The 67,772-nt window shown below is 45.0% G+C and overlaps 1 protein-coding gene and 1 pseudogene across 2 annotated transcripts; both read left to right on the top strand.

Moving 5' to 3' along the window:
- The first annotated feature begins 11,842 nt into the window (after nucleotides 1-11,842).
- TARM1 (T cell-interacting, activating receptor on myeloid cells 1) lies at nucleotides 11,843-57,691 on the top strand. 2 transcript variants are annotated; one of them, XM_066374187.1, is made up of 10 exons: nucleotides 11,844-12,053; nucleotides 16,902-16,937; nucleotides 17,059-17,349; nucleotides 17,659-17,952; nucleotides 24,913-24,951; nucleotides 25,348-25,431; nucleotides 25,512-25,539; nucleotides 25,943-25,980; nucleotides 26,382-26,419; nucleotides 27,474-27,717. In XM_066374187.1, exons 1-10 carry the CDS (start codon nucleotides 12,020-12,022, stop codon nucleotides 27,615-27,617), a joined length of 1,026 nt encoding a protein of 341 aa, XP_066230284.1. In that variant the 5' UTR covers nucleotides 11,844-12,019; the 3' UTR covers nucleotides 27,618-27,717. The 2 variants fall into 2 exon arrangements, with proteins under 2 accessions (XP_066230285.1, XP_066230284.1); XM_066374188.1 differs by lacking the exons at nucleotides 17,059-17,349; nucleotides 17,659-17,952; nucleotides 24,913-24,951; ... (3 more) ...; nucleotides 26,382-26,419; nucleotides 27,474-27,717 and adding exons at nucleotides 52,424-52,717; nucleotides 53,041-53,334; nucleotides 55,065-55,202; nucleotides 56,684-56,722; nucleotides 56,884-57,691 and having other exon boundaries at nucleotides 11,843-12,053.
- Nucleotides 50,258-50,922, top strand: LOC136397136 (cofilin-1 pseudogene; annotated as a pseudogene).
- Nucleotides 57,692-67,772: the final 10,081 nt, after the last annotated feature.

Here is a 67,772-nt window from a genome sequence, read left to right as displayed (position 1 = left end):
CTTCTCCTGTGTGCCCTAATGGGGATTCCAACTCGGGACTTCCACAGGCCAGGGTGACGCTCTACCACTTTCTCCTGGGTTTTCAATAGGAAATGGGAAATGAAATACCTACCTTGTTTCACTGTAGACAGAATTCAATGAGATAGCTTGCCCCCAACACTTGGAAAGAAGTTGCTAAACCTTAAATCATCAGCTTTAACTTTTTAACCCCTTTTTTGGGGGGGAGAGGACAGAATAAAAAGCAAGGTTTACATCATGACCCTGTACACACATCCATTTATATCTCTAGACTAAAATGTAAGTTCCAGAAAGCCACATGTACTTCCAGGAGAATGCACATGGACATATTCTATTTTACTAAAAATAAAGTCTCTGATGTCATGACCCCCAAGTATAACACATGCATGTGCATACACCCAATTTGTAGAGTGAGTAATTCTTGTTGGGTGTGTCCTTTTGCTTCAAAGGCCAACCTAAACCAGGACATGTGTAAAGACTGGGAAAATTATACTGTGAGTAAACCTTAGGAAACGACATGATTCCAACACCCAGCTCTTTAGTGCGTGAGATTCTAGTGTCTCCATGTGAGCTCAGCAGAGCTGAATTTGGAAGTCCATTGGCTGCCTGTGTGCATCAACTCCATGAAGAGATGAGGCAAGAGACTTGACGCAGAACATTCTGGGTTTGTTCTTAGTACAAACAGGGCAATCCCTCTTGCATGTGTGGATGTGGGGGGATCAAGAAAGAGGAAGGGGCCCTGAGTTATCAAGGAGGAACCAGACCTGTATGGAACTGCACAACTGAGTTGGTACTTCAACTTGACTCCATCTGTTCACTTGCTCACTCATTCATGTACTCATTCCACCACACATTGTGCATTCATCTTCACATCCATTTATCTGTGCCTCTCTCTCTTTTTTTTTTTTTTGTATTTTTCTGAAGCTGGAAACAGGGATAGACAGTCAGACAGACTCCTGCATGCGCCCAACCGGGATCCACCCAGCACACCCACCAGGGGGCGACGCTCTGCCCACCAGAGGGCGATGCTCTGCCCCTCCGGGGCGTTGCTCTGTCGCTACCAGAGTCACTCTAGCACCTGGGGCAGAGACCAAGGAGCCATCCCCAGTGCCCGGGCCATCTTTGCTCCAATGGAGCCTCGCTGCGGGAGGGGAAGAGAGAGACATAGAGGAAGGAGAGGGGGAGGGGTGGAGAAGCAGATGGGCGCTTCTCCTGTGTGCCCTGGCCGGGAATCGAACCCGGGACTTCTGCACGCCAGGCCGACGCTCTACCACTGAGCCAACCAGCCAGGGCCTATCCGTGCCTCTCTTCATTAATCAATTAATCAATCCCTTAATCCACTCACCCATTTACCTATTCAAAATTCATCAGTCTGCCCATGCATCAATCTCTCCAATATGTCCAAAATTGGCAATTTCCCCAGTGTCTAGCACAAGGCCAAGTGTTCAATGAATGCTTATTGAGTGGAGAGCAGTCATAATGCAAATTTCACTTTCTACCACTGATCATGTCACCATGCCTGTCATTTTTGCCAAGTGATTCTTATGTTATTCCAAATCACCACCAACAGGCCCGGCTGGCTCAGCGGTAGAGTCTCAGCCGAGCATGTGGAAGTCCTGGGTTTGATTCCTGGTCAGGGCACACAAGAGAAGCACACATCTGCTTCTCCACCCCTCCCCTTCCCCCTTCTCTCTTTCTCTCTTCTTCTCCCACAGCCATGGCTTGATTAGAGTAAGTTGGCCCTGGGTCCTGAAAATGATGCCATGGCCTCACCTTAGGCACTAAAATAGCTCGGTTGCCGAGAAACGAAGCAATGGCCCCAGATGGGCAGAGCATCGTCCCCTGGGGGCTTGCCAGTGGATCCTCCAGTCTGGGCGTATGCAAGAGTCTCTTTACCTCCCTGCCTCTCATTTAATAATTTAAAAAAAATTATCACCAGCAACCCTCTAAGATACATACAGTGGTTTAACCTGAGACTTTATGTTAGAGTCTGTGTGGTTAGACCATTGGGTTTCTTTTTTTTTTTTTAAGTGAGAGGACAGGCGATAGTGAGACAGACACCACATGCACCCCAACAGGGTTCCACCTGGCAACCCCTGTCTGGGGCTGGTGCTCCAATCAAATGAACTATTTTTAGCACCTGAGGCTGACGCTGGGACCAAACAAGCTATCCTTAGCACCTGGGGCTGACACTTAAACCTAATCCAGCCACTGGCTGCAGGAATGGAAGAGGGAGAGAAGGGGGACAGGAAGTGGGAGAGAAGCAGATGGTCACTTCTCATGTGTGCCCTGACTGGGGATCAAACCTGGGATGTCCACATGCTGGGCGATGTTCTTTCCACTGCAACACCACAGGTCAGGCCCATTGGGTTTCTTCTTCTTTTTCTTTGACGTAGTCAGAGAGAGGGCAGATAGGGACAGCAGAGAGGAAGGGAGATGAAAAGCATCAATTCTTTGTTGTGGCACCTTAGTTGTTCATTGTTTTCTCATATGTGCCTTGATTGGGGGGCTTCAGCAGAGTGAGTGACCCCTTCCTCAAGCCAGCGGCCTTGGGCTTCAAGCCCGCGACCATGGGATTATGTCTATGATCCCACTCTCAAGCCAGCAACCCTGTGCTCAAGCTGGTGAGCCTGCGCTCAAGCTGAATGAGCCCACACTTAAGCTCTGCGACCTTGGGGTCTCGAACCTGGGTCCTCTGCATCCCAGTCCAATGCTCTATCCGCTGTGCCACTGCCTGGTTAGGCCCATTGGGTTTCTTTTGCCTGCTGTGGCAGCCTCATAAGGACAAAGACAAAATAACACCACAGCCTTTTCCAGTTTGTTGGGGGGGGGTTGGGTCTTTTTTTGTATTTTTCTGAAGTTGGAAACAGGGAGGCAGTCAGGCAGACTCCCTCATGCGCCCGACTGGGATCCACCCGGCATGCCCACCAGGGGGTGATGCTCTGCCCATCTGGGGTGTTGCTCTGCTGCAACCAGAGCCATTCTAGCGCCTAAGGCAGAGGCCATGGAGCCATCCTCAGTGCCTGGGCCAACTTTGCTCCAATGGAGCCTTGGCTGCGGGAGGGGAAGAGAGAGACAGAGAGGAAGGAGAGGGGGAGGGGTGGAGAAGCAGATGGATGCTTCTCCTGTGTGCCCTGGCCGGGAATTGAACCCGGGACTCCTACACGCCAGGCCGACACTCTACCACTGAGCCAACCGGCCAGGGCTATTTTTGTTTTTGTTTTAATTTTTAAATATTTATTTATTTATTAATTTAAATTTATTGTGTTATCCAGTTTGTTGAGTCAAGACTTCTGAGTTTTACTGGCTATAATCTCTTCTCTCACTTTCAGTTTTAAATAAGGAAGAGACAGGGGAATGTTTAACACTTAAAATGCAAAGCAATTTATGGTTCATTTTCTTTGTCACCCATAAAGGCCCAGAGTCCCCAAGATGTCCTAATGAGACTGTGACACATCTGGCATGGTAACTGCTCTCTACTCTCTCTTGACTGGCTAACTCCACTCATCCCTCAGGTCTCAGATTAGAGGCCGTTTCCCCTGCAAACTTCTGCCTGATGCACTGTGCTACCCCAGTGCCTTATCACATCCTGATTACTTAGGGTACGGTATTCTGAGTCTCTGTCTCCTGGACCAGACCATCAGCTCCTCTCAAGGGACCAGGTGGGTTTATCTCTACATCCCCAGGGCCTGGCACATAGGTCTTAGGGAACATGCCCAGTATTCATGAGCTCGCCATGCTGGCTTTGTACTTGTGCCCTTCAATGGTGGGCAGAATAGAGGTTCTCTTGAATATGGGATGTACCAGTTTCTAGAACCTGTGAATGGCAAAAGGGCTTCATGGGTGTGATTAAACTAAGAATTGTGGATGGGGAGATAATCCTGGATTATTTGGGTGAGTTCAGTGTCACCACAAGGATCCTTATTTAGAGGGAGGTACACAGGTCAGAGTTAGAGAGGCAACATGGGTGGTCATGAGCATATCATGCTAAGCAAAAATAAGCGAGATGGAGGCCCTGGACTGTTGGCTCAGTGGTAGAGCATCGGCTTGGCATGTGGAAATCCTGGGTTCGATTCCTGGCCAGGGCACGCAGGAGAAGTGCCTATCTGCTTCTCTATCCTTCCCCCTCTTCTTTCTCTCTGTCTGTCTTCCCCTCCCGCAGCCAAGGCTCCATTGGAGAAGGGTTGTCCCAGGCACTGAGGACGGTTCCATGGCCTCTGCCTCAGGCACTAGAATGGCTTCGGTTGCAACAGAGCAACGCTCCAGATGGACAGAGTATCGCCCCTAGTGGGCTTTCCGGGTGGATCCCGGTCAGGTGCATGCGGGAGTCTTGTCTCTGCCTCCAAGCTTCTCACTGCAGAAAAATATATTAAAAAAAAAAAAGAAAGAAAGAAAGAAAGAAAGAGAAAAGAAAAATGAGATGGAGAGTCAAGAACCATATGATTTCACTTATAGGTGGGATGGAAAACAGACAGCAACAAACAAATAAACAAACGACTCAAACAAACAAAAACTCGGAGACACAGACAATATAGTGGTTAGCACAGTGGGTGGGGATTGAAGGGAAGGAGTAAGGGAGAAAGACGTTCAAATACATGGTGCCGGAAGGAGGTTTGACGGGGTGGCAAAGACAGTGCAATACACAGATGATGTGTTGTGGAATTGTACACTTGAAACCTGTAAAATCTAATTAACCAACGTCAACCCAATACATTTAACGGGATTAATTTTAAAATTAGGGAGGAAGAGGATGGAAACTGAGGTCAGTATGATGCAGAGTCACAGACCAAGGACTGCAGGTGGCTTAAAAAGACCAGGATTGGGTTCTCCCCTGAAGTCTCCAAAAGAACCCAGCCCATCAACCTATTTTGGACTTCTGACCTCCAGAACGGAATAATGAAAACTATATTGTTTCAGGCCACTTAGTTTGCAACAACTTGTTACAACAGCTATAAAAAAAATAAATGCTATTAGCTTCAATGGAGTCTCCCTTCTGATGCCACAAACCCAAGCATCCTCACCCTTGAGACTTCCAATTTTTCCCTGTACCACCCCACACTGGTTCTCATTCTTCCACTTATTCACTTATTGAACATTAATTTCAGGCACCTGTCAGCTTCTGAGGACACCATGAGGAGTAAGGGCAGACACACATCCTACTCTCATGAAGCTCACAGAGAAACTATGGCAGTGACCAAATTACTACTATCTTGATTAAGGAACACTTTAAGCTGCTGTAACAAAGACACCCTAAGGGGGAAAAGAAACAATATATACCATATATTTTGCTCCATAGGATGCACTTTTCCCCCCCCAAAAGTGGAGGGGAAAATGCCTGTGCATCTTATGGAGTGAATGTTTATTTTATTTTAGCTGCTGCGGGTTCCCGGACAACTAGAAGAGTATTTGAACATTAAAGTCTCTTCTCATTTGCTAAGAACAGTGCTAATGGTTGTAAATACTTCTGTTGAGTTTACATTGTTGAAATAATATTGTGGTATATTTTATTAAATATTTTAACACACCATTTGGTTCAGAATATTGTTTTTCTTATTTTCCTTCTTAAAACCCTAGGTATGTCTTATGGTCAGGTGCATCTTATGGAGCAAAAAAATACAGTAATTTCATTTCTCTCTCACGTAACAGTGTATAGTTGAACAGTCTAGGGCTGCTTATCAACAGCTTTTGCTTTTATTAAAATATAGCTTTGGCCATGACCAGGTAACTTGGTTGGAGAGTTATCCCGATGCTCCAGGGCTGTGGGTTCAATCCCCAGTCGAGGCGCATACAGAAATCAACCAGTGAGTTGAATGAATGGGTAGACCAGCCAATTAATGTTTTTTAAATCTCTCTCAAATCAGTAAATAAAAATAAAAAAATTTAAAAATGTAGTTTTTTTTAGATTTAAAATTTTTATTTATTTATTCATTTAGAGAGGAGAGGAAGAGACAGAGAGAGAGAGAGGAGAGGAGAGGAGAGACAGAGAAAGAGAAGGGGGGGAGGAGCTGGAAGCATCAATTCCCATATGTGCCTTGACCAGGCAAGCCCAGGGTTTCGAACTGGCGACCACAGCATTTCCAGGTCGATGCTTTATCCACTGCGCCACCACAGGTCAGGCAAAATGTAGTTTTGATATTGGTTCTGAGACAGTGGGAAAGGGGGAAGAGAGAGAAACAGGGAGAGAACAAATCTCAAAGATAATTTTTTTTTTTCATTTTTCCGAAGCTGGAAATGGGGAAGCAGTCAGGCAGACTCCCGCATGCACCCGACCGGGATCCACCCGGCACGCCCACCAGGGGGTGATGCTCTGCCCACCAGGGGGCGATGCTCTGCCCCTCTGGGGTGTCGCTCTGTTGCATCCAGAGCCATTCTAGCGCCTGAGGCAGAGGCCACAGAGCCATCCCCAGCGCCCGGGCCATCTTTGCTCCAATGGAGCCTCGGCTGCGGGAGGGGAAGAGAGAGACAGAGAGGAAGGAGAGGGGGAGGGGTGGAGAAGCAGATGGGCGCTTCTCCTGGGTGCCCTGGCCGGGAATCGAACCTGGAACCAGGACTCCTGCACGCCAGGCCGACGCTCTACCGCTGAGCCAACCGGCCAGGGTCCTCAAAGATAATTTTAAGAGTAGGACCTGAGGGCCTAACCTGTGGTGGCGCAGTGGATAAAGCGTTGACCTGGAACACTGAGGTTACCGGTTCAAAACCCTGGGCTTGCCTGGTCAAGGCATATAAGGGAGTTGATGCTTCCTGCTCCTCCCCCCTTCTCTCTCTCTCTCTCTCTCTCTCTCTCTCTCATTCTCTCTCTCCTCTCTAAAATGAAAAAAAAAAAAAAAAGATTAGGACCTGAATTCGAACCTGTCTTCTGCTCACATCCCATGGGCCAGAGCTAGTTCATGGTCAGGTCTAGCAGTAAAAGTGGCGGTGGAAATACGGGTTTTAGTATGAGTCCTTCCAAAAATGAGAAAGGGGTTTTCTGATACTTAAAGGAAGAAGGAAAACTCAGATGCTGGGAAACCATTAACCATGTTCCACCATTGCAACTATAGCAAAAAGAAGAGAACGTTTTTGAAAGTTTGTAACTGGAGGATTTAATCTAATCAGGGAGATCTCGGAAGGCTTGGCTAAAGAAGCAGTGTGAGATTTGAAAGCTGAGTGGACATTAGGCGAAGAGGGGCTGGAAGGGTGTTCTAATCTGAGGGAACAGCACTGACAAAAGCCCAGTGGAGGAGGACTAAAAGTTGGGCGCTCCTGCCACCTAGTGGTCACATATTTTTCCTACATCAGCACAGAAATTCTGAACTCACTGCAGGTCTGCACTCAGTGTGGCTGCACTGGACAGTGTAGGGATGAGAGAAATGCAGGAGGTAGGGCTGAAGTGTCAGTCAGTCTGCCCTTTGTACTTATGGTAATACCTGTGCTGAGCATTTGTTACTCAAAGGGAAATAAGAAGGATTCTCTGCAAAAGCCTTATATGAAATTCTCCTTGTAGGCCCGCATCCCCCTTAACATACAACATTGTGAACACCGTTCTCAAATTTAAGTCCCATGGGCCCTTTCTGGTTGGCTCAGTGGTAGAGCGTTGAACTGGCATGTGGAAGTAGAAGTCCCGGGTTCGATTCCCGGTCAGGGCACACAGGAAAAACAACTATCTGCTTCTCCACCCTTCCCCTATCCCTTCCTCTCCCACAGCCTTGGCTCAATTAATTCGAGTGTGTTGGGCCCGATTGCATAGGATGGATGGCTTCATGGCCTCGCCCCAGGCACTAAAATTGCTCGGTTGCAGAGCAATGGAGCAACGGTCCCAGATGGGCAAAGCATCCCCGGATAGGGGGTTTGCCGGATGGAACCCAGTTGGGAGCACATGCAGGAGCTTGTCTCTCTGCCTCCCCACCTCTCACTTAATAAAAATAAATAATAAAAAAGTAAGTCCCGTGGATATGAGGGTGCCCTTTTCTTAGAAACACGATGTGGGAGTCATTTCTGTCATTTCCCAAGGATCTCCGAGCCTCCCTCACTGGGGGCATTATTCTATAAACGAGCCAACTGGCCTCTGTGGGTTGGCCCGACGTGGGCACTTCACAGCAGGCTGAAATCCGTTAGCCCCAAACCCCAGCGGGCACCAACTCAAATGCTTATATATCCAATTATTTTAAACGAAGTCAAAATTAACAGAATTTAAAAACTAGGCAGAGCCTTCCTGCTTTGCATACCCCGTGGAGCTGCACCCCACAGCTGGTAGCTGCTGGCATATCCTATGCCTATAAAAAACAGCACCTCAAAGCAACATTGCCTAGACACATAAGCCCCCTCTCCGACACCCCTCTCCCCCTTGTTTCCTTGTCCTCTCCTCCTGGGTAGTGTTCCCCCTCCTCCACCTTTGCCTTAGAAAAGTTTCATGCTGCAAAGAACTTCACACGCACACCTGTTAAGGCCAGGAAAAGTCGTGCGTGCTACTGCCACCTAGTGGCCACATTTTGGGGGTGTTCAGTATGGAAACGCTGATGCATGCCAGCCACTAGCAGTTATCTATTCCAGGCCGGAAAATGAGTCATCAACAGCACTGAAAGTGTCCCTTCCAGGATGGAGTTTCAGCTGTAACAACTCCCTCCCCCTACCCCAAGCTCTCTCTTCTCCTTTGACCCAGTGACCAGCAATGTTCGCGATGGTGGCCGCTCCATCAGTCCGATGCTTGAGTGACAAGGACATGAACAGAGTCCCCTGCCTGATGTCTCTCTAGTAGAGTCTCCATGGCCTTCCTGGGGCCAGGCACACAGCTCCCTCCCGGCCAGGAGCCCATCCATGGTGCCACCTTTTTGTGCACCTGTCTCAGTCAACGTGGGCTTTTATAACCAAACTCCGTGGACTGGGCAGTTTGGACAACAGAAGCTTGTATCTCACAGTTCTGGGCGCTAGAAAATCCGAGACCAGTTTTCTGGTGAGAGCCCTCACCCTCCGGACCTCATTTAAACCTAGTTACCTCACAAAGGCCCAACCATCCTGCTGCTGGGTAAGGGCTTCCATATACAAATTGGGGTTGGGGACAGACCTTCAGCCCATAACGGCATCTTTCTGGAGACCTTGTATCATCGCTTATTTTGAATAACTCTGCAAAGTTCAGGCCACTGTAAGGCAGCTGCCCCTGTGTGACTTCCTGGAAACCTTTCACCCACCCACATGGTCGGAGGCTTGGACTGCCACTAACCTGGGTCTTGGCAGATGCCTGCTTATCCTCTTGGAACATGAGAGGGTGGTAGGCTGGTACCATCGTGAGATGACCTTCCACTCACCTCATCAACAACAGGTTCTCATTGCTTCTTCGGTTCTGATGAGGCATGAGGCTTTCTGTCCTGTTTTCCTGTGATTGGAGCTGAAGAATATAAAAACACTTAGTTACAGGCTAGATTTGTCTCTTGTGGTACCGCAGACCCAGCCCCTAGCACAGATTTCCCGAGTGATAGACTGATGGAAGCATCTTTTGTTCTAATGGCTTCATTAGAAGCCATTAGGTAACTTCAGGATGGAGTGTGGCCGTGGGCAAGACCAAGACTGGAATAGAAACTTGCAGCATTCAGCACCTGCCCCCAACCTCAAAGGAGGTTAAACTTTAAAGACACTGAAAGTGATCAAATTAACTGATATCAAATTCAGCAATTCAGAAAACACATACAGCCCTGGCCGGTTGGCTCAGCGGTAGAGCGTCGGCCTAGCGTGCGGAGGACCCGGGTTCGATTCCCGGCCAGGGCACACAGGAGAAGCGCCCATTTGCTTCTCCACCCCTCCGCCGCGCTTTCCTCTCTGTCTCTCTCTTCCCCTCCCGCAGCCGAGGCTCCATTGGAGCAAAGATGGCCCGGGCGCTGGGGATGGCTCTGTGGCCTCTGCCTCAGGCGCTAGAGTGGCTCTGGTCGCAATATGGCGACGCCCAGGATGGGCAGAGCATCGCCTCCTGGTGGGCAGAGCGTCGCCCCCTGGTGGGCGTGCCGGGTGGATCCCGGTCGGGCGCATGCAGGAGTCTGTCTGACTGTCTCTCCCTGTTTCCAGCTTCGGAAAAATGCAAAAAAAAAAAAAAAAAAAAAAAGAAAACACATACAAGCAAAAGGGAAAATACATACAAGTTCACTGCTCAGGGAATAGTACCTTAAAATACAAGATTACAACATTCTACATTTTTTTCATGTGGATATCGGCTCCCATTTATGGTCTGGACCCATCCTCTAGGTCAGGGGTCCCCAAACTTTTTACACGGGGCCAGTTCACTGTTTCTCAGACTGTTGGAGGGCCGGACTATAAAAAAAACTATGAACAAATCCCTATGCACACTGCACAAATCTTATTTTAAAGTAAAAAAACAAAATGGGAGCATATACAATATTTAAAATAAAGAACAAGTAAATTTAAATCAACAAACTGACCAGTATTTCAGTGGGAACTATGCTCCTCTCACTGACCACCAATGAAAGAGGTGCCCCTTCCAGAAGTGCGGCGGGGGCCGGATAAATGGCCACAGGGGGCCGCATGTGGCCCGCGGGCCGTAGTTTGGGGACCCCTGCTCTAGGTCGTCCCTACATCCCTGTAGAAGCTCAAGCAGATGTGGAACATGGCCTCTCCTAGTTCCCCTGAAGAACCCTCTCCACCAAAGATCTCAGGAAGAGGTCGATTTTGCCAAAAAGCTTCCACAGAAGATATTAGGACACGGTTTACAGAGTGTCTCCCGCAGCCGACGACTCACAACTCCATCGCTGACATGTGCCTTTTTCAAAGTGGTTTTCTGCCATGCTGCCCACAAGGATTCTTTTTTTTTTTTAATTTTTTAAAAAAGATTTTATTATTATTATTTTTTTTTTCATTTTTCCGAAGCTGGAAACGGGGAGGCAGTCAGACAGACTCCCGCATGCGCCCGACCGAGATCCACCCGGCATGCCCACCAGGGGGCGATGTTCTGCCCCTCTGGGGTGTCGCTCTGTTGCATCCAGAGCCATTCTAGCACCTGAGGCAGAGGCCACAGAGCCATCCTCAGTGCCCGGGCCATCTTTGCTCCAATGGAGCCTTGGCTGTGGGAGGGGAAGAGAGAGACAGAGAGGAAGGAGGGGGGAGGGGCGGAGAAGCAGATGGGTGCTTCTCCTATGTGCCCTGGCCGGGAATCGAACCCGGGACTCCTGCACACCAGGCCGACGCTCTACCGCTGAGCCAACCGGCCAGGGCCAAAAAAGATTTTATATATTGATTTTACAAAAAGAAGAGAGAGAGAGAGAGAGAGAGAGAGAGACAAGGAGCGAAAAACATCAACTCATTGTGGCTTCACCTTAGCTGTTCTTGATTGATTGCTATTTTCATATGTGCCTTGACCAGGCAAGCCCAGCGTTTCGAACCAGTAACCTCAGCGTCCCAGGTCTATGTTCTATCCACTGTGCCACCACCAGCCAGGCAAGGATTCCTTTTTTCATAGCTTTTCTTTCCAAGCTCTGTTGTTCTCCCCGCTCCCGGATGTCCCTACAACTTCTCACTGTAATCAGCTCTGTCCCAGCTCCCGCCCTCCAACGCTCCCTGGGGCATAATCCAGAACTTGTACACCGTCACTTCCACTCACATCTGGTTGACCAGAGAGCCCACCTCTGGGAGAGAAATGTAGTTGTTATTTTCTGATAGCCATAGGTCCAGCTGAATTCTGCCATTGGGCAGAAAGGGACAATGGTTATATAATTCAACGAGCAATTTCTCCCAGACTGGGTGTATTTATGAATGTGCCTTTGCACGGGGTGACCTGAACTCTGGCCGTCAGAAGACTTGAGCCCAGCCTGTGGGAAGTGGTTTGACAGCATGCTGCAAGAAATAGTCATCATTTCCTGATTATGACTGGGAGGCAGAAACTGCGTGTACAGGAGAGTCAGAGGATGAGAAACGGAGCGGAGCTGGTATTGCACATGCAGGAGTCAGGAGGACATTTGAACTTACCACAAACCGCAAAACTCAAGGAAGATCCTGGAAAGAGGCTGGGGTGGTGGTGTCCACCATGACCCTCCCTTTCCTGGCCCTGCTCTGTGTTGGTAAGTGTGGGGAGGGGAGGTCCATTGAGAGTGGTAGTGAGTAGGGCGGTGGAGGCAGCTGGAGTTGGTGTGACTTGTGGGGTAGGTAACAGGGACAGATGGATAAGCAAAGAACAGAAACTTTCATTTCCTGAATACCTATTACCTATGAGAACGTGTTGGGTGCTTTACACACATCTCCCTCTATCTGTTTACCAAATTCAGTCATTCCGTGTGTGTGTGTGTGTGTGTGTGTGTGTGTGTGTGTGTGTGTGTGACAGAGAGAGAGAGAGAGAGACAGAGAGAGACAGAGAGAGAGACAGAGAGGGACAGATAGGGACAGACAGACAGGAAGGGAGAGAGATGAAAAGCATCAACTCATAATTGTGGCACCTTGGTTGTTTATTGATTGCTTTCTCATTAGTGCCTTGACAGGGGCTACAACAGACCAAGTGACCCCTTGCTCAAGCCAGCGACCTTGGGCTCAAGCTGGTGACCTCAGGGTTTCAAACCTGGGTCCTCCGACTCCCAGTTCAACGCTCTATCCACTGTACCACATACTGGTCAGGCAAATTCAGTCATTCTTGAATTCCTCAGTGGCATTTTTGCTAGATGTATATGATGTCTATATTCTTTCATGAGTGATATTCAAATTGCTTCAGGTTTTTCTATTATTATTATTATGGTCAACGCTATTTAAAAATATTTGTAAAACACTATTTTTTATTTTAGCAAGAGCAAGAGAGACAAACAGGAAGGGAGAGAGATGAGAAGTATAAACTCGTAGTTGTGGCACCTTAGTTGTTCATTGATTCCTTTCTCATATGTGCCTTGACTGGGGGGCTCCAGCTCAGCCAGTGATCCTATGGCTCAAGCTGATAAGCCCATGCTTAAGTTGGCAACCTCAGGATTTTGAACCTGGGTCCTCAGTGTCCCAGGTTGATGCTCTATCCACTGCACCACCTGGTCAGGTTAAAACATCTCTATTAGTGGAAAATTAGTATTCCTCAACGAAAATAGAATATAGTCATCAGTACATAGTCAGTGGAAGAAATAATAAGATTACATCCTAATAGCTACTGCTGCCTGACTGTGGACACTGGGCCACGTTTCCCAACCCCAAGTCTTTTTTCTAGGAGATATGAGCAAATACAAGTAATGGGTCAGAAACTAGCACTCAGCGGTGGTATTCTTCTGTGATTAAGACAGAGACAAAAAATAAATAAAACTAAGTTAACAATTCAAAAAGAGACAAAAGCAGCCTGACCAGGCGGTGGCGCAGTGAATTGACCGTGGACCTGGAACACCGAGGTTGCGCATTCAAAACCCCGGGCTTGCCTGGGCAAGGGGCACATGGGAGTTGATGCCTCCTGTTCCTCCTCCCCCTTCTCTTTCTCTCCCCCTTCGCTAAAATAATTTTTTTTTAAAAAAGACAGAGAAATAAATAAAACTAAGTTAAAAATTCAAGAAAGAGACAAAATGAGCCTGACCAGGTGGTGGCACAGTGGATAGAGCATTGGACTGGGATGTGGAGGACCCTGGTTCGAGACCTCAAGGTCGCAGGGCTTAAGTGCTGGCTCACCAGCTTGAGCAAGGGGTCACTGGCTCAGCTTGAGCCCTCCTGTCAAGACACATATGAAAAAGCAATCAATGAACAACTAACATCTCTCTCCCTTCCCATCTGTCCGTCTCTGTCTGTCCTTCTCTTTGTTGCTCACTAAAAAAAAAAAAAAAAAGACAAAATGAGAAGAGAATAACTTTCTCATAGGTCAATGTTACTTAAACTTGTGTCTTTGTATGAGTTCAAGTCATGTTACATGTCTCAGAAAAATTCTGCGGAATAGTCACATCTCCATATTGCCTGTAAGGAACCCGAGATTCACGGCTGATGGGACACAGAAAGCCCCTGGGCTGCTAACTGGAGAAGCTCAATTCAAATTCTGTGCGGTCCAAAGACCACATTTTCCACTGAGCTGTACTGGGAAATTTAAGAGGTTGTAATTTGGGGAAATTTGGGGAGGAAATATTTGGAGGGTGAATGAAGAGAGCTGTAATTGGGAAAACCTTGAGGAAGGATGTGAACAATGAATCCCAATGACCTCAGCAGGTGTTGGCAATCTTTTTACATAGAGGGCCTGATGGTCAAACTCTGTGGGCCTCACTCTCTCTGTCACAACTGTTCATCTCCTGTTAGAATGGCCAACACCAAGAAGATGAGATCAGAGGTGTTGGGGAAAATGTGGTGAAAAGGGAACTGCTGGTAGGAATGCAAACTGGTGCAGCCACTGTGGGAGTTCTTCCAAAAGTTAAAAATAAGAGTTACCAGATGACCCAGCAGTTTCACTTTTGGGTGGATTAGAATGTAATCTTAGAGTCTTAGAATGTAATATTAGAATGTAATCTTATTATTTCTTCCACTGCCTATATACTGCCTATATCTGAAGGAAATGAGAACACTATCTCAAAGACGTATCTGCACCCCTATGTTCAATGCGGCATTATTAACAATTTCAAAAACAGGAAAACAACCTAAGTGTTCATCAGTGGATAGTGGCTAAAGATGTGAGACCTATCTATTACCTCTCTATCTATCTATCTATCTATCTATCTATCTATCATCTATTGTTCATCTATCTACATAGAGGTAAATAATATATTATTCAGCCATGAGAAAGAAGGAAACCTTGCCATTTGCAACAATGTGGATAGACCTTGAGGGCATTATGTTAAGTGAAATGAGTCAGACGAGAAAGACAAAGACTGGATGATCTCACTTCTGTGGAACCTAAAAAGGTTGAACTCACAGAAACAGACAGTAGAATGGTGGTTACCAGGGGTGGGTGTGTGTGGGAGAAATAGGAGGTGTTGGTCAAAGGGCACAAACCTCCAGCTATAAGCTGAACAAGTTCTGGAAATCTAATGGTGACGACAGTTAATAGTACTGTTATCATGTACTTGCAAGTTGCTAAACAAAACGTCTCCAGATGTTGCCCAGTGTCCCCTGTAGAGAATCACTGTTGTAAGCTAATCTAATTATACCACGTACATTGATGTCTGAAAGCACTTCTCTTGGGGTCCGTTTGTCCTAGAGCTGTAAGGATACCAGATGGGAAAAGTGGGGGACATATGCTTCATTCTTTCAAGTCATCAATTTTGGATTTTTGAGATTTGCTCTGAAGCACCAAGGTTACTCATGGCTAACTGTATTGTCAGAGAGGCATTTAGGCCAGTGGTCCCCAACCTTTTTTGGGCCACGGACTGGTTTAACGTCAGAAAATATTTTCATGGACCGGCCTTTAGGGTGGGATGGATAAATGTATCACGTGACTGAGACAAGCGTCAAGAGTGAGTCTTAGACGGATGTAACAGAGGGAATCTGGTCATATTTTAAAAATAAAACATTGTTCAGACTTAAATATAAATAAAACGAAAATAATGTAAGTTATTTATTCTTTCTCTGCGGACTGGTATCAAATGGCCCATGGACCAGTACCGGTCTGTGGCCCGGGGGTTGGGGACCACTGATGTAGGCCATTCTCTGAGAGCAGAAAGAAATACCTCAGGGCAAAAGATTAAGTTTTCAGCAGCTAGATGCCCCCTTGTCATAGGGTTGGGGCCCGCCCACTTCCTCCCCCCCCCCAGTGGTGTCATTGGGTATGAGGTTGTGCTGAAAGGTGATTTCAGAAAATCATGGCTATTTCTGGATTGTCAAAAATCTTTGCAAATGACTCTCTCTGTAAAGCTTCTGCTCGGCCAGTCAACATGTATTTATTGAACATCTGCCAAAATCTAGGCACTGTCCTATACACTGAGGGTGTATTCTCTGCCCTTGAGGGGCATAATTTCTTGCAGCTCCAGACATTCTCTGAATTTCTCCAAGACCATGAAGATGATGTTTGTCACACTCTAGAAACCATGGCACCAGGGGAAGGGATGGGTCCTATGCCCTTTACAATGCTGTGACACATTCAGGAAACACCAGGATGACACAGGGGTAATAGAGACATTCAGGACTGGTCTAGTGTCCCTTCTCCTCTCCTCCACTGTGCAATCTAGAGACACTATCACAAGATAGGGTAGAAGAATATGATGGGTAAAGAATGGGTGATGGAGAGAAATGGGTAAGTTCTAGAAGAACATGGCAGAGCCATCTAATATTCTAGGGGCATGGTGGGAGGACAGGAACCTGCGATGGGGAAGTGGGACAGTGAGAAAGATAGAGACTGTGTGATAGGCTCCCCAAAGATGTCCACGTCCTGACTCCCGGAAGCTGTGAACATGCCTCTTTAGGTGGCAAAGGAGAATTAAGGTGGCAGGTAGACACAAAGTTGCTAGTCAGTTGACCTTAAAGCACAGAGATGATCCTGAATTCTCTGGATGGTCTCAGTCTAAAAACAAAGGTCCTTAAAAGTAGCAAAGAGGGGCAGAAGAGGAAGTCAGTCTTGACCAATTATTGCTGGGTGTAAAGATGGAGGAAGAGGCCACAAGCCAAGGAATGCAAGTGCTTCTAGGAGCTGGAAAAGGCAGGGGGCAGATTCTCCCCTTGAGCCTCCAGACGGAAGGTAATCCTGCCGACCTCCTGACTTTAGCCAGTGAGATGCAGGATGTTGGATTTCTCTCACTTCCCGAATTGCACAATGATACCTTTGTGCTGTGTTAAGCCAGGAGCAGTGTGGTATGAAACTAAGAAGCTAAAAACAGACACTGACACCAATTGGGTTCTCCAGGAGGGGCTGGGACTGCTGGAGAATATGATGATGAGGGGGTCTGTTCTCAGCAAAAGCCCTGGATGGTCCCTCAGGGTCCAGGTCAGAGGGACGATGTGGGCTCCAGGCAGGTGCTTATGTCTCATGGACGATTCCTTTGCAGGGCTGCGTGTTGGCCAAGGAGACACAAGAAGAGACGGTGAGTGTATCTAAAGTGAAATCTCCCTTTTTCTTCACATCAAATTCCCCTTTTCCCTTCTCTTTCTTTAAAAGAGCAAGTGAGTGAATTAAATCCAGCCCTGGACTGTGCTTCCTTCCAGAGCCACTTCCCAGGCCCTCCATCAGTGCCTGGCCCAGCTCAGTGGTTTCTGCCCGCGGTAATGTGACACTGCGATGCTCAGCTCCTACCAGGGAGGTCACCTTTGTTCTCAGAAGGGGAAGGATTATGGTGGAGTCCTTGCCACCCCTTAATTCCGCAGAAGGCCTGGCGAAATTTCCTCTCACTGATCTACAGATCAGTTACTCTGGAGAGTACACCTGTGAATATTACAGAAGACGGAGCCCCAGTATAAGGTCACCGCCCAGTGATGTCCTCCTATTACTGGTGACAGGTGAGGACATGGTGCTTTGAATGACATATGCTTTTCCCAGGACAGGGATGAGGGAGAATCCAGAGAATGAGAGTGGGGAGAGGGGCCTCATTTTCATTGTAGATGGAGAAAAACAGGAACTGAGTCGAGGACCATGGCTTCCTCCAGAGCTTGGAGGAGGGGAATCTCCTTCCTGAAGTCAGAGCAGGAAGAGGGTGAGATCAGGTGTTGGTCACTTCCCACAATCCCTGAGAACCCTGCCAGGACAACAGGGCTGAGGGGGGACCCAAGGCTCCTCCGCATGATCTCTGAGCCTTCCTTCTCTTACAGGAAGTTTCCCTAAACCTTCCCTCCAAGCTCACCAACAGGGTAAGGTGACAGCAGGAGATAACGTGACTCTGCGGTGCCAGAGGAGCAATTTGATTTACTCCAACATGTTTGCTCTACTGAAGAAAGGAACTGCAACACCGATACAGGTCCAGAGACACACAGGAAAGAAGACAGACTTCTCCCTCCGACGTGTGACAGTCAGTGACGCTGGGGAATACAGCTGTGTGTACTACCAATCAAGGGCTCCTTTCTGGGCCTCGGAGCCCAGCAATTATGTTGCAATCTGCGTGACAGGTAAGGTTTTTAGCATCAAAGGGATGACAGCTGGATTCTCTGCCAGCTGACGTTCTGCCACCTGGAATACACTGGAAGGACGTTCTGTCCCTGCAAGACTCTGGAGCTTGAAAAAATCCACTTAGGGAAAAAGGAAGTCAGGGCCAGGATCCCGTGGGAGAGTGGGCAGGATCTTCTGCTAACAGAGGGAGCGTGAGTGGCGGGGACTCACAGAAAAGGAGGCTGGGGGGATTCCTAACACCTGACCCCACTAGCCAAATAAGACAGAGCCACCAGACCATAGCCAGTCTCCTGGCAGGATACCATTCATTTAGACTGACACGTGAATGATACCTCCTGGAGTGATACAGTGGGAAATTTCAGCAGGAAGGAGGTGGAGAAGGGAGAATTGCAAAGGCCCTAGCACTACCTTTCCCAGACGGACTCAGAGGCCTCCAGAGGGATGGGTTTCATTTTCATTCTCTACCGTTCATGCCTTTTGGCTCAACCAAGTGGAAGTTTTCACTTCCCATCTAGACTTTTTCTTTTTGGTGATGGGGGTGGGGGTGATTTTTTTTTCCTTTTTATTGAATTTATTGGATGACACTGGTTAACAAAATTATACAGGTTTCAGATGCACAATTCTACAACACATCTCTGTCTCTATTTTGCCTGTTAATTTTGTCCATGAGATTCCACATATGAGTGAAATCATATGATACTTGTTTTTCTCTGACTGGCTTATTTCACTTAGCACAATGTTCTCCAGGTCCATCCAAACTGCAGTAAAAATGCATCATATAAAATTTACCACTTTAACTACTTTTAAGTGCACAGTTCAGTGACATTAATTACATTCACAATTGTTGTAACACCACAATTGTAGCAATCACCGCCACCCATCCGCAGAACTCTATCTTTAAAATGGAAACTCTGTCCTCGTTAAGAACCCCCCACCCCATCCCCCAGCCCCACCCGTCTACTTTCCGTCTCTATGAATTTAACCTGTCCAGATGCCTCATATAAGCGGAATCATGCAGCACTGGCATTTCTGTGACTGGCACATTTCACTTAGCACAAAGCCCTCAGAGTTTAGCTCTGTTGTAGCCCATGTCAGAGTTTCCTTCCTTGTTAAGGCTGAATCACGTCCAGAGCACAGGTTGTTTATCCACTCACTCACTCACTCACTCACTCACTCACTCACGGGCACCTCAGCGCCTTCCACCTTTTGCCTATTGTGAATAACGCTGCTATGAACATGGGTGTGCAAATATTTCTTTGACACCCTGCTTTCAATTCTTCTGGCTAAATACCCAGGAACGGAATAATTGAATCACATGGTCATTTGTTTTTCTTTTCTTTTTTTTTGGCACCTCCATCCTATGCTCCATAGTGGAGGTATCATTTTACAATCCCACCAACAGTGCAACCCCCTTTTGAAAGGCATGCTTTTGACCCTCTGGAGTAAGGATACTTTTTTTAAAAAAAGATCTTACTTATTGATTTTACAGAGAGAAGAGGTGGGGGGGAACAGAATGTTTCAACTTATTGTTGCTTCACTTTAGTTGTTCATTGATTGCTTGTTGTATGTGCCTTGACCGGCAAGCCCAAGATTTTGAACTGGTCATCTCAGCATTTCCAGGTCAATGATCTATCCACTGCTCCACCACCAGCCAAGCAATGGGGTAGGACTTTTTTTCATTTGTTTGTTTAGTTGAGATGTGGGGAGGCAGACAGACAGGCTCCCACATGCACCCTGACCTGGATTCAACAAGAATGCTTCCTACCGGGTGCTGCTCTGCCCACCTGGGACTTCTGCTCCTTTGCTTGTTGCTCAGCAACCAAGCTATTTTTGCACCTGAGGCAAGGTCATGGAGCCATCTTCAGTACCTGGGGCCCATGCACTCGAATTAATTAAACCATGGCTATGGGAAGGTATAAGAGAGGGGTGGAGGGATGGAGTAGCAGACGATTGCTTCTCCTGTGTGCCCTGACCAGGAATTGAACCCAGGACAATCGCACATCAGGCCAACACTCTACCATTGAGCCAACTTGCCAGGGTCATAAGTTTCAGATAAACATTTCTATAGCATTTGAACTGTTGATTGTGTTGTATACTCATCACCCAAATTCAAATCATTTTCTGTCACCATATATTTGTCTGTCTTTACTCCCCTCCCTACCCAACGCCTCATGGTGAGATTCTGATGAGTCTTTTTACCTAAATGTCTTCCAAACCATATGTGGTACCTAGCAAATGCCATATAAATATTTGCTGTTACCCCAGCCTGTAGTGTTGCAGTGGATAAATATTTACTGTTACCATTATGAACATTCAAAACTCTCCCTCTGAATTCCAAAACAGTTTTATCAAGAACTACATCTCTAATGAAAAACTTTCCAGGAAATACCAGCATAGGGAATGTGTGTATCCCTCTCATAATGGTAAATATTTTTATCATTATTATTAGTTATGAAGATTGGTGGGAAATTATGTATACAATATCTAAGAACTTCCAGGTTCTGAAAAGGCCAGGGGTATGTGTCTTTAACTCAGTTCAATCCCATGTGACAAGGTTAAGCACAGTTGAGATAGTCTTTTCCAAATGTAATAAAACAGAGAGGCAATACGTGAAAAAGACATGGTAACCTGACCTGTGGTGGTGCAGTGGATAGAACATCAACCTGAAATGCTGAGGTCGCCGGTTCAAAACCCTGGTCAAAGCACATACAAGAAGCTACTACTATGACTTGATGCTTCCCTCTCCTCCCTCTTCCCCCTTCTTTCTCTCTCTTCTAAATCAATCAATAAATTTTTTTTTTTAACAGAGACAGAGAGAGTCAGAGAGAGGGATAGACAGGGACAGACAGACAGGAACGGAGAGAGATGAAAAGCATCAATCATCAGTTTTTTGTTGCGACACCTTAGTTGTTCATTGATTGCTTTCTCATATATGCCTTGACCGTGGGGCTTCAGCAGACTGAGTAACCTCTTGCTCAAGCCAGCGACCTTGAGTCCAAGCTAGTGAGCTTTGCTCAAACCAGATGAGCCCGCACTCAAGCTGGTGACCTCAGGGTCTCGAACCTGGGTACTCTGCATTCCAGTCCGACGCTCTATCCACTGCGCCACCACCTGATCAGGCAATAAAATCTTTTTAAGAAGTGTGTGTGTGTGTGTGTGTGTGTGTGTGTGTGTGTGTGTATAAAAGAAAGGCATGGTAAATTGTATCTGCTCTCCATAGAACAGGGTACTTTTAAATAGTTTTAGGTTATTCAACAACTAGTGATTTTTTTTCAATTCCTCTATTCTTGGCATATGAGGAACTTGTTTCTTCCTTGATGGTCATAATTATTGCTGCTTCTGATGTGAATGTGCTGATATAAGAAAGAGATGAACTGGAATGACCCAGGCAATGGTTGTCTAGCTCAATCTAGTCCTTTCCTGTCATCCTTCTGCCGCTACCCAAGTCCTGGCCACTGTCACCAGGGGCTACCGGCTGAGGGAGAAGAGGTCAGTGCAGGCGTGCTTGGAGGGTAGCTGATCGGGTGCAGGTGCACGGACACATTACTGAGAACAGGCCAGAAGTTCCCCTTGGGCTTTCACCAGAGCCTTTTATAGACCCCTTAGTGTTACACAGCTGTCATAAGACCAGAACTCTAAACCTATTGCTACACCAGCGTGTTGAACTTGTGGAGAGGTGAGGGGCACCTGATTAGCCAAGGCGGGGGGCAGAGCAAGGTGGGCAGCAGTAATCCTGACAGACGAAAAGGAAAGAGAACTGACCACCTCACCCCTTCCGCTCCTTAGACCAGGAATTTCAACCTTTTGCATCTCATGGCACACATAAACCGAGTACTACAATTCTGCGGCGTCACCAGCATGCCACACACACTGGTTCAAAATCGCTGCCTTGGCCATTGGTTCTCACCTCCGTGACATGGCGATGCCTGGCGACATTTTTGGTGGTCACAGGTGGCGATAGGGGATGCCTCATGTGTCAACAGTGCAAAAGCTGAGAAGTCCTGCCACGAACCCACTGCCTGGTTCCCAGTTAGACAGCAGAGCTCTAGGCAGGGATCGGGGTTGGAGAACGCACTGTCCTCCGATCCCTAGAGCCTCTAACGACATCAATATGTGCCCCAGACCAGGCTATTCAAGAAATATCTGTCACCCAAGTTGGCATCACCCGTCTTCAAGGTCACTTGTGTGTCCCTCTCCCCCTACCCTTTATTCCAACGTTTGAGTTGTCTCCAGTTTTCCAGTTATTTTTCTTTTTTAAGTAGTATTGGGGTGACATTGGTTAATAAAATCATACAGGTTTCAGGTGCACAATTCTATAATACGTTATCTGTATGTTGTATTGTGCGTTCACCCCAGATCAAGTCTCCCTCCATCATCCTCTCTTCCCCCTTCCCCCTCCTACCCCACCCCCTTTCCCTCCTGCAATCTCCACACTGTTGTCTGTCTGCAAGTTTCTTTTTTTTTTTTTTATCTTGAAGCTGGAAACGGGGAGAGACAGTCAGACAGACTCCCGCATGCGCCCGACCGGGATCCACCCGGCACGCCCACCAGGGGCAATGCTCTGCCCACCAGGGGGCGATAGGGGGCGATGCTCTGCCCCTCCGGGGCGTCGTTCTGCCTTGACCAGAGCCACTCTAGCGCCTGGGGCAGAGGCCAAGGAGCCATTCCCAGCGCCCGGGCCATCTTTGCTCCAATGGAGCCTTGGCTGCGGGAGGGGAAGAGAGAGACAGACAGGAAGGGGGGGGTGGAGAAGCAAATGGGCGCTTCTCCTATGTGCCCTGGCTGGGAATCGAACCCGGGTCCCCCGCACTCCAGGCCAACGCTCTACCGCTGAGCCAACTGGCCAGGGCCTGCAAGTTTCTTTTCTTCACTTAATGCCCTCACCTTTACCCCAGCTCCCCAGTCCCCCTGACAGCTGCTGGTCTGTTTCCATACCTCTGTTTTGTTTGTTAGTTTATTGTATTCACTAGATTCCACGAGTGAAATCACATGGTACTTGTCTTTCTCTGACTGGCTTATTTCACTTAGCTCTCCTGGTCCATCCATGCTGTTGCCAGTTTTCCAGTTATTATAAATTTTTTTGTACTTTTCTGATGTGAGAAGTGGGGAGGTAGACAGACACCTGCATGTGCTCGACCGGGATCCACCCGGCATGCCCACCAGGGAGCAATGCTCTGCCCATCTGGAGCGTTGCTCCATTGCAATAGTAGCCATTCTAGTGCCTGAGGTGGAGGTTAAGGAGCCATCCTCAGTGCCCGGGCCAACTTTGCTCCAATGGAGCTTTGGCTGCGGGAGGGGAAGAGAGAGAGGAAGGAGAGGGGGAGGGGTGGAGAAGCAGATGGGCACTTCTCCTGTGTGCCCTGGCCAGGAATCAAACCCGGGACTTCCACACGCCAGGCTGACGCTCTACCACTGAACCAACCAGCCAGAACCTCCAGTTATTATTTCTGAACTCCAACAAGCTCAATGTGGCCTCTGGCTCTGCAGAAAGCAGAACACAGCAGGCCAGGAGGGCTGAGTTGACAGGAGGAGGTTGTGATAAACGGCCCCCCACTTCCTGGTGGGGGCTGTGAGACAGAAATATAGGATACATTGTATTTTATAATTATATATGGGGTATATATTATATTTGCAATAGCCACAGAGCTGTTTTATTTATTAAATTTTGGCATTTTTCTGAAGTGAGAAGCAGGGAGGCAGAGAGACAGACTCCTGCATTCTCCTGACTGGGATCCAACCAGCTAGCCCACTAGCAGGCAATGCTCTGCCCATCTGGTAGGACGGGGAAGTGAAGAATGAAGGCGGAGACAGAGGGAGAAGAACACTGGTTGCAGTGAACTGTGGACTCCCTGGGGCCCCTCCTTTCTTTGAAGTAAGAGCAGGGGAGCCCTCAGGGTCTCAGGGTCCACTTCTGCATTGGCCAACTCCAAGGCAGGGACAGCACAGCTGTGGATGATGAAGCAATGAACAGTGATGTGGTGAGTGCCACATCCGCAAAGCCAGCCAAGCCTGAATGTGGTCCTGCTACTGACAGATACATGAGTTGGTGAACTCAAATAACCTCTTTGAGCTTTAATTTATATATTTTTAAAAATCCAATTTTTCTCTATCCTAACCTTTCCATGCAATAGGATTATAAAACAGCTCTGTGGCAAGCCCTGGCTGGTTGGCTTAGCGATAGAGCGTCGGCCTGGCGTGTAGATGTCTCGGGTTCGATTCCTGGTCAGAGCACACAGGAGAAGCGCCATCAGCTTCTTCACCCTTCCCCCTCTCCTTTCTATCTATTTATCTTTTCCCTTCCTGCAGCCAAGGCTCCATTGGAGCCAAGTTGGCCCGGGTGCTGAGGATGGCTCCATGGCTGCCTCCTCAGGTGCTAGAATGGCTCTTGTTGCAAAGGAGCAACAGCCCAGATGGGCAGAGCATTGCCTGCTAGTGGGCTAGCTGGTTGGATCCCAGTCAGGAGCATGCAGGAGTCTGTCTCTCTGCCTCCCTTCTTCTCACTTCAGAAAAATACCAAAGATTTAATAAATAAAACAGCTCTGCGGCTACTGCAAATATAATATATACCCCATATATAATATTATAAAATACAATGTATCCTATATTTGTTTCCTTTTGAGAAATTTGAAAAGTACAACCTAACAGGATAGAAATTATAACAGGCAGCCATGTGTCACCATACAGAACTACACTTGTCCACACTTAGTCACATTTGCTACAAGTTGTTTTCTTCTCACAAATAAAGTTCCCTTTTCCTCTCCACACCATTCCTATGATCCGCCCCACTCCAGTAGAGACTTCCACCCTCACCTTGGTGTTATCATCTCTGTGCATGTTTTTATACATTTACAATATAGGTATACCCCAGTAAATAGCATGGACTTTTAGAAACATTGGAATTTTTAAACATTGTTATACTATTGCAATGGTTGTTCTGCAACTTGAATTCTGTCTTGTAGATGAACCAGAATCTACTGAGACAGCAGGAACAGGACTAGGTAAGAGAAGAGAGCCTCCTGGGATAGAGTCCTTCACAAACGGGACGAGGCTTCCAGGAAGTTATCTATTCCTGGGGACGCCTCAGGGACATTTCTCTATATTTTGGTGATGCCAGAACTTGTGGTTCAATGCAACGTCTTTCAAGGTGGGTGGGGTTGGAGTCCGGGCTCTGCCTACTCAGTAGCCGGGTACCTTTGGAAATCTCTCAACTCTCTCACGCTCAGCTTGTGCCTCTGTAAAATGGGCATCATTCTATCTCTGTTCTGGGATACTTGTGATTGAGAGGTAGTGAGTTTCCAGCACGTCACCAGAACACAATCAATGGTGGACATATTAGGCATCAGAACAGTTCTTAAGAAACCAACTGGGCCTCTCATCTGCTCTCCTCTCACCAGGGACCACTGAAATCATCCTCATTGCCACCTGCACCTTACTCTTCCTCCTCACAGCCTTCCTCGTCTACAGATACACCTGCTGCGGTAAGCTCGGAACAGTGGCTGAATCTTCTGGGGGAAATGGGAGAAACATGACAAGGCAAACACCTCTTTTTTATCCCCAGGGGCAGCTCTTAACAAGATGACCAGAAGGTAGGCCACTCAGGGAATCCCATCAGCCAACACTTAACTCGTCCCCCATGGTTTCCTGGACTACTTAAGCTTCTTTGTTACGTCAACCTTTCACACACCCCAGTCCGGCTCCCAGACCACCCCAAGTCTCTCCCCGTGTTCTCTCTTCTTACAACCATTCTCCGCTTCTCGCTCAATGTCCATTCCTTGGATTCTTCCCCCCACCCCTTCCTTCTCCTTCGCTCCTGGGACCTTCCTGAGCGTACGATGGCTTGGAGACCTGAGGATGCGGCGTCCGAGCTGGGAGCAGGTGGAGAGACTTGGCTGACCTCGCTTTGGAGCTCACCTCCACCTCCAGAGGGATTTTGATTTATCTCCCCAACTTCCTTGGCCTCCAGTGCTTCCCTCTGTTTCTCTCTCTCAGCTCCCGCTCTTCTACAAAACCTGAAGAGGTGGTGACAGGTGATCAACCCGGGAAGGAAGTGGTGAGGGTTGGGCCCGGGTAAATGTATGAGAATGTGATGCATGCATGTGTGGTGTGTGCGCACAAGGGTGCTGTGTGCATGCGACTCTGCACATGTAGGTGTACAGGCGGGTAAATGTGCGTGTGAACATGTACATGCACGTACATATTCAACACGAGTACAATGTGTGTGCATCTGTATGCTGTGTTTGTGCACACACAGGTAATTTGCATGTTTGTGTGCAGGAATGAGTATGCCTTTGAGTATTGCATGCATACATATATTAGTGTGCACACATATGCATTGTGAGTATACACGTACGTAGTAGCTGTGTGTGTGTGTGTAGCACTGACCCTAAAGCCTGGGGCTAAATCAATGGTGGAATCTTCTCCCTCCCAGATGCATCTCCAGCTATGAGGAGCTACTCTCCTGCCCTGGTGAGTTACCATCAGCCCCTTGCTCAGTCCAGGCTCTCCAAAGCCCCCCCTTAAGTTTAGTCAGTGGTTTGGGCCTCTGCTTTCATCTGCCACAACCCACCCTGCACATTTCAGGAGAACCTGGCTGAACTCGTCTATGCTTCTCTGGCCATGGTACCTTTATCTCATGATGCCTTTGTGAGGACACTTCCTGTTTCCTGAATGGGTTGAACTTTCTCACAGGATTCATGGAATAGTTTAATGAGCTCACAGCCACAGAAAAGCTCACCAGGGTGCCAGGTGTAGAAAAAGCACTTAGTTATAATAATAATAGCTTCAAGGTACTGTCTGTGGGACCTCAGGCAAGTGACATTCCCACCCTGAGCCTCAGTACCCTCATCTGGACAATGAGAATAATCCCACCTCCTAGTGAAAATATGGTAAGATCCCTCTGTAAAGCACCTACCACACTGTATACCACATAGTAGGTCCTGCATCCGTTATCAGTAGCAATATTAATGTAACCCTTATCTTCTCTCTTTATAATTCATTTTTTTTAAGTGAGAGGAGGGGAGATAGACCTGGCAACCCCCATCTGGGGCCGATTCTCTGCCCGTCCCAGGCCATGCTTGCAATGCTATTTGACTAGGAGATTTGCTTCCACAGTCACTCAGTTGGTGAGGATTTAGCTCCTTGTTGACTGCTGAGCAGAGGCCACGCTGGCCATTTGGTCAGCTCATAACATGGCAGCTGGCATCATAAGTGTGAATAAGCCAGGGGGCAACAGTGGGCATGATAGAGAACTGGGCATGACAGAAGTCACAATCCTTCATTACCTGTCTCAGACATGGCAGGCCATCTTGTTTGCTGTATTTTTGTTTTTGCTGTATTCCTTGAATAGATTCAAGACACTAGACTCCTCGGGGGGGGGGGCCCTCACAGAGGCTTGAGGCATAGAAGGCTCTGGGGAGGTGCCCTGGAAATCCATCCACCGCTGTTCTTACGACTGCTCAGTCCTCACTGTGAAATGCTTCTCCCGGGAACACTCGACTCTCTTCTTCTTGCTTACCTTCAGGATGAAGGACCTCAGGTATCAAAAGCTGAAGAAGCTCACGGAGTGACATATGCTGAACTGAACACCAGAGCTCTGAGTGAGGGACCTTCAGGCCAAGATAAGCAGCCTCTGGAACCCTGTGTGTACTCAGCCATTAAAACGTAGCCAGGGAAGATCCTCCCACAGGGGAGGGACGATGGAACAGAGGCCCCTTGGAGAGGAGGCAAATGGGGATACATTTCCTCAAATCTCCAGTTTAGACTTGTTTCCTTCCACTAATAAAATAAAAATAAGATTTTTTTTTAAGTGAGAAGTGAGAAGTATCATTTTTAAAGAGTAATACATCAAGAGATGACCCAGGATTGGGGGGGGGGGGAGGCTGGTCATGCCAGAAAGACCAATCATGTGATTGGAGGGTCAGGGATTTGAGCCAGGCACTATCAGCCTGAGCTCTGGGAAAGAGAGGCTGCAAACAGACTCAGTCATGTGGGCAATAATTCAGTCAGCCATGACTATGTGATGACATCCCAATAAAAACACTGGACACTGATGCTGGGGAAACTTCCTGGTTGGTGACACACGTTCATGTGCTTAGAAGGTGGACACATCCTGAGGATATATAAAGCTTTGCTTTTGGGACCCTCCTAAACCACCTCACCCTATGTGTCTCTTCATTTAGCTGATTTTTTTTTTCTGAGAGAAGGGAGATGAGAAGCATCAACTGGTAGTTGCATCACTTTAGTTGTTCATTAATTGTTTCTCATGTCGTGACCTGGGAGGCTCCAGCTGAGCTAGTGACCCCTTGCTCAAGCCAGCAACCTTGGGCTCAAGCCAGCAACCTTGGGCTCAAGCCAGTAACCTTGGGCTCAAGCCAGCAACCTTTGGGCTCAAGCCAGCAACCATGGGATCATGACTATTTCTCCTCAAGCCAGCAACCCTGCACTCAAGCCAGATGAGCCCGCACTCAAGCCAGTGACCTCAGGGTTTCGAACCTGGGAACTGAATCCCAGGTCAATGTTCTCCCCACTGTGCCATCACCAGTCAAGCTGATTTATATTCTTTATAATAGAATTGTAATCCAAAGTATAGCACTTCCTTGAATTCTTTAAGTGTCTCTAGGAAACTACTGATTCTGAGCAGAGACAGTGGAAGCCTCCGAAATTTTCAGCTGTTCATCACAAATACAGGTGGCCTGGGTGTCTAACACAGTGCCCACAAGCTGAGGGCAGTCTTGTGGATATTGCATCCTTAATGTTACATCCCAGGAGTGCCGGGGTCCAGCACCGGGGGGGATCCAGGGGTCCCACAGGAGGAGACGGCGTCGGCAAAAATCGAGTGAGAGAGCCAAATTCTTTTCTTTCTCTTTATTCTCTGGTTAGCATTTACTGCCAGGCATCTCCGCCAATGGCTAGTCTAACATTACTTTTTATGCACACACACTAAGTTACAATCACATGGTATTTTGAATACATCATTGTTTTAGTTTCACTATGGTTACATATTTCTAGATAACAGTTAATTCATATCTATAAGCTACAAGTCAGGTGGTAAGTTATTCAAAGCACAGTTATACAATAACTTGAATAGTAATAACAATATTGGTACAAACTTCTAAAAGATTAGTACTAATTAATAACTCTATTTTACTGTTGTTGTGAGTCAAGGGCGCAGAGAGAGATAGCAGACAAAATCATCAAGGACTAGCAAAGGACCACCATTTGCTCAGGCAAATAGCCTTGAGTTCATGTAGTGTCCTAATTCTTTTTTCATAAGACTACAAAAGGCTTGCTATTTAAGAAACTGACATAGCATTAAGAGTAACTTTTACTTAAAGATACATAGAGTGCACCTGCAAGATAGCTAGTAGCAACATAATATCAGAAGGCATTAATTGCTATTGCTGCTATGAATTCCACCACATTCCTCTCCTATTCTTGGAAAATACAAAAATCTTATGAGAATGTTTTACTGAGAAAAGCCCAGTAACTGCCTTTAGTCACAAAACAAGTCTTTTAACAAAACATTCTTTACTAGCCAGCTGCACTCCTATCCAAGGCCACGCAGCAGGCCACTCCACTACACTTAACCTAAGATTCTAATGTCTAGTTAAACTTTATTCATTTACTATATTCATACACTAGTTAAGTTCTAACTTTATTCTTTCTAACATGATTAATAAGAAGAAATTCTCCTACAAACTTAACCCTTTATGAGGGATATCATAGCCAGCCTCTTATATTTATGAGCCCAGTTCAAGGGGCTTACAGGCTTTTCTGTGGAACTTACACCTTCTGTCTCATTTCCAAAGAAATTACTACAAATCTACAAGGAAAGCACGGTACTATTATCCCTGTGCTACAAATAATAGCACACACCCAGAAAAGGGGGGATATTATAAGGCCAGATTAATTCAAAAAGGTCAAAGGGGGAAGTATCGTTGTGCCTTTCCTTTGTGGTGACTTTGTCACCCCGCAGCCATTGGTCTTCTCTGCTATGACTTTGTCAATCAGCAGTTTTTGATCTTCTTCTGCTGTGACCTTGTCAGCCAGCAGTCGTTGATCGGCTCCCGACACAGGAGACAGACCACAGCAAACCCAAAGTGAGTTTTCTAAGTTTTATTGCAAACCTGCGCAGGGACTGCAGGCAACCCACGCAAGGGAACACTGCAGCCCCGAGCTTCTAAAATGGCTCCTTTTTAGAGGGTGGCTATCTAGGCTGAGCAAGCAAGCAGTGTTTACAAGGACGGGAGAGGTGCGATTAGCTGACCTTGTTCTTGGCTAAGTCTCTAGGGTAGGGCTTCCTTGCTGCTGGGTACATAGAGTTCAGTGAAAAATATTGCTACATTTCTAAAGGTGGTTTATCTTTTTTTCCTCCAGCCATGTACTGGATGTACTCAGTTTTCATGGCTGGTGGCCTGCACCGCTTGTCCTAAGATGTCACACTTAATCTGTGAGGTTTGTGCAACTCCAGGTAATGGGTATTCAAATTGCAGCTCAGAAGTGGATCCTTCCCCAGTCCAGCTTTCAGAGTAGACCCCAGCCCTGGTGACTACAGCCTCTGAGGATCCTGTCATGTTGTGCCTGTCTTCTTGGCTATTCAGACTAGAAGGGAATAATGTGTGTGTTGCTTTTACCACTAAGTTTGTGGTAACATTGTAGCACAGCACTGAATAATACCCTCACTCAGACCCTCTGTGCACCCTTCCACAGAAAGATGCCTGAGGCAAGGAAACGCACTAGAGCAGTGTTTCCCAACCTTTTTTGTGCCATGCCCCACGTTAACCTTTCTAAAATTTTTATGTCCCCCCCTATGTAACATACATAATTTTTAACATTAAAAAATTGATTTGTTCACTTAATAAACATAAATGATAGGGTCTAGAAAGAAATCACTATGATATTGTTAACAAAACACAGTAAGTAAAATTTCAGAACATATAATGAAAAACAGAAATTTAAATTCCAAATAATTTTAATACAGATTTTTCTATATTAATTTATTATTTTAATTTAGTGTGATCCTTGCGCTTGATGCTTGCTGCACAGAGATTTTATATTAGGTTCCAATTTGGTTAGCTTTAGTCTCAAGTCTCCACGTTGTGTTACATCCAGCCGATTTCTTTTTTTTTTACCAGTAAATTATTTACAGCACTAAATCCACATTCAGCTAAAAATGAAGATGGAAATGGTAGCAATAGTTTTCTTGCATATTTGGTTGAATTTGGGTATTTGATTTCTGTTTCCTCACAAACATGCCATCGCTCCTTTGATATTAAATAAAGCTTTAACTGACTCATCATTTTGCAATTCTGTGAGTTCTTCTTGATACTGCATATTTGATATATCAGACAAATCCACTAACATTGGCTGCATCATCCATGTTGGGAAATCAATTTGTTTTAAATCAGAAAATCTTTCTTTTATTTTTTTTTAATTTTTTTTTTTTTGTGTGTGTTTTTTTTCATTTTTCTGAAGCTGGAAACAGGGAGAGACAGTCAGACAGACTCTCACATGCGCCCGACCGGGATCCACCCAGCACACCCACCATGGGCGATGCTCTGCCCACCAGGGGGCGATGCTCTGCCCCTCCGGGGCGTCGCTATGTTGCGACCAGAGCCACTCTAGTGCCTGAGGCAGAGGCCACAGAGCCATCCCCAGCGCCCAGGCCATCTTTGCTCCAATGGAGCCTTAGCTGCGGGAGGGGAAGAGAGAGACAGAGAGGAAAGCACGGCAGAGGGGTGGAGAAGCAAATGGGCGCTTCTCCTGTGTGCCCTGGCCAGGAATCGAACCCGGGTCCTCCACACGCTATGCCGACGCTCTACCGCTGAGCCAACCGGCCAGGGCCAGAAAATCTTTCTCTTAAATCAGCCGATAGAATATTCAAATGATTGACAATAACAAGTAAAGCGGTATCAGTTACTTCACATTTTTGGAGCCAATGAAACTGTTTAAAGTTTTTGTTGTTAATATGTTTCTGACATAACTCAATATTGGTAATGAAACCAAATATCTTTGCTTTTGCATCGACAAGAGTTTTATTTGTTCCTTGAAGTTGCTTATTTAATATATTTACTTTTTCAAAGATATTGGCTAAATAACTCACAAATGCTTTACCATCTATTGTTAACAGATACTTCATTTCAGGTTTGTCGCTTAAAAAATCACTAAGAGTATCAAACAGTTCCATAAATCTTTTCACACAGTTTCCTTTAGATAGCCATCTTACTTCAGTATGAAGTAAAAGTCTCACATGGTCTTCATTTTGTTCTTCACAAAATAGCTTGAAAAGACGCTCACATTTGGCACTAGCTTTAATAGCATTAACACACTTTATTACTGTATGTAATACTTCATTCAGAACAGGCGAGATGTTTTTAGCTACCAAGTTTTCCCTATGAATAACACAATGCACAAGAATCATTTCTGGATTCGCATCTTTCATCAATTTTAATCAGCCATTTTTCTTGCCCATCATATTGGGAGCACCATCTGCAGCACACGATGTTATATTTTTCATTGGTATATCATTGACATCTAAGTAGTTTTTTAGCTTATTATATATATATATATTTTTGGAGGTAGTGGTGCTTTCTAATCTTTTACAGAACAACATTTCTTCAGCAAAATGTCCTTTATCAATATATCTTACGTAAGTTATAAATACTGCCTCACTGTCTCTCAAAGTTGATTCATCCACTTGCAAGGAGAATTTTCTTGTTTTCAGCTTTTCAATAAGTTCTTTTTCAATATCCTTACTCATTTCGTCTATTCTTCTGCTAACAGAATTGTTACTGAGTGGCATAGCTTTTACATCTTTGTCATCTTTTTCAAGAACCGTTTTAAGAAATGCTGATACTGACGGTTTTATTAAATTCTCTCCTATAGTGTGATTTTCTCCAGTTTTAGCGATGAATAAAGAAATTTGATAACTAGCCTCAAGAACACAATTATTAGTTGAAGTATGAACAGTAAATAGAGACTTTAATGTTGTTCTTTTTTCAAAATTTTTCTTTAAAGTTTTAAAGTAACTCAAATCTGAATTAATATGAGCACTATGTTTCACCTTCAAATGCGCCTCAAGACGACCTCATTTCATTGATTCGTTGGTCAAGCATTGCTGGCATAAAAGACAAAAAGGAATCCGCTCATCGTGAACAGCGGGTATAAACCCAAATTTTAAATATTCCTCCGAATATTGATGAGTTTTTTTCTTGCTTGCACCACTCATTTTACTCTGGACTATAATAAAAATATGATCAATTAAACACTAATATTAGAATATGTGTGAAAATATATTCAATGTGACATAGAGTAAACATATACTAAAAATTCATATTTATTTAAATGTATATAACACATTTACTACACTACCACCGCAAATCAAAAGGTATCTATATTTTTTCCACTTGACAAAATTTTCTGGAAAGTTATGCTTCTAAAATTAAAATTGTCATGCATGCACTATTATAGCCCCAATAATATTTATAAAATATTATTGCTTTCTAGCCCCAATACAAGAAGTACTTAATAGTTTATTATTGATAAAAATAAAATCAAATATTTTCCAATTATATCTATACAATATATATATGTATATTTATTAAATCAATGAGCTTTTACAACAGTTTTGACTGACACTTATTTCAAATTAACACCAACTGAATGATGTGAAACACTACAGAAGTTGCGATGGGCCAATTAGGTGAGAATAACTGTGTTGTTTAGCGAGTTTTTAAAACGTCCAGGGTTCCCCGTGGCAGACAGCACGCTCCGCGGTGAACCCAGGACGAAGTTTACTTGACGACGCCAATCACCCAGTTGATATTTTGGTTTCGTCAAACGAAATTATACTTAATAATAATTTTCCGCAATTATTTAAGAATTGCATTTTTTGTTAAATTTGGCACCGATATCTAGCATTGCATTTAAATGGCCCGGGGCGAAAGAGTTAAAGTCGTGTCGAGTCCATTTTCAAATTGCCCCCCTTAACTATCGAATTGCCCCCCTCTGGGGCATAGGCCCCACGTTGGGAAACACCGCATTAGAGGATGAAATAGAGAAGCTTCAAATGTTCTGGAACAGAAAATGAATGGGCTTTTGAGACAGAGCTGGGTTCCAACTCTGGCACCTGTCTCCTACTTCTGTGTCTTTGAGCAGGGAAGCCTGCCTCTCTGTGTCTCAGTTTACCTCTCTCCAGTTAATGAGGCCCAGAGAAATTTTACCCAATACAGTTTGGCAGGAAGCACCCTAAACCACCTGTGTGGTGAAGTTGGCAAACTGGTCAAAATGTAGGTAGATTGGGACCTTAGACTTTTTTTTTTTTTTGGTATTTTTCTGAAGCTGGAAACGGGGAGGCAGTCAGACAGACTCCCGCATGTGCCCGACCGGGATCCACCCGGCATGCCCACCAAGGGGCGATGCTCTGCCCATCTGGGGCATTGCTCTGCTGCAACCAGAGCCATTCTAGAGCCTGAGGCAGAGGCCACAGAGCCATCCTCAGCGCCTGGGCCAACTTTGCTCCAATGGAGCCTTGGCTGTGGGAGAGGAAGAGAGAGACAGAGAGGAAGGAGAGGGGGAGGGGTGGAGAAGCAGATGGGTGCTTCTCCTGTGTGCCCTGGCCGGGGATCAAACCTGGGACTCCCGCACACCAGGCCGACGCTCTACCACTGAGCGAACCAGCCAGGGCCGACCTTAGACTTTTAAGTGGCAGAGGCACAAATGTTCTCTGACCTAGAGACAAAAAGCAGTTGAAGGTGGCTTGGGCCTGACCAGGCGGTGGTGCAGTGTATAGCGTGTCGGACTGGGATGCCAAGGACCCAGGTTCGAGACCCTGAGGTCGCCAGCTTGAGCGTTGGCTCATCTGGTTTGAGCAAAAAGCTCACCAGCTTGGACCCAAGGTTGCTGGCTCGAGCAAGGGATTACTCAGTCTGCTGAAGGCCCGTGGTCAAGGCACATATGAGAAAGCAATCAATGAACAACTAAGGAGTTGCAATGTGCAACGAAAAACTAATGATTGACACTTCTCATCTCTCCGTTCCTGTCTGTCTGTCCCTGTCTATCCCTCTCTCTGACTCTCTCTCTCTGTAAAAAAAAAAAAAAAAAAAAAAAGGTGGTGGCTTGGGAAGCTGATAGAGAAGAAAAAAAAAAGCTTGTGACTTCAGACTTTCTGATCATTTCATTTTGGTGGGACCCACTGGCTAAGTAAGAGCCTGTGAGCCACGCACAAATTTTTCAGGAGTCAAAGATGATTTTAAGTGCAGAGTGCGATCTCACAGTCAGTGTGAACCCCAAGGAACGTGGTGCCGTGCCCACGCATGATGGGGCGTGGAGGGCCCTGCTGTGAGGACTGGTGTGGCCAGGGACTGGTCTGAGCCACTGCTGATGTAACAATGTACCCTATGATGTCAGCACCTGGTCATAAAGTCAAGCACACTGATTATCAGCACTGCTTTGTAACCGTGGGTCCAAACAAGCTCTGGGGGGGTTGGTACCAGCCTGTCAGCATTGTTGACTGGCAATCGTGAACATGATGCTGGGAATGTAGCATGGATACGCTACCCCAGCCTAGGACTCGCTCTGGGTTTCCGGTTCTGAGGTGCTTTGTAAACAAGGTGACAGCTTCTGTTTCAAGAGAGAAAGTCCGTCCACATAGCCCTTGGAATGGAGAGCCAGCTGGAGCTCATGCCTGCTGTCTGGGGATCCTTTTGCCTGGGAGGCTGATTTTTATTTTGATGCTATGCATGTCACTGCTATAGTGTATCCTTTTCCTGCACCCATGAGCACTGCTGTGGGGTTCTGAGTCTTCTGCAGCAAATGAACCCTGCCTGCCACCATCAGTGAGGACTATTTGGCCCAAGTCCTCAGTTCTGAGCCTGTGCACAATGTTGAGCAACCTAACTGCTTGCCCAGGATTTCTAATATTTTCAAGCAAAGTGCCTTCATGTCCTGGGTAGGAATTCTGCCAGTTAGTCTTCGGCATTTGGGGTGTTCCTGTCCGATGCCTAAAATCTGAAGGAGATGGAAACGGGTCTTTTGTGACACACTCTTGAAGACTGATGCAGGAGGAACATGTTGCAATCAGAGACACCAACATGTTTCCGGAAACCGGCTGTGGAGGAGGGGACAGAGAGGTCAGAGAAAAGTCATAACTGCCCACACTCCGGAGTCAGGGGTGATGCTGTGTCTATCCCATCTTTTCTTCCTTCTGTGGACGGTGAAACTGAAGGACCACCAGCGGACAGGCTGATCTATAAACTGCTTCTCCTCCTCTGCTTCAGTAAGTCTGCAGGGGTGCTGAATGGGGACAGTAGAAAATAACATAGTTGCTGAGCTTTGAATTGGGAGCAGAAAGAGAAATAGAATCAACTGTGGTTTACTGAGTGCACGTAGTGTATCAGAAATCCTTCCAAGATACACAAACCGCCTCTAAACTGGTGCTTTCAAAATCGAAGTGAGTCTTGCTCTAACATAACAATTTTTGCTCAATGTCTTGACTACCTGTGCTTCTTTGGCTTAATGGTTTTTCTTATCCACCCAGATCTTTTGCTCAAATAAAAGATCTGTTTAAGATAGAAACTTTATATCACTACAATGAATAAAAATCCAGTGTCAAATAGGAGATAACAACTTAGTAAGTACAATGAAAACAATGCTACAATATTTTAACTCTACATTTTTAAATTTTTTTTTGTATTTTTCCAAAATTAGAAGCAGGAAGGCAGTCAGACTCCTGCATGCACCTGACCTGAATCCACCTGGCATGCCCACAAGGGGGCAATGTTCTGCCCATCTGGGGTGTTGCTATTTTGCAACTGGAGCCATTCTAGTGCCTGAGGCAGAGGCCATGGAGCCATCCCCAGCACCCAGGCCAATTTTGCTCCAATGGAGCCTTGGCTGCAGGAGGGGAAGAGAGAGAGATAGAGAGGAAGGAGAGGGGGAAGGGTGGAGAAGCAGATGGGTGCTTCTCCTGTGTGCCCTGGCTAGGAATCGAACCCAGGACTTCCACATGCCAGGCCAACACTCTATTGGTGAGTCAACCAGCCAGGGCTTTTTATTTTTTAAGATTTTATTTATTGACTTTACAAGGAGAAGAGAGGAAAGGGTGGGGGCAAGAAGTATCAACTCATAGTTGCTTCACTTAGTTGTTCATTGCTTGGTTGTTGTATGTGCCTTGACTGGGCAAGCCCAGGGTTTTGAACTGAGGCTTCAGGTCGATGCTCCAGCCACTGTGGCACCACAGGTCAGGCTAAAACTTGCTACTTCTTTATACTGACCATAAAGGCAGTCATCCATGATAGAGAGATAGCAGAGGCTGGGTTCAAATAAACTTTGTTGATGTAATCAAAGGCAGTAGAAGAGTGCTTAGGGTATTCTGTCATGCGATCCTTTATTCCTCCTTCCTTCAACTGAGATCAGCACGCAACACCAATGAATGTATTTCACATTTGGGAAGCACCACAGTCATCCATCCAAAAACAACAAGACAAAAAACATGCAAGAGATTGCAAGAAACCATCCACTTTCACGGATAAAGAATTGAATCTGAGTTTTCAAAATGAACTGACTTGCCTCAGAGTGCACAAAAGTAGTAAGTATGGAAGCTAAACTCCAACCCAGCACTGCCCAGCTCCAAACACCTTTCCTACCTGCACGGGGACACATAGCTGGGGTCCTCAGCATGGATGCATCCTAGGAGTGTGTGAAAGGACTTGGGGTTGGAAAAAGCCTCAGGAGGTAAAGATGAGAGGTTCAGAATGCCCAAAGCTCTGGAGCTAGGCTGCAACACAAAATGATCTTTTTCACAAACCAGTAGAGTTTGATTTCTATGAAACATCAGGAGAGGAGACCTTTCCCTGGTGTGGTCCTTGCACCTGGCTTTCTCCTGTTACCACAAATTTTGGATCCCAAGACTCAGTCCATAGAGCATCCCTTACATCAGATGCTTGTCTTAGGAAGATCCATGAGGGGAGGCAGAGGATGCAGCATGTGGTGTGGAGACTCAGCTCCTACACACACATCTGTGGGGCCTTGGGAAACACATGGCAATATTCAAGAGTTTCCTCATCTTTCAGGGTCAGCTTCAGAATGAGGTTCAAGTATGCATGATACAGAGAGGCACATAAACTTCCCACACTTGAGAAATGCTATTTTTATGTTTGTCATTTCTTTTATCATTTTTTTTCTCTTCTTAGTTAGGCATTGATTTCACTATTAATTCCTTCCAGAGATCTTCCCTAAATATATGTACAAAAAAGTTCCACTCCTTTTTGATGGCTAAATAGTATTCCACCTATGTCTCCATGTATCTATACATTCTATTTATGCATAGAACACATTTTGGTTTATCCATCTGCTGATGAATACTATTACATCCCAGGAGACAGACCACAGCAAACCCAAAGTGAATTTTCTAAGTTTTATTGCAAACCTGTGCAGGGACTGCAGGCAACCCACGCAAGGGAACACTGCAGCCCCGAGCTTCTAAAATGGCTCCTTTTTATAGGGTGGCTAACTAGGCTGAGCAAGCAAGCAGCGTTTACAAGGGCGGGAGAGGTGCGATTAGCTGACCTTGTTCTTGGCTAAGTCTCTAGGGTAGGGCTTCCTGGATGTTGGGTACATAGAGTTCTGTGGAAAATATTGCTACATTTCTAACGGTTGTTTATCTTTTTTCCTCCAGCCATGTACTGGATGTACTCAGTTTTCATGGCTGGTGGCCTGCACCACTTGTCCTAAGATGTCACAAATACCAGGGTCCTTTCCACCTTTTAGTTATTATCTTCCTCCCTTCAATGAGGAGGTTATCTCATTTTTTTTAAATTTTTTTACAGAGACAGAGAGAGTCAGAGAGAGGGATAGATAGGGACAGACAGACAGGAACAAAGAGAGATGAGAAGCATCAATCATTAATTTTTCGTTGGGACACCTTAGTTGTTCATTGATTGCTTTCTCATTGGTGCCTTGACTGTGGGGCTACAGCAGACCAAGTAACCTCTTGCTCAAGCCAGCCCTCTTGGGTCCAAGCTGGTGATCTTTGCTCAAACTGGCGACCTCAGGGTCTCAAACCTGGGTCCTACGCATCCCAGTCCGACGCTCTATTCACTGTGCCACCGCCTGGTCAGGCCTCATTTTGTCTTGATAGTCTCAACCTCTTAACAGACTTCCTGTTGCTCCTGTAAGCAATGAGATCTCTGAGCAGGTTCCTGTCACTCAGGTATGTCCTGCTGAAGACAGAGGTAAGATCAGATGAGAAGCTCAGGGCCTGGGCATGTAGGATAAATGCTACATGAACCCCTATCCATGCAGCTCAACAAGGCTTTGAACCTCCTTCAAACTAACAAAGCACAGGAGACCACTGGAGGGGTACCAGGTCTCCCTCAAAGGCGCTCAGGCCCCAAGGGTCTTGATGGGTGCCAGAGGAGATTGATGGAGAAGGGACCAGCATTGCTAAAGCTCTAAATTTTTGCAGATCCCAGAATGTTCTGTGAGCCAAGAGAGCGCACATCCTGAGTTTATAGGGTCACATAACAATTCCCTCATGAGTTGTTCCATGATATCCGGAATTTATTTACTTTCCTTAATTTTAAGTCAGATTGGATTCCTGCTCTCTCTGGGCAGCTCATACAGCCTACAGACTTTCCAAGTCCCCAAGACTTAACAATCTCTTGCAGAGGTACCTGAGTTCTTGCCATCCACTTTGCTCTCTGCCATGACACAAGGCTGATACTGACGGTCTCTGACGTGCTGTGCAGAGAGAAGTAGCAAGACCCATTAGAAAAAAGGATCAGGGATGACGTCAGAGTAATGGCGGGGTAGGAAGCGATACCGATAAATCTCCCCCAAAACTCAACAAGATCTTCAACCAGAAACAGAAAAACCTATACTTGGAGCTTCCAGATGCTTCGCAATACACCCAAAGGTATGATTGAGTGAAAAATTGGCTAAATATATAACCAAACCCCGAAGGAATTAGGGAGTAAGAAATGCTCCGCCTTCCTCACTAACCTAAACAGGGCGGCTTTCTCTGGTAACTGTGAATATAGAAACTGAGGCGGGCAAAGGGGGTGAATACATCCAGGCCGCGAAACAAACGGCCGAACCAGGCTGTGGCACGGAGATCCAAGCCGAGGAAAATCTGATCCTGTGGCAATCCGGGCAATACAAGCTAACACTCGCGCCAAACCCAAACAAAGAAAGACAAGCGGCGCGGCCATTTTACCCGGTCTCCTGGCTGGTGCGCAGTTAGTGGGCGAGAGATTTCTTCCTAGGCCCCGGGAGTCAGTGCCCGTGTTGCCTCACGGAGAGGCAGGGTCAGAGGCCTTTCTGTGGGCCGAGGGCAGAGTCTCTGGGCAGCCCCAGCGCCCTGGGAAAGCCACGCACGGGAGGGAGTGAGAACTAATTCCAACGGTGGAGATTTTCCGTACTGGAGGGGGTTTCACTCAGAGGGAAAGCGGCCGGCCTCATATCCTGGTCTGCGCGCGCAGATAAGGAGTGAGCGATTCCTCCGAGTGCCTCGGCAGTGCGCACCCGTGTTATCGCACAGAGGAGCAGAGTCAGGGGCCTTTGTGTGGGCCAAAGCGGAATCTCGGGCCGCCCCAGCGCCTTGCAAAAGCCGCGCACGGGGACGGAGCGAGACTCAATTCCATCGCTGCAACTTTTCCCTGCGGTTGGGGGTTTCACTCAGAGCGTGAGACTGCTGGCCGGATATCCTGGTCTGCGCGCGCAGCCAGTGAGTGAGCGTTTCCTCCAAGCGCCCCGGAAGTGGACACGCGCTTGTGTTACCGGACAGAGTGGCAGAGCCAGAGGTCTTTGAATGGCCGGAAAGCCCACCTGATTATGCTAGCAGCTCTGACTGACTGAGCCTTACCCAGAGCCCTGTGCTGAGTGGAAATAGAGTGGGGAGTTGCCAGCTCTTTGAGCCTTTTACTATCCAGGCAGAGGCAGCAGCAACCCCATAGCTGGATTATCAGGCTACTAATTGAGGAAGGAAAGACTAGGAGAAAGGCTCTAGAAACACGGACTCTCTCACTGTCGGAGCCTATAAATGCTAATAGCCTAGACTGCCAACAAGACTAAAGCACAATACATGACATTGCCATAGAGACTTATCAACTGCAAACCTCCACCTGAGCGTGGCAAAGGGGCAAAACCCGGGGTACAGAGTCACCGACCAGGAAGAGGGAGAGAAAAGAAAAAGCAAGAAGATAACCTCTCAAAATCAAGAATAATCTGCAGACTTTATAACCTATCCCATTTTATTATATTTGTTCGTTTGTTTCTCTTATCTTCATTCTTGATACTTTTTTTTTCCTCCTCCAATTTGGCCGATTAACTCTCTACCGGTCTTACTCTCTCCTCTCCTTGAACTACACTACCCATAAGTGTTACATCTCCCATTATCTTTTCTCTTCTCTTCCTTTCTCTCTATGAGGGTTGCACTCCAAAACCCTTAACTCTCTCTCTCTCTCTCCTTTCTTTTTTCTTCTTTTAGTGGTTCCCTCTTTTTTTTCTCTCTCTCTCTTTCTTTTCTCCCTCTATATTAGTTTCTTCCTTTCTCCTTTACATCTCCTCTCACTCAAACCTCAATAACAAACAAATTATCTTATCTGGGACTCAAACTTATGTTTGTGGCATTCTGGGGGGTTTTTACTTCACCTTTTTAACTCACTAGCAGTGCTCCCATCCCTGGCTCTCCATATTATCTAGTTCTTGTTCCACTAAATACAATAGTAATTTTTTAATTTGTCCCCCCGTTTTCCTCTTAATCCTCTCATCATAACTCTTAGACAACCAACACCTAAAAGCAAATCATTTTATTCTTGACCCAAATTTTTTCCTTATTTGCTTTTTGTGGGTCCATACGCTCTTTTTTTTTTTTTCTTCTTTTTTCTTTTTTTTTTTTTTTTTTTTTTTTGCCCCTTTATTACTTTTCCCCAATTCAGGCCCTCCATCACAGGCATTGTTTGTTATAATTCACAGTCCACTACAAGATTTTATCAAGAAAGAGGGAAGAGGAGAGGAGAGGAAAAAAGGAGGGGGGGAATAATTTCCTTTTTTTTTTTTTTTTTTTTAATTTTTATTTTATTTTTTTTTTCTTTATTACATTATTAATTTTTTTAAAAAAAAAACTTTTTTCGATTTTTTTTATTATTTTTTTAAACTTTTTATTCTTTATTAAATCTCATTAATACTATCAACAAAACCACCCTCAGATGCCATTAAGGAAGAGAAAATCGAACATCATGGATACAAAAGAAAGAGAGGTAACACAGCTAGATGAGGAAAAATCTATGGAGAAAAAATTTAATATATTGGAAACCTTGGAGCTAAATGACAGAGAATTCAAGATAGAAATCCTAAAAATCCTCCGAGATATACAAGAAAACACAGAAAGGCAATTTAGGGAGCTCAGAAAACAACTCAATGAACACAAAGAATATATGTCCAAGGAAATTGAAACTATAAAAACAAATCAAACAGAGATGAAAAACTCAATTCACGAGCTGAAAAACGAAGTAACAAGCTTAGCTAATAGAACAGGTCAGATAGAAGAGAGGATTAGTGAAATAGAAGACAAGCAACTTGAGGCACAACAGAGAGAAGAAGAAAGAGACTCAAAAATTAAAAAAAATGAGATAGCCCTACAAGAATTATCTGACTCCATCAAAAAGAATAACATAAGAATAATAGGTATATCAGAGGGAGAAGAGAGAGAAAATGGAATGGAGAACATACTCAAACAAATAATAGATGAGAACTTCCCAAGCCTGTGGAAAGAACTAAAGCCTCAAGTTCAAGAAGCAAACAGAACTCCAAGTTTTCTTAACCCCAACAAACCTACTCCAAGGCATATCATAATGAAATTGACACAAACCAACAGCAAAGAAAAAATTCTCAAGGCAGCCAGGGAAAAGAAGAATACAACATATAAAGGAAGGCCCATTAGATTATCATCAGATTTCTCAGCAGAAACTCTACAAGCTAGAAGAGAATGGACCCCAATATTTAAAGTCCTGAAAGAGAGGAACTTTCAGCCACGAATACTATACCCATCAAAGCTATCCTTCAAATATGAAGGAGAAATAAAAACATTCACAGATACAGAAAAGATGAGGGAATTTATCATCAGAAAACCCCCACTCCAGGAATTACTAAAGGGGGTTCTCCAATCAGATACAAAGAACAAAAAAAAACAGAGCCACAAGTAAAAGCTCCAAGAAGAACACAATAAAACCAAATTTAAACTGTGACAACAAAAAGAAAGAGGGGGAGAAGATGGAGATTAACAGTAGCAAAGGACAATGGAGTGCAAAAGTACTCACAAAATAGTTCGCTACAATGAACAGGGTAGGGACCCTTTTCATTATTCAAAGGTAACCACCATTGAAAAAACCACCACAGAAGCACATGAGATAAAAAAGATAGCAACAGTGGAAAGATGTATGGAATACAACCAAATAAAAACAAAAGATAGAAAAACAAAAGAGAAGGATCAAACAAGACACAAAACTAACAGAAAGGAAGATATAAAATGGCAATAGGGAACCCACAAGTATCAATAATTACACTAAATGTAAACGGATTAAACTCACCAATAAAAAGGCACAGAGTAGCAGAATGGATTAAAAAAGAAAATCCAACTGTATGCTGCCTACAGGAAACTCATCTAAGTAACAAGGATAAAAACAAATTCAAAGTGAAAGGCTGGAAAACAATACTCCAAGCAAATAACATCCAAAAAAAAGCAGGTGTAGCAATACTCATATCGGATAATGCTGACTACAAGACAGGAAAAGTACTCAGAGACAAAAATGGCCATTTCATAATGGCTAAGGGGACACTGAATCAAGAAGACATAACAATTCTTAATATATATGCACCAAACCAAGGAGCACCAAAATATATAAGACAGCTACTTATTGATCTTAAAACAAAAACTGACAAAAACACAATCATACTTGGAGACCTCAATACACCGCTGACGGCTCTAGATCGGTCATCCAAACAGAGAATCAACAAAGACATAGTGGCCTTAAACAAAACACTAGAGCACCTGGATATGATAGACATCTACAGGACATTTCATCCCAAAGTGACTGAGTATACATTTTTCTCCAGTGTACATGGATCATTCTCAAGAATTGACCATATGTTGGGCCACAAAAACAACATCAGCAAATTCAGAAAAATTGAAGTTGTACCAAGCATATTTTCTGATCATAAAGCCTTGAAACTAGAATTCAACTGCAAAAAAGAGGGAAAAAATCCCACAAAAATGTGGAAACTAAACAACATACTTTTAAAAAATGAATGGGTCAAAGAAGAAATAAGTGCAGAGATCAAAAGATATATACAGACTAATGAAAATGACAATACGACATATCAGAATCTATGGGATGCAGCAAAAGCAGTGATAAGAGGGAAGTTCATATCACTTCAGGCATATATGAACAAACAAGAGAGAGCCCAAGTGAACCACTTAACTTCCCACCTTAAGGAACTAGAAAAAGAAGAACAAAGACAACCCAAAACCAGCCGAAGAAAGGAGATAATAAAAATCAGAGCAGAAATAAATGAATTAGAGAACAGAAAAACTATAGAAAAAATTAATAGAACAAGGAGCTGGTTCTTTGAAAAGATCAACAAAATTGACAAACCCTTGGCAAGACTTACCAAGGAAAAAAGAGAAAGAACTCATATAAACAAAATCCAAAATGAAAGAGGAGAAATCACCACGGACACCGTAGATATACAAAGAATTATTGTAGAATACTATGAAAAACTTTATGCCACTAAATTCAACAACCTAGAAGAAATGGATAAATTCCTAGAAAAATACAACCTTCCTAGACTGAGTCAAGAAGAAGCAGAAAGCCTAAACAGACCTATTAGTAGAGAAGAAATAGAAAAAAACATTAAAAACCTCCCCAAAAATAAAAGTCCAGGCCCTGACGGCTATACCAGCGAATTTTATCAAACATTCAAAGAAGACTTGGTTCCTATTCTACTCAAAGTCTTCCAAAAAATTGAAGAAGAAGCAATACTTCCAAACACATTTTACGAAGCCAACATAACCCTCATACCAAAACCAGGCAAGGATGGAACAAAAAAAGAAAACTACAGACCAATATCTCTAATGAACACAGATGCTAAAATACTAAACAAAATACTAGCAAATCGAATACAACAACATATTAAAAAAATAATACATCATGATCAAGTGGGATTCATCCCAGAATCTCAAGGATGGTTCAACATACGTAAAACGGTTAATGTAATACACCATATCAACAAAACAAAGAACAAAAACCACATGATCTTATCAATAGACGCAGAAAAGGCTTTCGATAAAATACAACACAATTTTATGTTTAAGACTCTCAACAAAATGGGTATAGAAGGAAAATATCTCAACATGATAAAGGCCATATATGATAAACCATCAGCTAACATCATATTAAATGGCACTAAACTGAAGGCTTTCCCCCTTAAATCAGGAACAAGACAGGGTTGTCCACTCTCTCCACTCTTATTTAATGTGGTACTAGAGGTTCTAGCCAGAGCAATCAGACAAGACAAAGAAATAAAAGGCATCCATATCGGAAAAGAAGAAGTAAAGGTATCACTTTTTGCAGATGATATGATACTATACATCGAAAACCCCAAAGAATCCACAAAAAGACTACTAGAAACAATAAGCCAATACAGTAAGGTCGCAGGATACAAAATTAACATACAGAAGTCAATAGCCTTTCTATATGCCAACAATGAAACAACTGAGAAGGAACTCAAAAGAACAATCCCCTTCACGATTGCAACAAAAAAAATAAAATACTTAGGAATAAACATAACAAAGAATGTAAAGGACTTATATAATGAAAACTATAAACCATTGTTAAGGGAAATCGAAAAAGATATAATGAGATGGAAGAATATACCTTGTTCTTGGCTAGGAAGAATAAATATAATCAAGATGGCTATATTACCCAAAGCAATATACAAATTTAATGCAATTCCCATCAAACTTCCAATGACATTTTTTAAAGAAATAGAGCAAAAAATCATCAGATTTATATGGAACTATAAAAAACCCCGAATAGCCAAAGCAATCCTAAAGAAAAAGAATGAAGCTGGGGGCATTTCAATACCTGACTTCAAACTATATTATAGGGCCACGACAATCAAAACAGCATGGTATTGGCAGAAAAATAGACACTCAGACCAATGGAACAGAATAGAAAGTCCAGAAATAAAACCACATATATATAGTCAAATAATTTTTGATAAAGGGGCCAACAACACACAATGGAGAAAAGAAAGCCTCTTCAATAAATGGTGCTGGGAAAACTGGAAAGCCACATGCAAAAGAATGAAACTGGACTACAGTCTCTCCCCCTGTACAAAAATTAACTCAAAATGGATCAAAGATCTAAACATAAGACCTGAAACAATTAAGTACATAGAAGAAGACATAGGTACTCAACTCAGGGACCTGGGTTTTAAAGAGCATTTTATGAATTTGACTCCAATGGCAAGAGAAGTGAAGGCAAAAATTAATGAATGGGACTACATCAGACTAAGAAGTTTTTGCTCAGCAAGAGAAACTGATAACAAAATAAACAGAAAGCCAACTAAATGGGAAATGATTTTTTCAAACAACAGCTCAGATAAGGGCCTAATATCCAAAATATACAAAGAACTCATAAAACTCAACAACAAACAAACAAACAATCCAATAAAAAAATGGGAAGAGGATATGAATAGACACTTCTCCCAGGAAGAAATACAAATGGCCAACAGATATATGAAAAGATGCTCATCTTCTTTAGCTATTAGAGAAATGCAAATCAAAACGGCAATGAGATACCACCTCACACCTGTTCGATTAGCTGTTATTAGCAAGTCAGGTAACAGCAAATGTTGGAGAGGCTGTGGAGAAAAAGGAACCCTCATACACTGTTGGTGGGAATGTAAAGTAGTACAACCATTATGGAAGAAAGTATGGTGGTTCCTCAAAAAACTGAAAATAGAACTACCTTATGACCCAGCAATCCCTCTACTGGGTATATATCCCAAAAACTCAGAAACATTGATACGTAAAGACACATGCAGCCCCATGTTTATTGCAGCATTGTTCACAGTGGCCAGGACATGGAAACAACCAAAAAGCCCATCAATAGATGACTGGATAAAGAAGATGTGGCACATATACACTATGGAATACTACTCAGCCATAAGAAATGATGACATCGGAACATTTACAGCAAAATGGTGGGATCTTGATAACATGATACGAAGCGAAATAAGTAAATCAGAAAAAACCAGGAACTGTATTATTCCATACGTAGGTGGGACATAATAGTGAAACTAAGAGACATTTATAAGAGTGTGGTGGTTACGGGGGGGGAGGGGGGAATGGGAGAGGGATAGGGGGTGGGGAGGGGCACAAAGAAAACAAGATAGAAGGTGACAGAGGACAATCTGACTTTGGGTGGTGGGTATGCAACATAATTGAACGACAAGATAACCTGGACTTGTTATCTTTGAATATATGTATCCTGATTTATTGATGTCACCCCATTAAAAAAATAAAATTATATATAAAAAAAAAAAAAAAAAAAAAAAAAAAAAAAAAAAAGAAAAAAGGATCAGTGCTGTGGGCTCCACCTCCTCTTCACAAAGCAGGGCAGAAGGACAAAGTCCAGGCTCCCAGGGCTTTGACGCGCAGGGACCAGACTCTCCAGAGTTGGGGCCATGCTGACTCTCAGGTGCAGCTTCCAGTGAGTTCAGGTCCAAAAGTGTCTCTCAAATCTTTACCATTTTCCATTCTCTGGGTACTCACTGAGTGTAAAAAAAGAAAACTTTTTTCTTTCCTTTGCTGTTTTATTATTATTTTATTTTACTACATTTTTTAAGAGAGGAAGGGATATAGACACAAACTCCCACATGCACCCTGACCAGGATCCACCCGAAAACCCTGTCTGGGGCTGATGATCGAATCAGCCAAGCTATCCTCAGCGCCTGGAGCTACCAATGAAGCCACTGGCTGTGAGAAGGGGAGACAGATGGTCCTCCTCATGTGCCCTGACTGAGAATCGAACGTAGGATGTCTGCACACCCGGCCGACACTCTATCCACTGAGCAAATGGTCAGGGCTATTTTATTTATTTATTTATTTATTTTTTAGTGAGACAGAGGGACACATACGGAAAGACAGGAAGGAGAGAGATGAGAAGCATTCTTTCTTGCAGAACCTTAGTTGTTCATTGATTGCTTTCTCATATGTGCCTTGACTGGGGGGGGAGGGTAGAGCAGAGTGAGTGACTGACCCCTTGCTCAAGCCAGTGACCTTGGGCTTCAAGCCAGCGACCTTTGGGCTCAAGCCAGAAACCATGAAGTCATGTCTATGATCCCACACTCAAGCCAGCGACCCTGCGCTCATGCTGGTGAGCTCATGCTCAAGCTGGTGATCTCAGGGTTTTGAACCTGGGTCCTCCACATCCCAGTCCGATGATCTATCCATTGAGCCACTGCCTAGTTAGGTACCTCTGTTCTTTCTGTCCCTAAAAATTGCCTGTCCTAGGTACTTTGCATATGTGTAATCATACAATATCTGTCCTTTGTGTCTGGCTAATTTCATGTGTATGTTCAAGGTCCATCCATGTGTGTAGTATGTGTCAGATTTTCTTTTGTTTTTATGACTGAAGAGTATTCTACCATCCGTAAAGAGCATTTTTTATTTATTCATTTATCCTTTAATGGATAATTTGAATCTTTTCACCTTGTGTCTATTACTTTTCTCTCCCAAAACATGAAACACGGTCTTTTTCACTGGCCCATGCTATTTTAGCACAAAGTACCAGCAACTTCTCCCTTTTCACGACTGAGCTGCAACACTGTTTACGCCACACAGGGGAAAAGAGGAAATCTCTTAGGAAAACAGGCCTAACCAACATCCGTTGAGTTAGATCAATCTCTTTCTTACAATACTATTTATAAGCAGGCTTGATGTTAGTTTGGAAGAGATCTTAGCACTCAGGCAAAGCTGCATCAACCACACCAGGCAGGGTGGCTGCGAATGGTCAGAGAGGTCCACGATCACTGTCCCTGGGAAGTTCCTCTCTATGCCAACTGATTCTGAGCATTGCTGTTGCAGTCTCGACATTTTTCCGGGTTCAGGTACACTGGTTCTCCCTCTCAGCTCAGTATGTGCCTCCCCTGGGAGATCGTGAAAGTTTGCTGCCTGAGCTCCATTTCATGCAATTCTGATTCAAACCTTCTGTGGTCTGTTCTGCCCACTGAGATTTTCAACAGCTCCCTAGGGGAGCCCAGTGTGCAGCCAAGATGAAGAACTGAGCTGGGGCATCTTACAAATGCATCTGTTTGAGCCACAGGCGAGGGATGTAGCCTCTCCCCTGTCTGGGGTGCCCATGGCGATTCTCTGAGGCTTGTTCTTGGGTACCAAGAAGCAATCTCTGTTCTGCTTGAACAGGCAAAAGACAGAAAGAGATCCTGAGAGATTGGATCAGAAGCTCTTCAGATGTAAGGCTGAAGCTGACTTAGCTAGCCCTTTCCAATGATAGGGCTCACGCCATCTTAGAGCCAACCCTTACTCACCAAATAGATATGAGTGATGATGGTGAGGATCAGAAGTAGGATAAGGTGAGCATGTATCTTTCCACATCCTTGTAAAATCTCTCCAACACGTGCTTAAACTGGGGTATTTCATCAGTCAGTCCACGTGCATTTGTTGAGGTCCGCCCATGGGCCAGGACCTGTGTTTGTACTGGGGACACTGAGGCGAACAGCACAGAGTCCCTGCCATTCGGCTGCTCACAGACAGTAACATCTTGCATCCTCCATGGTACCAGGTACATAGTCTTCTAGCAACACTCCTAAAAAATGACAACCAATTGCTTTTGTTTAAATTTATATCACCGATTCACCAACTAGCCTTTCTTATGGTGGTTCTTCTACCGCAGATGAGACTGTCAATAGCCTCAGGCCCACTAAGGGCTTCAGGTAACATCAGAGGTGGGGCAGGGTCACACTCCTGTCCCATGCTTCCCCAATCCCCTTCTGGGTTTGTGCCTCCGTCCCCAGAGTGGGAGATGGGGGAATTAGAGACCGTGACACAGGCTTTAGTTAAAGTAGAAGACAAAGAGGCTTAGGACAGGAGACGAGAACAGGAGATCTTCCTGTGGAACCAAGAGAAATCCTGGAGAGTCGGATCCCTGAGCAGCTCCAGCAGCTCTGGTCCTCTCAGGCTCTCCTTGCTATCTTCTTTCTGCTTCTGGAAGCACGGCCTCTGGCATGGCGGCCTCTGATGGAGTCATCAAACTGTTCAAAAACATGAAGGTATGTACGCCAGCAACACCGGAGGAGGTGAAGGAGCGCAAGAAGGGGTGCTCCCTGCCCGAGAGAGGACGAGCAGAACGTGTTCTGGAGGAGGACAAGGACACTGGTAGGTGGTGTGAGCCAGCCTGTAGACAACCCCTCCACCTTCGTCAGATGCTGCCAGACAAAGACTGTCGCCACGTTCTGTAAGGTGCAACCAATAAGACCAAGAAGAACAAGAAGGTGGACCTGTGTTACCTTCTGGGCCCCTCAGCCTGCACCCCTTAAGAGCAAAATGATCTACGCCAGCTCCAAGGATGCCATCAAGAAGGGGCTGACGAAGATCAAGCATGAATCACAATCAAACTGCAACAAGGTGACCACAGACCGCTGCGCCCTGGCAGAAAATATGGGGGGAGGCAGTGGTTTCTTTTCCTGGATAGCAAGCCTTTGTGAGCTCCCTCCTGCCCCCTGCCCGGGGCATCCTGCAAACCCAGGCCTGCCCGTGGGGGTTGCACGCTGCCCCCTTTCTGCCAGACAGGAGGAGCAGGGGCATCCCAGAAGGGGAAGGGCAATCCCTCACCCAGTTGGCAAACAGGCCTCCAGCCCCTGGACCTTCCTCCTCCTTCCACACCTGATGGCCCTGGCCTTCCCAAACTGCTTTTGATATCTGATTCCTTTGGGTTGAAGTAAACAAAGTACCCCTCCCAGGCACCCAGGGGACTTGTATTTTCTTTAACATCTCAACTTCCCATGTCTTCCTCACCTTTCCCATTGTGCCAATTTCTTTTTTTTTTTTTTTTGTATTTTTCCGAAGTTGGAAACGGGGAGGCAGTCAGACAGACACCTGCATGCGCCCGACCGAGATCCACCCGGCTTGCCCACCGGGGAGCGATGCTCTGCCCATCCGGGGCGTCACTCTGTTGCTTCCAGAGCCATTCTAGCACCTGAGGCAGAGGCCATAGAGCCATCCTCAGCGCCCGGGCAAACTCTGCTTCAATTGAGCCTTGGCTGCGGGAGGGGAAGAGAGAGACAGAGAGAAAGGAGAGGGGGAGGGGTAGAGAAGCAGATGGGCGCTTCTCCTGTGTGCCCTGGCTGGGAATCGAACCTGGGACTCCCACACATCAGGCCAACGCTCTACCACTGAGCCAACTGGCCAGGGCCCCATTGTGCCAATTTCTAATGGCGATAGTGACTCTGCTTACCTGTTTAGTGCTATGTATAGATGAAACATTGTGGAGATGCCCCTCCCCTTTTCCACCTGGTGGTGGTCACTCATGAAGCAGGACCAGTGAAAGACCATCAATTTAAAAAAGAGAGAAACATGGCCCTGGTTGGTTGGCTCAGTGGTAGAGCATTGGCCAAGTGTGTGGATGTCCTGGGTTCAATTCCCAGACCAGGCATACAGGAGAAGTGACCATCTGCTTCTCCACCCTTCCCCCTCTCCTCTCTATTACTCTCTTCACCTCCTGCAGCCAAGGCTCCACTGGAGCAAAGTTGGCCCAGGTGCTGAGGATGGCTCTATGGCTGGCTCTATGGCCTCTGCCTCAGGCGCTAGAATGGCTCTGGTTGCAACAGAGCAACGCCCCAGATGGGCAGAGCATCGCTCCCTAGTGGGCATGCCGGGTAGATCCCAGTCGGGTGCATATGGGAGTCTGCCTCTGCCTCCCTGCTTCTCACTTCAGAAAAATAAAAATAAATAAAAGAGAAACACACAACAATATAAAAGAAGAGAAAGGACCTGGAGCCTTGAGAGGAGAGGGCAGCACAGAGAACCTCTGAGAGACATGATGGAGGACCCAGGAGAGAGCTGGCCAGAGCACAGGGAGGGGAAATGAGAACTCCCCAATTCATGAGTGCCATATCTGCATCCTCACCAAAAGGCCCTGGATGGTCCCTCAGTCCAGGTCAGGGGGATGATGTGGGCTCCAGGCAGGTGCTTATGTCTCATGGATGATTCCTTTGCAGGGCTGAGTGTTGGCCAAGGAGACACAAGAGGAGATGGTAAGTGTTTCCATACTAAAACCTTCCTTAATCCTTCACCCCTTGAGGCCCTGTTTTCCCCTTTTCTTTATTTAAATGGGCTTCCTGAAAGCAGGTGAGCAAATTATATCCAGCCTGAATTATTCTTCTTTCCAGAGCCACTTCCCAGGCCCTCCATCAGTGCCTGGCCCAGCTCGGTGGTTCCTGCCCGCGGTAATGTGACACTGCGATGCTCAGCTCCTACCAGGGAGGTCACCTTTGTTCTCAGAAGGGAAAAGATTATTATTGCAGAGTCCTTGCCATCTCTTGATTCCACAGAAGGCCTGGCAGAATTTCACCTTACTGTTCCACATAACGGTTACTCTGGAGAGTACACCTGTGAATATTACAGAAGAAGGAGCCCCAGTATAAGGTCACCGCCCAGTGATGTCCTCCTATTACTGGTGCCAGGTGAGGACATGGTGCTTTGAATGACATATGCTTCTCCCAGGACAGGGATGAGGGAGGATCCAGAGAATGAGAGTGGGGAGAGGGGCCTCATTTTCATTGTAGATGGGGTGGGGGAGATGGAGAAAGACAGGAACCGAGTCAAAGACCATGGCTTCCTCCGGAGCTTGGAGGAGGGGAATCTCCTTCCTGAAGTCAGAGCAGGAAGAGGGTGAGATCAGGTGTTGGTCACTTCCCACAATCCCTGAGAACCCTGCCAGGACAACAGGGCTGAGGGGGGACCCAAGGCTCCTCCGCATGATCTCTGAGCCTTCCTTCTCTTACAGGAAGTTTCCCTAATCCTTCCCTCCGAGCTAACCAACAGGGTAAGGTGACAGCAGGAGATAATGTGACTCTGCGGTGCCAGGTGGGGAATGTGCAGCTGTCCGACACGGTTGCTCTACTGAAGAAAGGAACTGGAACACCGATACAGGTCCAGAGACACACAGGAAGGGAGACAGACTTCTTCCTTCGACATGTGACAGTCAGTGACACTGGGGAATACAGCTGTGTGTATTACCTATCAAGTGCTACTTTCTGGGCCTCAGAGCCCAGTAACCAGGTTGCTATTCAGGTGACAGGTAAAGTTTCTGCAATTTTGAGAACTTTTATAAATATATACGTGGCCCTGGTTGATTGGCTCAGCTCAGTGGCATAGCATCAACCCAGTGTGCGGAGGTCCCAAGTTCGATTCCCTGTCAGGGTACACAGGAGAAGCAACCATCTACTTCTCCTTCCCTATACCCTTTCTGTTTTCTCTTTCCCTCCTGCAGCCATGGCTCAACTGATTCAAGCATGCTGACCCTGGGTACGAAGGATGGCTCCACGGAGCTCCCGCCTCAGGCGCTAAAAAAGCTCAGCTGCGAGCATGGCCACAGATGGGCAGGGCATCAGCCCCAGATGGGGGTAGCCGGGGTGGATCTTGGTATGGGAGCATGCGGGAGTCTATCTCCACAGCCTGACCTGTGGTGGTGCAGTGGATAAAGCCTCGACCTGGCATGCTGAGGTTGCTGGTTTGAAACCCTGCACTTGTCTGGTCAAGGCACATATGGGAGTTGAGCTTTCTGCTCTTCCCCACTTCTCTCTCTCTCTCTCCCCTTTCTAAAATGAATAAAATTTTAAAAAAGATTAAAAAAACAACCAAACATATATATTATATACATATATATGTATATATGTATCTATATATGTGTATATATGTATATATAAATGTATAGATGTGTATATATGTATATGTGTGTGTGTATATATATAAATTGTCATTTGAACTGTCATCTTCTGATTCTCACATCCTAACTTCCTAATTGCCTTTCCTTGTTCTGCATTCTCAGATAATTTCTCATGCTGTTTTTTCAAAATTATCAGTCTTGCCCTCGTCACCATTCCTTCTATCATCTCTTAGAATTTTGGTTGGTTTTGATGACAGTTTTCCCAAGAACTCTCCTTTGTTCTCAGGTTTTAGTGTTTCATAGCCTCCTGCTTGACAGTGATGGGTGCAGTGTCTTTTCTTGTTTTTAATCTCAGGACATTTACTGGTTGAATTAATCTGTGATTATTTCATTTGCTTGCATGGCACACTCTACAAGTCAGCTGTTTGTTCTCTGACCTGCTGTTGAGTCTTCCCATGTGGTCAGAGAACATTTTGTAAATAGATCAAGGTCTGTGTGGCCAGCGCCAAGATGTAGAGAGAGCTCTCTGATCCCTGGGAATAGGGTTATTACCCATTTCTCCCAGTGGATTCTGCTTTCAGAACACTGCTTGTGGTGGGTTTAGATAGGAACTTTGCATGAGTTGAGATGAGTGAGATGCAGTGATACAAATACAGGCTTCTCTTCAGGAACCAGGACCAATGGCAAGCTTGAGCCACTTGTAACTGAAATTGAATATATTACAGCCAAGATGCTTAGCCATTAAGCACAAATTTTCCTAGGCTCGCTGTCGGTGTCAAGTTTTGTGCTCTGAGGACAGATTCTGATGCAGCCACAGAGTTTCAGTGCTCTGTGGAGCAACTCCGGCCCTTTGTGTCACCCGGAAACAAATTCCTAACATATGGAAGGAGAAGAGAAAAAGGAAATGTAGGGAAGTGGCAATGAGATAAAGAGCAAATAAATAAAGAGAGATAAAGCAGAGACAATAAAAACAGGATGAAGAAAGAATCGCTACAAGTCTCATAAAATACCACATTTTGTTTCCAGTGATTAAAAACTTAATGAAGAGACAGCCCAGGGAATAATGTGGACATCTTAGAGTCATCTTTGGTAGATCCACTGAGAAGCACAGATTTCACTGGTGACCCTCTTCTCTCTTTCAGATTCTCCAGTTGCCATATCAACAGATTACACCAAGCTTAACCTCATCCAACTGGGTCTGGCTGCCATAATCGTAGTTCTTTTGGGGGCTCTCCTCATGGAAGCGTGGTGCAGTCGGAAGGGGTCTGCACATGAACCAGGTAAAACACTGAGCCCTTCTCTCTTTCATGAGCTGTTGAAGTTATCTTTTGTTTTGTTTTGGGGTTTTTTTGTTGGTTTTTTTTTTTAGCAGGAGAGACAGGGGAGGGAGAGAGAGACAGGAAAGGAGAGAGATGAGAAGCCTCAACTTGTAGTTGTGACACTTTAGTGCAGTGGTTCTCAAACTTTTTGAAGTCGGGGTGCATTGAAAATCCTACAAATAATTGTAGGTGCACTATATACAAATTTCTGAGAAATATGTTATAATTAAGTCAAATATTAAAAAAATAATAAAGCCCAAGCATGCTTTTATGGTAATTAAATGAAATAAATATGACAAAATTAAACTTATTCTGACATTAGAAAACATTTTTATGTTATATTTTTTGAGTTATGCTTTTTAGAATTCGTAAAAAAGAGGGGTTAAAAAATAAAAAGTGACCAAAGTTATCTTTTTATATATATATATAGATACATTCTTAGTAAGATTTAGTAAATTCGGCAGGTCCCAGCACGAATGTGTTAAGCTTTTTCACTCTTGTGTTTATGAGAAACATGAGCCTGATGTGTCCTAGTGCAATGTTTGGGCATATATTTGAAAGACAAACTCTCATTTCCTCGTCAATATATTGAAGAATTCCTCTCTTTTTACTCTTGTGTTGAGTGCAGAAAACCTCCACCATACATATCATCTTAACTTTACACCAAACGAAGGATAGAAGAAACTTGCCTCGAGTCTTTCCAGGGAACATGGGGAGGGGGTAGTGTAAACAATCCAGCACCACAGCTTAACAGCCTTTTGTAACCTAATCAGGCAAGTGAGGTGGGAGGTTGGGCAGACTGTCAGCTTACAGCCAATTCCTCATACCTCTGTCCCCCAAAATGCTAAACTCCAAAAATCCTGTTGGTTTTTTGGTCCCCAAGAGGCACATATTTCTCTGGAATACCATAGGGCGCACCTGGAAATCTTCTAGGGTGCACCAGTGCACCCTGGTGCACACTTTGAGAACCACTGCTTTAGTGGCTCATTGATTGCTTCTCATACGTGCCTTGATCAGGGGTGGGGGTGTGGGGTGGAGTTCAAGTCAGCCAGTGACCCCTTGGCTCCAGCCAGCAGCCTTGGACTCAAACTAGTGACCTTGGACTTCAAGTTAGAGGCCTTTGGGCTCAAGCCAGTGACCACAGGGTCATGTTGATGACCCTGCACTCAAGCTGGTAAGCCCGCACTCAAGCTAGATGAGCATGCACTCAAGCCGATGACCTTGGGGTTTCGAACCAGGGTCCTCAGTGTCCCAGGTCTATCCACTGCACCACCACCAATACAGCTGAAGTTATCTAGGGTTCTTCAAATGCCAGCTCTGATATTAGGATTTATGTTTTGTATTATGAGCACAGGTGGAATTTCAGGCAGGATTTATCTTCACCAGGTATGACTGTTTTGTTCATTGTAAGAACACTTACCTCTTTTCCTTTCTTATTAAAGAGCAACAGTCGTGCCAGTCATCATGAAGAAAAGAGGCAGGTACTATCCATACTCCCTTTTCCAACATCGGGTATATGGAGAGGATGGGGAAAAGGGGTGGTTCTTCCAGGTTGAGAACCTGTACTTGGAGGCTGTGAGAAAGAAGATGCTGCCTTGTCATTTTTACCCTGATCTCAGGTCTGTCTGTCCACTACCCACAGGTCTCGCAGCTGCCTGGGGAAACAACAGGTGCTGGATCCAACCACACCTGCTGGATCTTACCAGCTCCGTGAAACCTGCATTCTCAGCCAGTCCTGGACAAGATGATGGCTTTCTTATTCCTGTGCTCTTCACCTGGGACAGATGGCAAGACTGAGCAGAAAGACTCCCCTAACACATCTTGGATGACTTCAAAAATATTTAAAAAGTTCAGAGTCTGGCTGGGTGGCATATATTGCCTCATGTGCAGGGACCACTCTTCCTTAAATAGGAGGGAAAGATGGCCTTCCTGTTAACTCCCCTCTCTCTACTTCATGCTCTCGAACAGCAATCGGTCAACTGTTGAAATTTCTGCATTTATCAGGTCTTCTAAATTTTATTTCACTCATTTCTGACATTTTACCTAATTTGGAGAATTCCACTCTGCATCATATTAACAATTTGCTCGAGTGGTCCCCAGTGTTTCTGGTGCAGGCGTACAATGTTATTCATGATTATTTCCATTTTCAAGATCTGTTGCTATTTCCTGGTCAGTAAATATTGATTCTTAATTTAGAACTATTATCTCTTCTAACTCCAAGGATATGCTTAGAGAGATCAAGTTCTGATCGGAACAGAAACGATACTCTGAGTTGTAAGTTCTTTGTTTCACCTGCTCCTTTCACTGTGTTGGTCCCATCAGATCACAGGAAGTCTTGTCTCCTCTCATCACAACATCTGAGGCCTCCTTTTGTGGCTGCCACATTGTGTGGGTGACGAGGAAAGGGAGCTTGTTTTTGTCTGCTGCACTTGTCATGGTGCTGGGGATGACGGGGGCTCTTTCTGGGTTGTGCACCTGTCATTGACCTTCCCGGGGGCTCCCGCTTTTGTCAGGCACCAATAGGAGGTTTCTGTCCCTTCCACTCAATTACTAAAATCCATGACTCCTGCTGAGAACAAACCCCTTTGACGACTATCTGGTCAAGTGAGGTCAAAATGAACAGAAGTTCGCACTTACAGACCAGATGGGAGCGATCCATCAGAGAGATAGCTGTTGCTCAGTCTACCAACACCTCTTACTCAGTCTCCAGCTTGTCCTCACATTGAACAGCGTCAGCCGTGCTTGCTCCAACTCCTTAATGTGCGACTGTCTGCGTCTCCTTCAGACATTGCTCTTCATTCAGATCCCACTTTTAATGTTTTTATTTTGAAATCACTATAGATTCACAGGAAGTTGCGAAAATAGTACAGACTTCTTCATTCAGTTCCTCCTGATGGTTTCATTATTCATCCATCAGAATATCAAAAGGAAGAGGCTGACATGGGCACAATGTGTAGGCACAGATCTGTGTCATTTTACGACCTGTTCAGATGCGTGTAGCCACCAACCCAGTCCACATCCTGATCCAGTCCACCACCATGAAGACGTTCCTCTGCCATCCGTCCCTTTACAGTCACATCCACCTCTCTTCCCCACACCACCCTCGACCCTGGCAACCAGGGTTTGTTCTCCATCTCCGTAATTTTGATACCTTGATTGTTATGCTAATGGAGTCAGGTAGCATGTGAGCTTTTTGTTTGATTTATACAACCAAAGCGTGACAGATTTTGAGAATGGGTGTGTGTCTGTTTTTTACTAAGTCAAATATCCATGAGATCTATTCAAGTGGTTGTATGTGTCTATAGTCTGTTACGTTTATTCCTGAGTACTGTTCCATGGTGTAAATAACCTCACTGAGCTGTGGAGCTACATTTTGGAGTTGTCCTGTTTTTGGCCATTGCAATAAAGCTGACATGAAATTTATACACAGAATTTTTTGCAGATGTAAAATTTCATTTCTGTGGATAAATGACCAGGATTGATATTTCTGGGTCATAGGGTAAATGTACATTTAATTTCATAAAAAATGACCAAAGTATTTTGCAGAGTAGCTATATCCTTTAAATTTCCAGAATGAACGTATAAGAGATCCATTTTCTCTGCATCTTTGTCACCATTTGACACTATGGTTATCCTTAATTTTCTTATTGATGTGTTTATATTGTCTAGTTGTCTATCTTAACTGGCACTTCTCTAATGGCCAATAATGTTGAACACAGGTTTACATCCTTATTTCTCATCATGTTATCTCTTTGGTGAAATGACTGGATTTTGCCTATTACATAATTTTTTTCAATATAATTTTCTTGTGGTAAAATACACCTAACATAAAATTACTACCTTAACCATTTTTAAACATATGGTTCAGTGGTATTAAGTATATTCATATTGTGCAAAAATTACCACTACCTATCTCCCAAATTCTGTCTTGTGAAATCAAAACTCTGCACTCATTAAACAAAAAAAAATTTTTTAAGCAAGAGAGAGAGAAAGAGGGACAGATAGGGACAGACAGACATGAAGGGAGAGAGATGAGAAGTATCAATTCTTTGCTGCGGCACCTTAGTTGTTGATTGATTGATTGCTCTCTCATATGTACCTTGACCGGGGGGCAGGGGGGCTCCAGCAGAGCGAGTGACCCCTTGCTCAAGCCAGTGACGTTGGACTAAAGCTAGCGACCTTGAACATCAAGCCAGCAACCTTTGGGCTCAAGCCAGTGACCATGGGATCATGTCCATGGTCCCACGCTCAAGCCAGAGAGCTAGAGGTTTCGAACCTGGGTCCTCAGATATCCCAGGCCAACACTCTATCCACTGTGCTACCTCCTGGTCAGGCAAAATAATTCTTCATTTAAAAAATTTTTACCGTTGATATTTGAGTTACTTATAGACAGAAGTCCCTTTTCATCCTCTTCACAGTCTTCTGCAAAAATAGTCATTAATTTTGATTAAATCTAACTTGAGAGGTTTTTCTTTTATGGGTCATGCTTTGCTGTTATGCATAAGAACTCTTCTCCAAGCCCTGGGATCCTGTACATTTTGTCTTGTTTTCTCCCCAAAGGTTTCAAAATTTTACATCTTACATTTAAATCTTTAATTCATTTGGATTTCATTTTTTTAAAAGTGTATGGTTTCTACAGCCCAGGAATAGAAAGGAATGTTCTCAGTCCTGGCTGGTTGGCTCAGCAGTAGAGCATTAGCCCAACATGTGGATGTCCCAGGTTCGATTCCTGGTCTAGGCATACAGGAGAAGCAACCATCTGCTTCTCCACCTCTCCAATGATCCCATCTCTCTCTCTCTCTCTCTCTCTCTCTCTCTCTCTCTCCCTCTCCCGCAGCCATGGCTTGGTTAAAGCAAGTTGGCATTGGGCACTGAGGATGGCTCCATGGCCTCACCTTAGGTGCTAAAATAGCTCTGTTGCCAAGCAACAGAGCAACAGCCCCAGATGGGCAGGGCATCACACCCTAGTGGGCTTGCCAGGTAGATCCTGGTCGGGCGTATGCGGGAATCTATCTCTCTGCCTCCTTGCTTCTCACTTAAGAAAATTTTTTTTTAAATTAAAAAAAAAGGAAAGAAATGTTCTCAAACTGACCCAGGGAATCTATGAAAACCTATCAGTCATATCACATTTAATGGCAAAAGACTGAATGCTCTCACCCTCAGGTCAGGTAGGGGCAAGGATATATTCATCCTCACTGCTTTCTTCAACAATGTTCTAGATATTCCAGCTAAGCAAGTAGGCAATAAAAAAGGAATATAGATGAGAAAGGGAAGTGAAACTGTCCTTTCTCACAGAAAAGATGATGAACAATATAAAAATAGCGTATCGCCTGACCAGGCGGTGGCGCAGTGGAAAGAGCGTTGGACTGGGATGCAGAGGACCCAGGTTCGAGACCCCAAGGTCACCAGCTTGAGCACGGGCTCATCTGGTTTGAGCAAAAGCCCATCAGCTTGGACCCAAGGTCGCTGGCTCCAACAAGGGGCTACTCAGTCTGCTGAAGGCCCGCGGTCAAGGCACATATGATTGCCTAATCAATGAACAACTAAGGTGTTGCAACGCACAATGAAAAACTAATGATTGATGCTTCTCATCTCTCTCCGTTCCTGTCCATCTGTCCCTGTCTATCCCTCTCTCTGACCCACTCTCTGTCTCTGTAAAAAAAAAAAAAAAAAAAAAAAAAAAAAGCGTATCAATGGTGTCAGGGTTGTAGAATAGTACCAGAATAGAGATGGGTGTGACTGTAAAAACTCATGTGCTGTCCTATTCCTAACTATTCCTAAGGAATCTCCAAAAGGTTACAAGAAATAACATCTGGACTTGGCAAGGTAGCAGGATATAGCAACAAGTTTAAAAATTAATTGTTTTATATGTACTCAGTGAACCACTGAAAATGATACTTCAGAAAGCAACATTGTTTACATAGCATCAATGACCATGAAAGACTTTAAGGGTAAAATTTAGTAGACATATGCCAGAACTATACAGTGAAAACAGAAAAACACTGATGAGATAAATTAGAGAAGATCTAAGTAAATAAAGAGATAAACTGCTCCTAGGTCAGAACACTCAATATCACTAGGATGTACATTTTTCCCAAATTGATCTACAGAGTAGTATACAAGTCTAATCAATATTCCAGTAGCTTTCTGGTAGGAACTGACAAATTGATTCCAAAGTATACATGGCAATTTAAGGGATCTAGAATGGCCAGAATGATTTAAAAATCTGATAAACCAAAACCCTTTGTTTTCAAGATGAATTTTTAAAACTACAATAATCAGTCTGACCAGGCGGTGGCGCAGTGGATAGAACATCGGACTGGGATGCAGAGGACCCAGGTTCGAGGCCCCGGGGTCACCAGCTTGAGCGCGGGCTCATCTGGTTTGAGCAAAGCTCACCAGCTTGAACCCAAGGTCGCTGGCTTGAGCAAGGGGTTACTTGGTAGCCCCCTGGTCAAGGCACATATGAGAAAGCAATCAATGAACAAGTAAGGTACCGCAATGAAGAATTGATGCTTCTCAACTCTCTCCCTTCCTGTCTGTCCCTATCTGTCCTCTATCTCTGTCACACACACACACACACACACACACACACAACATAAAACAAACAAACAAAAAACAACTACAATAATCAATATAGTGTAGTATAGGCATAAAGATAAGACACATAGATTAATGGAACAGCACAGGGAGTTCAGAAGTCAACTCATCCATCTATGGCAGGGGTCTCAAACTCAACTCAGCATGTGGACCGCAGAGCAAGATCACAGCCATTCGGCGGGCCGCACTAGGTCTACAAAAGGCAACTGTTACGCAACACTTTTCTCACTGCAGTTGAAAACAAAAAAAAAATCAGTACAACAAGCACAATCGTACATGCAGTTTACTCAGTGTCACAAAACGACCAGAAACTGTAGTTCGCATCACAACTACTGTTAATTAAGCTAATATCTAGCTAGGATGCTAGAGAAATGAAAAATACAAGTAGGCCCCTAGGCTTACTTAATTTTATCCAAAATATTTTGAACTTCGTGGATTAGTCTGCGGGCCGCACAAAATTGTTCAGCGGGCCGCATGCGGCCCGTAGGCCGCGAGTTTGAGACCCCTGATCTATGGCAAACCGATTTTTAGACAAAAATGTCACAATAATCCAGTGGAAAAAGAATAATCCTTTCAAAAAATGATATAGTAACAACTGGCTATCTGTATGCTAAAAAAAAAAAAAAAAAAAAAAAGGCCCTGGCCAGTTGGCTCAGCGGTGGAGTGTCGGCCTGGCGTGCGGGGGACCCGGGTTCAATTCCTGGCCAGGGCACATAGGAGAGGCGCCCATTTGCTTCTCCACCCCCACCCCCTCCTTCTCTGTCTCTCTCTTCCCCTCCCGCAGCCAAGCTCCAAATGGAGCGGGGATGGCCCAGGCGCTGGGGATGGCTCCTTGGCCTCTGCCCCAGGTGCCCGGAGGGGCAGAGCGTCGTCCCCTGGTGGGCGTGCCGGGTGGATCCCGGTCGGGCGCATGCGGGAGTCTGTCTGACTGTCTCTCCCCGTTTCCAGCTTCAGAAAATAAGAAAAAAAAAAAAATTCAACCTTGGCTCTCAGCTGAAACCACTTACAGAAATTAACTTGAAATGGAAGGTGTAAAATTATACTTACAAAAGACAAAAACACAGCATCTATGTGACCTTAGGGTTGGCAAAGATGTCCTAGACAGAATATAAAAACTCTAATCATAACAGAAAAACTTCCATCATTTACAGGCTTCACCAAAATTTAAAACTTTGCCTTTTAAAAAGTAAGGCCCTGGCCAGCTGACTCAGAGATAGAGCGTCAGACAGGCATGTGGAAGTCCCAGGTTCGATTCCAGGTCAAGGCACAGAAGAAGCAACCATCTGCTTCTCCACCGCTTTCCCTCCCCATTCTCTCTTCTTTTTCTCTCCCCCTTCCACAGCTATGGCTCTTTGGGGCCTCTGAGGATGGCACCATGGCCTTGCCTCGGGTGCTGGAATGCTGAGCAATGGAGCAGCATCCCAGATGGGCAGAGCATCGCCCCTTAGGGGGCTTGCCAGGTAGATCCTGGGTCAGGGTGCACACAGGAGTCAGTCTCTCTGCCTCCCCACCTCTCAGTTAAAAAACAACAACAAACGGTGTTAAAAAATGAAAAGGCACCCTGGCCAGGTGGCTCAGTGGATTAAGTGTCATCCCAGCGCACCAAGGTCGCGGGTATAATCCCCAGTCAGGGCACATAAGAGAAGCAATTAATGAGCACACAACTAAATATAATTGAGTGGAACAAGTTGATGCCTCTCTCTCTCTCAAATCAATGGAAAATAAACCCCTAAAAATATGTGAAAATGCCAGTCATAAATGTGGGTAAATATCTGCAAAACATGTCTGTTAATAGACTTGTACCCAGATTATACATATTCTTACAACTCACTAGCAAGAACATATATACAATGGAATACTACTCAGCCATAAGAAGAGATTAAATACTGCCATTTGTGAAAACATGGATGGCGCACACAGAATCCCTTTTCTCCACATCCTCACCAACATGACTTACACCTTGTCCTGATGGTGGCCATTCTCACAGATGTGAGGTGACCGCTCATCAAAGAACTTCCTGAGAACAGATGACTGCCTCAAATCCAGCCCTGGGCTCTGCTTCCTTCCAGGGACACTCCCCAAGCCCTTCTTGAGTAACCCAGCCAGCCAGTGAAGTCCACAATGCCCCTTGATTATTTAGGAAGAATGGCTGGGGTCCTCCACACCAACTTGGAGCAGCAAGATTCTGGGAAAATATACCTGCAAATACTGTGCAGAGATCAGCGAACCAGTTTGTAAGGACATCAGAGACTTGTTCTTGAACAGAGGTAACGGACTTGAACTATAGAGGAATCAGGCACTCCTGTAAAAGGATTGGGAAATTACTCTTATACAAATCATCAGGGACTTCCCTGTATCCAGATAAGGGATTTGGTTTATACAATTCAAAAACTCAGTCTGTACAGAAATCAGGCACTTGTTCTTACACAGAGATTAAGGACATGATCTATAGAAGGATCAGGAACTTGGTCTGTACAGAGGAGAAGGACCTGGTCCATATAAAGTTCAGGAACAGTCTCTACAGAGATTAGAAACTTGCTCTTTTCCAGGATCAGGCACCCATTCTTGTACAAAGATTAGGGACATTGTCTGTACAAAGATCAAGGAAGCACTAGGTACAGAGATTGGAGACATGGTTTGTATAGATATCAGGGACTTGGTCTTACACAGGGATTAGGACTTGCTATTGTACAGAGATTAGAGACTTGGTTTTGTATAAGGAACAAGGACACGGTCTGACACATCAGTAACTTGGTCTATATGGAGATCAGGGACTCAGTTTGTACAGGGATCAGGGAATAGTGGGTACAGACATCAGGGACTTGGCCTGTCCAAGATTCAGGGACATGGTCTTACACAGAGTTCAGCAACTTGGTCTATAAAGCACTCAGGAAACTGGTGTATATAAAGCTCAGACTCAATCTGCACAAGGAGTAGGGGACTGGTCTGCATATGCATCAGAGATTTAGTCTGTGCAGACATCGGGAAGATGCTCTTGTACAAAGACCAAGGACTCGGTCTGTACAGAATCAGAGACGTGGTAGTACTTGGTCCTTATAAGCATCAAGGATTCGGTCTGCACAGAGATCAGGAAACTGGTAGATACAGAGATGAGAGTCTGCACACGCATCGCAGATTTGCTCTGTACAGACATCAGGGACTTGCTCTTGTACAGAGATTTGGAAGTTTGGTCTGTACAGATGCCAGGGGTTTGGTCTTATATACAGATCAGAAAATCATTCTCTATAGAGATAAAGGGATCAGAGATTCCATCTGTAAAGGAAGGACTCTTCTACAGAGAACAGGGGCTTGGTCTATACACGTACAGAGTTCAGGAACTGAACCGCGCAGCTGGTTACAACTTCCTCCCCATCCACCAAACTTGTGGGTTCAAATCCCGGGTCAGGGCACACACAAAAATCGACCAATGTATAAGTGGAACAACAGAACAAATCAATATACTGTATAAGGATTTTAAAATAACAAAGCTTTGCATTCCACATTCAACCTTGTGAAATATTTCACTTCTATAAATATCCTTCCACGGCTGCATGCAGGCAGACAGTACACGGAGGTACAGCCCTTTCTTCTGCCAGAATGAATCTCTTCTGGTGACGAAACACCTAGTCGGTATTATCTTGCAGTCGACACATCCAAAGCACCCAAAATCCAAGAATGCCCGACCTCCCGGGCAGAAAGGGGTGATGGCAGGGACACTTGCTCGGCTGGTGACGGCGCTGGCACTCACCCACCGGTGCAGGATGCTGTGCCTTCTCACGAGGACGCCCGCGAGCAGCGCCGGACAGGAGGGGCGCAAGTTCCCCGAAGCCAGGCTCCCACTTTCAGGCCTTTTCCAGAACAGCCGCTGGGGCAGCGCGTGCGCAGAGAGAGCGCACAGATTCTAGAAGGCGCGCACAACACGCACAAGACTTATCGGCCTATTGCGCATGCTCCGGGACTGCCTGGCCTTGTGGCCCCCAGGAGAGAGCTAGGGATAGGCGTCTGTGAGGTGCATGCGTGGGAGGTGGCGTGCGTAAGGAGCAATGCATGAGGCGCGTGCGTGAGAGCATTGTGCGTGAGGAGCATGCGTGGCCACACTGTGCTTTATGGAGCTGCATGAATGAGGTGCGTGCATGGGAGCATTGAGTGTTGGGATTGGTGTTGGTGGGAGGCAGCATGCGTTGGGGCTGGTGGTGGTGGTGGGGATTCTTGGGGTGATTGTTTAATAAAATTACGTAGGTTTCAGGTGAACCGTAAAAATATCATCTGTGCACTGCGTCTTGTGTTTTCCATCCTGAGTCAAGTTGCCTTCCTATTCTTTTTTATCTTTCGTGTGCATAGGAAATGTCTAAGAAACTTCTGAAAAATCATATTTTTAGATTTAATAAATAAGAGAAATTTATTCAACTTTGCAACTAATCAAGGCAATATGACTTGTATAATTAATGAAATACTATTTTTCCCTATTAGACAGGCGTGTTGTGGGCAAAAAAGATTTCATATATTGCTGTTTGAAGCACAAATTGATACTACCTTTCTGAAAGACACTTTAGCGATATTTATCAAAAAAATTTTAAGACGCTTTTAATTGTTCATCTAATTACTCTGCTATTTAAATTTAGTCTAAATGTGCACTCTAAACAGACATACATGTTGTTATGAGTCCGGGGCGCAGAGAGAGAGAGAGATCAGCAGATGAAATCATCAAGGACTAGCAAAGGACCACCGCTCACTCAGGCAAATGGCCCCGAGTTCACACTGTGTCCTATTTTTATTCACAAGACTTCAAAAAGTTTGTTTACTGAGAAATTGGCATAACATCAAGCGTAATTTTTACTTAAAGACCCATGGAGTACACCTGCATGATAGTTTAATAACAACATAATATCAAAAGGCATTAATTGCTATTGCTTCTATGGCTTCCACAACATTCCTTTCTTTATCTCAAGGGATAACCTTGGAAGGTACAGAAATCTTATGAGAATGTTTTACTGAGAAAAAGCCCGAAACTGCCTTCAGTCACACAGACCTGTTTCAGTGACCCACCTTCAAGTCACAAAACAATTCTCAAGCAAAACATTCTTTTCTTGTTGTCTGTGTTCCCATCCAAGGCCATGCAATGGATTATTCCACTACACATACAAGTATGTCTGTTTTTGTTATTTGTACAATAGTACAAATTTGGAATTAAATGTCCCATAATACATTGTAGTAAGGTACCAAAAAGCTGCAAAATTAATATTGATATTTTAGGAGGAAAGGTCAGGCTTTCCTGTCCCATCCTTCTTCTGGGGAGGGGAGGGAGAAGAATGTAGAAGTTTCTGGCTTGCAAGGACAATGGGTCATTTAGTTTCAAAACTAAAATAAAGGTTGACTGAGAAACTTCTTCTCTTTCAATAGGAGGCAGAATTTACATACCACCTTGCATTGTAGTTCCTCCCCCTTCCTGGAATCCTGAGAGTAACATACCTCTAGGCAAAGGAGAGAAGATGAACCCTGAAAGATTGTAAATATCTTTGATTGTGTTACCTTGAAAGTCTTAATGTTTTTGTGTATCCCCTAAACAAACGTTGTAAGCTTGTGCCATGATGTCATGCTCTCCCCAGCCTGTGTGATCAAGGGTATGTAACCAGCCCCTGAGATGTATTTGGCACACACAATTTGGGTCTGCAAATGCCCTGTGTCAGCCATTTGCAGCCAGCATATTTAATAAATCTCCTCCTTTAATAAAACCCTTCAAAACTCATCTGGACTGGTGTCTCTATGTAAACCTGCAGAAGTGAGGTACAGTACTTTAAGCATCTGGGGTACAGTACTTTGCAAAAATATTAAATAAATTATGACATCCATGCAATTAACTATCATGTACTTCTAAAATAAAATTAAATGATATTTTCACGTGTAAAAACTAAAAAAAGAAATTTCTTCCTC

The sequence above is a fragment of the Saccopteryx leptura genome, chromosome 3 (genome assembly GCF_036850995.1).
Source record: "Saccopteryx leptura isolate mSacLep1 chromosome 3, mSacLep1_pri_phased_curated, whole genome shotgun sequence".
NCBI lineage: Eukaryota > Metazoa > Chordata > Mammalia > Chiroptera > Emballonuridae > Saccopteryx > Saccopteryx leptura.
This window is presented reverse-complemented; position numbering and strand designations above follow the sequence as displayed.

Coding starts and splice junctions, on each gene's coding strand:
- TARM1 (XM_066374187.1), top strand. CDS start 12,020: ATGACCCTCCCTTTCCTGGCCCTGCTCTGTGTTG. Junction 12,054..16,901: donor CCTGGCCCTGCTCTGTGTTG/GTAAGTGTGGGG, acceptor ATTCCTTTGCAG/GGCTGCGTGTTGGCCAAGGA. Junction 24,952..25,347: donor GACAGCAGGAACAGGACTAG/GTAAGAGAAGAG, acceptor TCCTCTCACCAG/GGACCACTGAAATCATCCTC.